At 36.7% G+C, this 71815-nt stretch overlaps 5 protein-coding genes across 8 annotated transcripts; 1 reads left to right on the top strand and 4 right to left on the bottom strand.

Annotated features, from left to right (window-relative positions):
* Positions 1-16266: 16266 nt before the first annotated feature.
* Positions 16267-30481, bottom strand: LOC127955993 (zinc phosphodiesterase ELAC protein 2). Its single transcript, XM_052553733.1, has 24 exons — positions 30057-30481; positions 29161-29211; positions 28965-29035; positions 28788-28852; positions 28596-28653; positions 27480-27548; positions 27295-27387; positions 26574-26629; positions 26405-26463; positions 26249-26321; positions 26054-26166; positions 25884-25982; positions 25650-25788; positions 24698-24783; positions 24377-24498; positions 23981-24071; positions 23343-23481; positions 23160-23198; positions 22962-23071; positions 22084-22183; positions 21665-21785; positions 20116-20194; positions 18323-18467; positions 16267-17105 (listed from the first exon to the last, which is right to left on the bottom strand). Exons 1-24 carry the CDS (start codon positions 30302-30304, stop codon positions 16863-16865), a joined length of 2469 nt encoding a protein of 822 aa, XP_052409693.1. The 5' UTR covers positions 30305-30481; the 3' UTR covers positions 16267-16862.
* A 963-nt stretch (positions 30482-31444) lies between these two features.
* map2k4a (mitogen-activated protein kinase kinase 4a) lies at positions 31445-44945 on the bottom strand. Of its 3 annotated transcripts, XM_052553704.1 has the most exons (12): positions 44719-44944; positions 42298-42330; positions 39427-39529; positions 36688-36862; positions 36463-36582; positions 36268-36387; positions 36130-36181; positions 35891-36018; positions 33785-33862; positions 33547-33695; positions 33254-33299; positions 31445-32036 (listed from the first exon to the last, which is right to left on the bottom strand). In XM_052553704.1, exons 1-12 carry the CDS (start codon positions 44828-44830, stop codon positions 31923-31925), a joined length of 1230 nt encoding a protein of 409 aa, XP_052409664.1. In that variant the 5' UTR covers positions 44831-44944; the 3' UTR covers positions 31445-31922. The 3 variants fall into 3 exon arrangements, with proteins under 3 accessions (XP_052409664.1, XP_052409682.1, XP_052409673.1); XM_052553722.1 differs by lacking the exon at positions 42298-42330 and having other exon boundaries at positions 39427-39517; positions 44719-44945; XM_052553713.1 differs by lacking the exon at positions 42298-42330.
* Positions 44946-45678: 733 nt separating this feature from the next.
* tmem220 (transmembrane protein 220) lies at positions 45679-47497 on the top strand. The gene is made up of 6 exons (XM_052553694.1): positions 45679-45882; positions 46017-46046; positions 46131-46191; positions 46811-46934; positions 47029-47088; positions 47188-47497. Exons 1-6 carry the CDS (start codon positions 45799-45801, stop codon positions 47318-47320), a joined length of 492 nt encoding a protein of 163 aa, XP_052409654.1. The 5' UTR covers positions 45679-45798; the 3' UTR covers positions 47321-47497.
* Positions 47498-49343: 1846 nt separating this feature from the next.
* Positions 49344-65289, bottom strand: LOC127955718 (uncharacterized). The gene is made up of 18 exons (XM_052553481.1): positions 65262-65289; positions 65026-65157; positions 58972-59316; positions 58528-58884; positions 58285-58386; positions 54698-54808; positions 54425-54517; positions 54145-54195; positions 53909-54022; positions 53631-53780; positions 53434-53514; positions 53241-53339; positions 52952-53098; positions 52586-52687; positions 52150-52248; positions 51601-51635; positions 51436-51495; positions 49344-51316 (listed from the first exon to the last, which is right to left on the bottom strand). The coding sequence occupies exons 1-18, from the start codon at positions 65284-65286 to the stop codon at positions 51164-51166; spliced, it is 2256 nt and encodes a 751-aa protein (XP_052409441.1). The 5' UTR covers positions 65287-65289; the 3' UTR covers positions 49344-51163.
* Positions 65290-66571: 1282 nt separating this feature from the next.
* Positions 66572-69042, bottom strand: LOC127955942 (histone lysine acetyltransferase CREBBP). 2 transcript variants are annotated; one of them, XM_052553621.1, is made up of 5 exons: positions 68868-69042; positions 67835-67909; positions 67516-67615; positions 67316-67433; positions 66572-67148 (listed from the first exon to the last, which is right to left on the bottom strand). In XM_052553621.1, exons 1-5 carry the CDS (start codon positions 69025-69027, stop codon positions 67038-67040), a joined length of 564 nt encoding a protein of 187 aa, XP_052409581.1. In that variant the 5' UTR covers positions 69028-69042; the 3' UTR covers positions 66572-67037. The 2 variants fall into 2 exon arrangements, with proteins under 2 accessions (XP_052409581.1, XP_052409590.1); XM_052553630.1 differs by having other exon boundaries at positions 68872-69002.
* Positions 69043-71815: the final 2773 nt, after the last annotated feature.

Here is a 71815-nt window from a genome sequence, read left to right as displayed (position 1 = left end):
ATCTGGACTTGTTTTTGCTTTTTTAGCAATGGGATTTCAAGATAAAAGTGGGTGGAAAGTTGAACCCTGTGCCAAGATGCTTTAACATCTTCCTATTTCTAGCAAATGACCACTGTGTGGACAATTTTAGAAAGACAATCTTGCAAATAAGTCAAAAAACATACCCATTTATGAATTTCCTTGCATCTCAAATGAGTTGTCAGCAGTGTTGGGGAAAGTTACTTTTAAAAGTAATGCATTACAATATTGCGTTACTCCTTAAAAAAGTAACTAATTGCATTACTTAGTAACTTTTTATGGAAAGTAATGCATTACTTTTGCGTTACTTTTGCGTTACTTTTTAAATATGAGCCGGACGGTAAAAAAAATGCGGTAAAAAAATCAAACCTTATGGTTTCCCCTCTAAACGTTGTGTACAGAACAGAATATGCTGAAGAGATGATGTTGATGTTTGGGTTTATCTGCAGGGTGAATCACATCTTCAGATTGCACCTGCAGGATGAGATCACAGATTAAAGCAGATCAACTCATGTCACTGGTGTCCTGTAAACACACGAGGGATCGTCTATCATCCTCTGAATCACTGTTAGCACTCACAACCATTTCCTCTTTACTCAATCAATCAAACAAGAGTCCTGTAATTAAAGCTGCAATCGGATCCAGCGCTTCACTGCATCAAACTGAGCTCATGCACTACACTCCAGGCTCAGACTTCACACAAACACTGCAGTGAACAGATGGAAAGTACAGTAAAGAAGAGCATTCACTGCAACACACGTCATCTCAAACCTGTAGGACTGGACATTTTAATTTTGCCGAAAGATATTTCGTGGGTCCATTTTTAACTGTTTGGACAGAACTTAAATTTATTTATAAAAAAAAAAAAAAAAAAAAACAGACAAGAAATGTTACCTTTATATCAATTTTGTTTAGTGTTACAAACTGCCACACTTTTGTTGCTATGCAAATTAGACCCAAATTAATGCCAGTTAATTTGTTGCATGCATCCTCAAACCAAAAAAAGTACATTTCTGATGATGACAGAATTAATGTATTTAATTAAAAACAACTCAATAACAGATGAAAATGTAACCAAATATACAGTAAAGACTACATTAATACACAGTAATTAACTAAAACAAAAGATACACACAAAAAAAATCATTACTTGAATATTTTTTTTTTTTTACTTAAAAAAAAGACTTTTTTAAGTTTTTGTTTCTAAAGCAACATTTAGTAACTAATAAAGAAAGAATATGGCATAAACAAAATCTAATATGAATAACAAAAACAAAACAAAATTACAGACTGTACAATTATTTTCTTTTTCTATTCTCAAAATAGTAACAAAAACGATATAGTATTTACAATAGCACTGCTAATGACCAAATAAATGTATATATATATATATATATATATTTATTTTTTTTTTTTATTTTTTTTTTTACCAATGATTCATTACATTTACGTTTTAATCACTTAGCAGACCCTTTAATCCAAAGCGACTTACAATTGAAGACAATAGAAGCAATGCAAATTCAGTGCAAATTATTTCATAGACAATTAAATGAATAAATGGCTTCCATTCTTAATGACGTGTTCTGCTTGTTTTGTTCTAATGCAATCTAATAGAAACATCCAATGCCTATGGAAAAGTGTATCTGTTACAAGTAAAAAGATAACAATGAGAGACTTATGTGTAACGTGACTGATTAAAAGTTTGGAAAGCGTTTGTTGAAACTCCCTCCACATAACACTGGCAGAAATCACAGAAAGCAGAATCCCGAACAACGTCCACATGCCACAGACGAGCAGAATGTCACTCATTATCAGTCCAAAGAAAAAACAATTAATGCGTCCGAGCACCGTCTATTGTTTCCCATGTCAATCATTAAGGTAAGAATTAAGGCCGTGTTCCTCGTCGGATATTTTAATGAATGACAGCTTGACAGTCATTTGTGAGTTTTCTCTTCACGAGCACGATTCTCTCTCTCTCTCTCTCTCTCTCGGAGGGTGAAGATAAAGTTTCCTCTATCTGTGCCTGAGCAGAAGCTGTCCGTCTCGGATAAGGACACATTTCCATTGGTTTTACTGAAAAGCAGCCTAGTATTTTCCTGAATTATGGTGTGCAATCTGACTCGGTTGATTTGGCTCTAATTCCAATCTTACAACTGTTGGATTTAATTGACGTTTTATCTAATAGAAGCACATACATACCTGCCTTTTGATGTGTCTCTGCAATGAAAAGTGCAAGCGTAAGAACAAGCAGAACCTCTTGTTTTATTAAAAATGCACTCTCAGAGCGAATATAACGTGTGAATATTTTATCTTTACTCTGTTACCGAGGCAGTTCCCTCACAGTTTGTACCTTATTTACCCCTAAAGGTTGCACACGGTATTATGCATACTAATACTTACCCTCAAGAAAATAATATGCATGCTTTAGGGGTAAATAAGGTACAGATGTACTTTTGAGGATACTGCCCCAATGCATTTTTTTTTTAGCTGCAGATACTAGTGATCTGCCTACATAGACAGTATTGTAAGGCATCAAAAGCTGTGAATCTTTTCAAATGTTAACAAATGTTAATAATAACCTAATAGCCTAACATACTACTTTTATTATTTGTGCAGAAAACAGTGTCTACTGTGCACAATATATGCTAATTTCCAGTATGCATAAAACACTGATAATACTATTTGCCAAAAGTGCAATATACGACATAAAACATGAAATACTGCATCCCACATTGAAATGCACTCACCTTGCATTCAAATTGTGCTAATAATCCAGAAAATGGCATCAACAGCTATTTTAAAGTTCCCTACTTTGAGAAATGGACTGTTTATTAGATCATACAGCTCAACATTATGGCATTTAGCAAAGGAACAATTTCAGCTTGGACAATATTCAGTAAAGGTAGCATTGCAATCCAGACACAGCCATTATTTTGTCACCGTGTTATGCGGCTTAGATTTTAAATCGCCTCACGGCTCAAAAATATTCGCAGACGCCCCTAAAACAAAACCACCCAAGGACATCCGAGCGCGGCGTGATGGAGAGAGAGATACAATCTCCATTCCTCTCTGGGGATAATAACCTCTATCGTGCACATCGGCTGAAATAAAAGCTGAGACATCAGCAAACCTCATTACTGCGGGACGCGGCTTTATGGATTCATATCGTTTCACTAAGTTTGTTTCTCTGTTAGATTACAACCCATTCTCCATTCACCGACTGAGACGGTTTGTCCATTTTCTTGGTGGCCAGCTTGACCTCTTGCCTTGTCATACTAATGTGTACAAATGCAAACACTGTCCGCCAAGGCAAACCTTGCTCAATATAAATGGCTTTGTAAGGACGAAAATCTAATCTCTGAAATGGCTGTGCATTTATTTAATTACACGGGTAGAAAAGAATGGGTGTTTTTTTTTTTTTTTTAGCTACTGAAACACACTAGAAGAATGTGCCTATAAAGATGACTTTGCAAAATCCCCTCGTCCTCATTGAGAAACTTTGCAGCCCAAATGAGCCGAAAAGCGGCTCCATTGAGTCTGAACAATAGACGGCTAACTCTTACAGACAAAACACATTCCTTGGCCACAAACCTTCCTGTGGAACCTGAGGACTCGGACGACTGGAGAACACAGACACTGATTTGTAAGAGACATCCCAAAAGTGAGCCAGTGCTTTGCCAAATTTGGACCCCTTATCCAAATTACTATCCCCTCCCAACACCACGGCCTTCTCCGAGCACTGCAGCGCTGCTATCACAACCTGTTCATGTAAAATACAAAACAAGAGGCAGAAAACTCAGCAGGGGTTGTGATTGTTAGGAGGCCTTGTTTGATATTTCGCTGGTGTACGAGGACAGAGATTGCTCTGCAGCTGAAGGCCACTATAGTTCACTGGCTGACTCGAAACCAGGCAAACAAGACTAAAGGAAAACAGCACAAATAATGATCGGTTCTCTGCTGGGATCGGTGTACATCCCGGTGTTTACTCACATGCAGGTTAGTCTGAGAGCCACAGCTTTGTTTTAGTTTGAGGAAAACAGTGAGGAGTTCTGTGACCTTGATCCTAAAACACTTGCTGCCTTCGGGATCTCTTGAGAAGAACAGTGAAAAAATACAAATAAAAACATAATAATTTATTAATAATATAGATAGATAGATAGATAGATAGATAGATAGATAGATAGATAGATAGATAGATAGATAGATAAAAATATTAATATTAAATATTAAAAATATTAAAAATAAAAGTAATAAAAATATTAATATTAAAAAAAATACAAAAAATTCCTTAATATTACTGTATATTATTATATTATGTCATGTCAGTTAAATGTATTTTTTTTACAGGTTTTCAGAGAGTGGATGCAGTTTCACTCTTTTACACACACACACACACACACACACACACACACACACAGCCAGAAAAAATAAACAATAATACAACTATTTGAATAAATGGAAGCTGAGGGTGCAAAAAAAAAAAAAAAAAAAAAATCAAATCTAAATATTGATAAAAACACCAGCTACTGTTTTGCAACAAATGCATATTTCTGATCAAAAATTACGTTTTTATATATTTACATTAGAACATTTGCAAAATATCTTCATGGAACATGATCTTTACTTAACATCCCATTGATTTTTGGCATAAAAGAAAAATCAATAATTTTTACCCATACAATGTATTTTTGCTACAAATATACCCCAGTGTCTTAAGACTAGTATTATGCTACAGGGTTACACACACACACACACATACAGTATATACATACCCTGTATGTATATATATATTCAGATGTCTTGCATGGCAGAAAATTACCAGTACATTTTCAGTCAAGTTTGCAGACATTTTATCTATTCATCCCTACAACACAACATAATTAGTAATTTATGGGTAAAACTCCTGTGTAATAGGCTACGATACACTGGGCCTTATTTGTTCTGGCACTGAAGAAACACAAGATACTTAAAAGCTGTCACTTATTAGTCCCAGTAAAAAGTTTTGTAACTGAGAGTAGGATCAAGATGAGGGAGCCACGATGCTGTTAGTCCTGAAGCTAACCAATGTGCCACAGTTAGTCAAACACAGACTCGATGCATTATTGAGGAGCTTAAAATCAACACGGCTGTTTTTGTGAAGCACTACTGCTGTGAAGGGCAGCGAGACATCGCAGTGAGCCGACAATATGAGATACCATCGATCCTGACAAATCAATGTCACTGAAACTCAAGCTGTTTTACTGTTAGATCTCAGCTCTGAGAATATTACCAGTTTCATAAAAACGAACCTTTGCAACACTCTTCTTTATTGGTATGGAGCTGTGGAAAGTCATCATTTTCATTATAAAATTGAACATTGACCTTTCTCACTCTCAAACGCTCATCCGAGCGCCATTATGAGACGCTTTTCATTCATTGGCTCCATATTTTCTTGCAGCTCTTAAAACCATGTTATCAGTCATTAGAATGAACCAATTCTACAGCTCTTAAGATACACATAAGATACACATTTTCATTATTTTAAGAGAAAACGCCTGTTGCAAATAACCTTCAAAGAGCGGCCAGTTTACCGTCAGCATTGCTGCAATGACTCTGCTTTCTCAAAGTGAATAAAACGTGGAAACCTATCTAGTCCAGACAAGAGTTTACAGGAAAAGGGCTTTGCTAAAAGCTCGTTATCACTCATTTTCAGAGTGAGAAACTGAAGCAATACGGATCACGTTCTCCAATCCATACGATGCTCAGACTGCGACAAGTCACATAGACAACCACTTCACTAAGGTTTTATATTTGCCATTACTAGTTGGATGAAACTCCTATGAATAATAGTCATATGAATAATAGTGATTGATTTAACCAATTCCACTAATTAAACTAAACATGCAAAAGAGAGAAAACAAAAAAGACTTGCAAAAGTATTGAACGCAAGAAAATAGTTTAAATGCTTGATTAAAGCACAGCACAAAGCATGTTTTCCATCATGAAGTTTGAGGGCATTTTAAAGTCTGGATTTCTTTCGCTCTTTGTTTAACAAAACGGTGGGCTTGAAGGCAATTATTTCAGAGAGACCGAGAGGAGGCGATCTCAGTGGAGCCATGAAACGCTGATGAAGCAAACCAGTGAGAGAGAACCAATATAAAACACGGCTCGCTCTGTAACGAGCGGAGGATTAGCCAAAGTTTCTGAGCCTGCAAAAGATTGTTTAAATTATAGATCTACAGCTTAAGACGATTAAATGTCAGTCCCTGATCAACACGGCAGAACATCGACTTCAGACCTGCTTTCTAAAAAACACAATGCATAAAGGATCTGTACTATAAACAGTAGTATGTGAGATTTAGATCAGTGCATCTTAAATTATAGCAGATTGAGAAAAAAGTGCCAGGACTATTTTCACACATTAAATCTAATTACACTAGTAAAAAGTGTGGTTAAATATGTCTACTAACTTGGCCAAGGTTGTTTAGATGGTCAGCAAACCAAGTCCAAGTCAAAAACTCCTTCAAAACCATCACACTATACCATTCTGGCATGTTTGGTTGAACGAGCCGTTTTAGGGAAGTGTGGTTGAATCTTAACTAAAAAAATAATAAAAGCTAATATATAATATAAAATAATCTCTTTGGATTTGAGACATTAGTCTTTGCAACTTTACAGACCTTCTTTATGCACCAAGAGCTTTACCAAAAAGAGAAAGAAAAAATTCAAATGGCATCATATGACCCCTTTAAAACTATTTTAAAATCCCAGACTGCCTGGAGAGAACAGTCAATACAAGCTCTCGCTCTGAGATGTGCATCCCTCAAAGCAAAGACTTCTGCTCAACACCAATGGACTCGTTGTTTTGAAAAACTTTTGTCCAAAGTAACTGCCTAAATATAAATTGGGGAATGATTCTGCAGTTCAGAGACTTGGTCTACATATGTATGCAAATGTATATACAATGTTATCATATTTGGCCAATGCACTGCAAGCATGCAGCCCTGAAGTACATACATTAACGTGATTTTGTGTCCGTATCAAACCTCGGTACTCAAGGAAGCAGAGTTCTTTCAAGTCTCTGATGTGTTATAAATCAGGTATACAGCTTTTCTAGCTTTTAGATAGACAGAATCCTAGAATGAATAGTCAGAATGCTAGAACAACAGACAGATAGATGGAAAAAAAAAAAAAACACGGACAACATTCACTTATGTTCTAATAATTTATCAGCAACTGCACAATAAATCATCGCTAGAGTCCTTTATGTTCACATACTAGAAGACTTGATCCTTACTGCTGGCTCTTCAATACAGAAACATCAAGTGCACCCTAAACTCCCTCTCTGCTGTCTGTCTGTCTGCAGGTCATTCCCGCATTGAGCAGATCGGGAGCAGAACGGGGCTGATTTCACATGCAGCACCAGCAGGGTGTCTGGTCTCGACTCGGTCCCCAGAGATGAGGTTTGCTTCTCGACAGTCTGCTAATACAAACCTGCCTGCTGCGGGAACAAGGGAGCGACCGCACCAACCATCCTGAATACTGATGTCCTCCACTGTGCAGGATGTAACTCAATGCATGCATGAGTCGGACACCTGCCTCTTTAAACCTCCAAGAAGGCCATTTTCACGTAGTTGCTGAGCTATCAAAGACCTGCCTGCACTGGCTTTCTCATTCTCTTATGTGATGAGTCTGTCTTTTCTCAAGGAACAAGACATGAGTGTCTCAAGTTTGACGCAGATCTGTATCTGACAGGCAGGTCAGGTAGTTTTGGAGTCTTCCAGCAATTACCGGCCTGTCCAGGTGAGCTGAAGTGCTGTGGAATTAGGCGATGATCTCTGGTGTAATCACACTCACAAGTCAGTCCACATCAGTGCCTGCTCAACTGCATGCTGAGAGAGAGAGACAGAAAACAGGTGAGCAGACAAGGCTCTGACAGGCTTAGAAGAACTCTATAATCACCAGAAGTATGAAACAAATAGCACACAATGGGGCCGATTGAGTCGGTCACAGACTTCTCCAACTGCCTGCCTGAATGATTGTGTACCTCAAAGCATAGAAAAATCACAAGTAAAATTGCTTTAATATCTCAGTTGTTTCTCCTATTACTTTAAAAAAAATAAAGATTCCAAAAGGGATTTTTCATAACAAATCACTAGAAGAGCCTCTTTTTTTGGTTCCCTGAAGAACCTTTCAGTAAACAATTCTTAAAAGAACCATTTTTCTTCACAAAGAAGATTTTTTAATTTAAAGAACCTAATTGGTTCACCAAGGAACCCTTTTGTGTAATGCAAAGATTCCATGGAAATGTTCTTCATGAAACTATCAATCACAATAAGAACATTTATTTACAAAACCGATTCCAAAAAAGTTGGGACACTGTACAAATTGTGATTAATTTAAAAAGGAATGGAATAATTTACAAATATCATAAACTCACAATAGAATATAGATATATCAAATGTTGAAAGTGAGACATTTTGAAATGTCATGCCAAATATTGGCTCATTTTGGATTTCATGAGAGCTACACATTCCATAAAAGTTGGGACAGGTAGCAATAAGAGGCCGGAAAATTTAAATGTACATATAAGGAACAGCTGGAGGACCAATTTGCAACTTATTAGGTCAATTGGGAACATGATTGGGTATAAAAAGAGCCTCTCAGAGTAGCAGTGTCTCTCAGAAGTCAAGATGGGCTGAGGATCACCAATTCCCCCAATGCTGCGGCGAAATAGTGACACAATATCAGAAAGGAGCTTTGCCTGTATTAGACAAGAATGGGACAACATTCCTATTCCTAATCTTGAGCAACTTGTCTCCTCAGTCCCCAGACGTTTGCAGTTAGTTATAAAAAGAAGAAGGGATGCCACACAGTTGTAAACATGGACTTGTCCCAACTTTTTTGAGATGTGTTGATGCCATGAAATTTAAAATCACTTTATTTTTCTCTTAAAATTATACATTTTCTCAGTTTAAACATTTGATATGTCATCTATGTTGTATTCTGAATAAAATATAGACATTTGAAACTTCCACATCATTGCATTCTTTTTTTTAATTCACTATTTGTACAGTGTCCCAACTTTTTTGGAATCGGGTTTGTATAAAAGTGTGAACAGCAATGGGGAAGAAACAAACCCTCATGTATGCTGCATTTTCCTCTCCATAAAAGAAAATTTTTAAGAATCTTTATGCAGCTTTTTTTCATGTGATCACATTTATCATACTCCACGTACTTCCACGTCTTCTGAAGCCATCAGACGTTTTGGCATGAGGAACCGACTGAAAATCAAATCATTGACTCTCAAATCAAAGCAGTGGCGGTTCTACACGGAGGTCTAGGGAGGCCCGTGCTTCTATAGACATGTCCCTGGCCTCCCCTGTGTCCACCCCCGTGCTGAACAAAAAGTAATATGATTTTACACGCGAGCGCCAAAAGCGGAACTAATGTGACGCAACGTTCTACACGGGTAAATTAGTGCAGCGCACCCAAACACTTAGGAACTTGATCATATTCAGGGATGCAAACATCGCGCTTTTCGGCGCCTCCCGTTTTTTTCACATCAGTTTGGGTAACTTGGTCATCTGAAGCAATTCCATAGATTAATGTTATGGACAGAAGACTATTTACGTCATTCAATTAAAGTTTACGGAAACCTTGTTTTCCCTCCTCTGCGGCTGTCAATCATTCTCCATTCAGTATTCAAATAGCGCGCACCTCGTCCATTTACAGCAGGATGCCTGGTAAAACTCTCTCCAATATTATATACTCACATTATAATGCTTGATCTGTAGATAAAAAGGCTGTGGATTTGCATAAAATAACTTTTATTTTGTGTATTTGTATTTTATGTTTGTTGCTGTTTTTAAAAGACTCTCTTGTGCCTGTTAGATCACACACGTTTTAAAAGCCGTAAACTTTTAAAATCACTTTGTGAGCTCAGTTTTGAAGCATTTCATATTATCATGGTTTTGCGCACTGAAAGATTTAAAAGCTTATTATATTTTTAGCCTGCACAATACATTTAAAATAATTAATTTAATTGTGTATTATTTCTGTGTAGTGAAATCATTATAAATATATACACTTCTGAATTCTTGACATTCATATATAAATATTAAATTGTGAAATGTATGACTGCCTGATTTAATTTTATAAGAGTACTAATAGTATTTTGTTTTTATTAACATTTAGATTTTGCAAAGTTACTGTGTAGATTTTTTCAAGAATTACTTTTTGTATTTATTTGCATTACATTTAAATAAAATATGTTGCCATTTTTGGTTAAACACTGGCACCTCCTTGGCCCCCCTATTAAAATTTGTCTAGAGCCGTCACTGTTCAAATGACTCAAATGATTCATGAACCCGCTCTTAAATCGCAATCCGACTCAAATGATTCGCGAACCCGCTCTGAAGTCGCGATCTGACTCAAATGACGCAAATGATTCGCGAACCCGCTCTGAAGTCGCGATCTGACTCAAATGATTCGTGAACCCGCTCTGAAGTCGCGATCTGACTCAAATGATTCGCGAACCCGCTCTGAAGTCGCGATCTGACTCAAATGACGCAAATGATTCAGATGACTCAAATGATTCGCGAACCAGCTCTGAAGTCGCGATCTGACTCAAATGACTCAAATGATTCGCGAACCCGCTCTTAATCGCGATCTGACTCAAATGATTCACGAACCCGCTATGAAGTCGCGATCTGACTCAAATGACGCAAATGATTCGCGAACCCGCTCTGAAGTCGCGATCTGACTCAAATGACGCAAATGATTCAGATGACTCAAATGATTCGCGAACCCGCTCTGAAGTCCCGGTCTGACTCAAATGATTCGCAAATCCCCGCTCTGAAGTCGCGATCTGACTCAAATGATTCAGATGACTCAAATGATTCGCGAACCCGCTCTGAAGTCCCGATCTGACTCAAATGACGCAAATGATTCGCGAACCCGCTCTGATGTCACGATCTGACTCAGTGACGCAAATGATTCAGATGACTCAAATGATTCGCGAACCCGCTCTGAAGTCCCGGTCTGACTCAAATGATTCTTAAATCCCCGCTCTGAAGTCGCGATCTGAATCAAATGATTCAGATGACTCAAATGATTCGCGAACCCGCTCTGAAGTCCCGATCTGACTCAAATGACGCAAATGATTCGCGAACCCGCTCTGATGTCACGATCTGACTCAAATGACGCAAATGATTCAGATGACTCAAATGATTCGCGAACCCGCTCTGAAGTCCCGGTCTGACTCAAATGATTCTTAAATCCCCGCTCTGAAGTCCCGATCTGACTCAAATGACGCAAATGATTCGCGAACCCGCTCTGAAGTCGCGATCTGAATCAAATGATTCGTGAATAAAGACAAAAGAGGTTTATAGCCAGTCAACTTTTGTTTATAAATGTGAAATTTAGCTAACAGGAAATATAAATTAATTATGTAATATTTTCCAGTATTCTCTTTTAAATGGTCAAACAATCCAAATGAAAACAAAAAGAGAAGTCACTTACAAAATAACACAGAATAAATGCCAAAAAGTCTGACCAAAATTTTTCAGTGTAGGAACATTGCCAAAATAAATGAATGAACGTCAATGTCTAACTTTAGTTGGGTAACATTTGTGAATTAACTTAAATGTTATTTATTTTACTTTGTTGTTAAGCAGATATCTATGAGGCAAGGTCCATACTTTCTCCCAAGGTATATTCTCCACAATGCTATTCCTATAAGGTATTATCTGAGGAATTGGTATTATCTCTCTCTGAAAGAGAGCTCTAATTTTATAGTTATTTTTTTCTTGATCTGCAGAAAAGCAAACATTTCCGATCATTGTGTCAGTTAAATTCAGAGTGTAAGTACATGGCCATGTACTTACAAAACCTTGTTTGGTGTGTGGTTCACATTTGTCTGCTGTGCTGTAAATAAACAGTCGTGGAGCAAAAAGCCCAACTCATCTGGTTCAACGTGTCGAGGACTTTGTTTTTGCATCTTTTTTTGTTTTACTGGAAAGACACACTGCAAAAACAAAATCTATTGAACACTTCAACATGGATTTGACTATGCTTAAAATCACTTTGTGAGCTCAGTTTTGAAGCGTTTCATATTATCATGGTTTTGAGCACTGAAAGATTATTAAAAGTTTATTATATTTTTAGCCTGCACAATACATTTAGAATAAGCATAATTTAATTGTATATTATTTCTGTGTAGTGTAAGCATTATAAATATATACACTTCTGAATTCTTGACATTCATATATAAATATTAAATTGTGAAATGTATGATTGCCTGATTGAATTTTATAAGAGTGCTAAAAGTAATTTGTTTTTATTAACATGTTTAGATTGTGTAAAATTACTGTGTAGATTTTTTCAAGAATTACTTTTTGTATTTATTTGCATTACATTTAAGTAAAATATGTTGCCATTTTTAATGTGCCCCTGGTTAAACACTGGTCCCCCTAGTAAAATTTGTCTAGAGCCGTCACTGAATCAAAGCATTCATGCAAATAATTGTGGAGCTCTCAAATTGAATAGGTGCAGGCTTGATGTCAATAACATCAAACCTTGTTGGTTCTCAAAGATCTCAAGTACTAATGTCTCGAACTGTGCTCAAATTTACCAAGATATTTAGATTAGATTACTTGGCGATTAGATATCTGCAATCAAAAGCCTACATGCATCATCAGATTATATCAAGCTTAAACAATCTGAGCTGCCATCTACATTTTAAACTAAAACACACATTAGGCATCCGAGATGATACATAGACATAATCGAGAAGTCTCCTGGCCAATAAAATCTTCATGTCATTGCTGATTTCTCAGCATGAGATGCAGAAAACTATGAAATCACAAATTTCAGTGAGGCTTGTGCTGAAACGTCCTGCTTCTCAAATGTTTCTCCTGAGATAGATCAACAAATCTCAAATTGTGCTCAGATTTACCAAAAAATAACCAAAGGTCAACAGTCGAAACTTAAAGATCTCAATATCTCTTTAAATTAAAGAACACAAACATTTCTCATATTTCTTCCCAAGATCAAAATATCGGAGCTGCTCCACAGTCCTTTTATATTTCTAGACACTTTAATGTATAAAAACTAGTGATAAAATTCTGTCTCAGTTTTAATTTCACTAAATGAAGCTTAGAAGAAATCTCTGAAACAAAGTTGATACTTGATACAGGGTGGAAACGAGACATGAGAACTCCATTCAGTCTCACGAGTGATGAAAGAGCAACATCTGAGCAGAGGAGAGCTGAGCTTCATATAGTGAATTTAGAAAGGATCCCTTCTGGGGCCAAACCCACATCCATAAATATGGATCGACTGTAAAGAGAGATGCGGAGAAAATACACCTGCTAGCTTAAGAGAAGAGCTGCATCACAGTGGGATATATACAGTAGACATATGCTTTTATGTGAACAACAAACAGCACATCAGGCAACATAAAATCTGGAAGAACTGCAGCCGGACACACTGAACCTGTCTAAATGCATCACTGCTGTGTTGAAACTGGACACTGATCTTTTCAATCAAAACAGTGTGCTGATGCCAGAGAGGTTGAGATCAGGACTTCATCAAGCCTATTTTCTGAGCTGAAACCTGAGATTTGTCTCTCTGTAAATAAAAGTAGCTGTTACACTTACCGGACGAGTTATTATATTTTGGACCACATGTGACATCTGCACAGTTAATATCAGAGCATTAGTTTACAGTAAAAGAGTGTTCTGCTCTCAAACAAGTCCCAAACTGTTTTAAACCTTTTCAGGCTATACTCCAGTAGGGTCCAGTATTATAAAAACTAATTATTTGTGAACAACGACTTCATCTTCATTAAATATTTAGTTCGTCAATAATTTGTTCTTCATTCATTCAGTGAGAAACATTCAGTGCAATTCCTGAGGAAAGATAGGCCTCCAGTGGCGGAGAATAGAAATACATCCAGAAAACTACAGGAACGTTATGAAAATAGCAAGATGCAGCTAGAGCTCAGAGAGGTGAATATCTATCTAGGAATAAATAACAGGGGTTATTAGTAGTAGAAGAAGAAGAAGACAAGAACGCTAAAAGAAGAAGAAAAAGAATATTTAAGGTGAAGGAGGAAATTTTTTTTTTTTTTTTTTTTTTTTTTTTTTTTTACCGGCAATGAAACGATAAGTACATTTACCGCCAATCAAATATCTTATTTAAAAGTGCGCGCGCTTAGCATAAACGTGATTGTCCGTTGGTGAGGACTGCCGCGCTTTTCTAACGGAAGACCAAGTGAGTAAGACATACACTGAAGACATACACTGGAAGAAAATGTATAGTTTAACTAACTTAAACCATGTAATACCATTAAACCCTATTACTTTAACATAATATATTCAAGAACACCAGAAAGAGTCGTTATAAAGAGAATCCACCATGAGTGTATATATGTCAATCATTCTATCCCAAAAACTATCACCTAAACACAAAAATGTGTAAATTTTATTATATGAATGAATTAAGGCCTGTTTGCACAAAAATAATGACTGTGATAACGATATAGTTTTAAAACCGGTCTAAATTGGAGTTCACACCACAACAGAACAGAGGAACGATATGATCGGAATCGCTTACAAACATTTTTTTTTTAATACATTAATTGATCAGCAGATGGATGATAAAATGAGTCTATCCTGCTTTGAAGAGCTTGATCATTTAAAGCTGAAGAGGAAACAACTGCAGTGTGTGCTGAAAATAAAGTGTTATGGAGCGTTTTCCTTTTTGGTGTTAACAGGCCTCCAACCTCTACAAAAATCGCTCCAACAAAAATATGACCTGCTTGTTTCTGCTTTTACAGAAAAGTCTGCCCCATAGATTTCGACATAATCGATGCCACAGATAACCAAATCTAAACAGAATTTGTATTAAATTTAGAACAATCCTATCAGAATTCACATATTTAGAAGCCTAAAGAACTTATAACATATTATAGATTCTGTAGGTTTGTTCACAAGGATGAGCTCATACAAGTCCAAAAGACATCTTCTAAATAAAGGACATCAGAGCACTACAGCAGACTTTTAGAAGTGATTTTCTTTTCATAAAAAAAAAAAAAAAAAAAAAAAAAAAAAGTCCTATGTCCATCTATCAGATTGCATCTCTTCAGATGTTCAGATGTAGATAATTCCCACTGTAATTGAATTTACAGCAAACCAAACTTTGTTTGAACCTCTAGGATTAATATTAGATCAAAACCGCTCTGCTAGCATAGCAGTGAACACCGGGACACAGCGCCGTCAATAAGATCAGAAACATTTGCGTTTTGTGTAATAATTGATTGCAGTCTCAAAACAGATGCCACATACATCATACATCGTTTAACTTTTCATGTCTCTGAGCTATATCACATCAGTTTATATTTCAAAGGCGAAATTTGATTAGATGTCAAAATAGTGTTCGACTTACACGCAGAAGGCAAAGCAAGCATGTTTTCCCATTGGGGAACATTTAATGACATAGGAACCATCAAAACCAGAGACGTGATATTAAATCAAAGGCTTTGTTGGTGGACTTTAATGACAGCTTCATCAGTTCCTATTGGAGGGAAAAATGATGATGCAGTCTTCTTCTGAGTTACAGTTAAACAAAAGCATAATGCCAAACATCTCTCCCAAAGGTTTTTGCTCTTATTTAATGGCAACTTATAAATGATCGCAATTAACTTTATTCTGTACAAAATTGTATAACTTACTGAATTGACTACATGGTGAAAAGTCATCTTTTTTCCTTAACTGTGAAATGTTACATCATGGAAGTAAAAATGGGTTGCAAAAACTATTTCATGTTGACTTTAACGTTCACCCCAACATCCCAGTGGTGAAAGAGTACATCTTTACTCGGGCGGTACTTTCATCCATTTTTCATGAACGCTCTACAACTTGAAGCATATCCTCAGCCTTCCTTTCTCAGCTGTATTTTTTAACTGGAAGCCTCAGTTGTGTAATGTTTAATTTACAATTTCAAATCTTTTATAAACAAATGGTCTGTAGCTGTAAGATGAGTCGCAGCTATTTCTGCAACCACCATAAATGTGAAATTAGCAAGTCTCATGCACAACATAAATTACATATACATCTATTGAAAACCAAAAAATATGCATCTAAAATGCATAACGTTATTCAAGTAATAAAAACTTTTTTTTTTAAGAGAATTTAAGTAGCGTTTGCAGAGGAAGTGCTAACCAGATTTTGCAAAGGGTGACTGAAAATAATAATAGACAAACAGTTATCCAGGTTTACGTTTATTTCCCTAAAATAATTAGAACAGCCCAAGCTGATCAACCATTTCATAGACCTAAAATAAAATAGTACATACAGAAATGTACAAGTGCTTCTTTCCAAATATCACTGCACTCAGTTTACTTGCCAAAAAAACATACCTGATTCAAACTAAACTGAAATCCTCCACTTACAAATGAAAATGCCCAACCTGACGTCTTCCTTTAGTGCGGAAATGTTTCTGTTTCAGGTGTAAAGAAGCTGGAGGGCTGAAATTAAAATGGCAAACATTCAAAGGTTTAAGGTAGAGTACTTTTCCACCATCAACCTGCAGCTTTAGTCAAATCGATCACAGCGGGACTGACTCCAGATCTGATCCCAGCCAGGAACCAATACGCTGCATTTCAGTGTTCACTTGAAACTCAGATAATCTCCAGCTGCTTTAATTTCACCTTTTCCAATTGGAAACTGCAGACTTCTACCCAACATGACCCTTATGATATAGGCCTACATTTTAAGATCATAACCCACTGGTTCAGTTTTTCCCCAGTCTGCATTCTGATTGGTTGGGTTGATCTAAACTTCAACCTGATTGGTTGCCCATCAGTTCGTCTTAAGTCGTTTGATGGCTGCTTCCTGGTTACGGTCATCTTGCTCTCTCTTGGCGACTCTGTTCGTCTCTTCTGGTTGTCGGCTCGTTCTGGTCTCTCCATTAGATGGAGGCTCAGCAGTTTTCTTCATCTCTCTCCTTTCTCTCCTCTCCTCCATCTCCTCAATCTCCTCTGCAAACAATGCCTTCAGAGGTCGAATGAGCCGGGGAAGCATCGGGAAATCTCCAAATCGGATCTGGAAGCACAAGAAAATAACACATCAAACTTTACATTTGGTTCAAAGTGGAATATAAATTACATTTTGTTTGCACAGCATTTCTCAGATAAGAAAGTGAGGTAGGAAAGAAAAATAAATGACGGCAAGGAAGGTTATAAGAATGTAATTAATGAAGTAAGGAATTCAATAACTAAGGAAGAAGAAAGGAAAAAAAGGATGGAAATTAGGAAAATAACTAAGGAAGTATGAAAACAAGGATGGCAAGAACAAATGATGTAAGTAAAGAAGGAAGTAACTAAGGAATGAAGGATGCAAGTAACAAAAGGAATAAATATCTATGGAAGGAAGTTAGGAAAGGATGTAAGTGAGGAAATATGTAAGGATGGAAGTTAGGAGGAACATTCCGAAGGAAGGAAAGAAGTATGGAAGAATTGCAGGAAGTAAAAATGGAGGATGTAAATAACTAAAGAGGGAATTGAGCAAAAAAAGGATATTAATTCATGTAGGAAGTAACTGTGGAAAAAGACAGGTAAGGAAGGAAATAACTAAGGATGGAAGTAAGGAGGAAAATGACTAAGGAAATAAGGAAGGAACAAAGAATGTATGGAAGTATTGCAGAAAGTAAATAAGGATGTTAAGAAAGATGCAAGTAAAAAAGGAGATAACTAAGGAAGGATATAAGGAATGAAGGCAGTAACTGAGAAAAAAAGCAAGGAAGGAAGTAAGGAAATAACTAAGGATGTAAGTATGGAGGAGTTTGGGAAGGAAATAAGGAAGTATGGAAGTAATGCAAGAAGTTATGGAAGTTCAAAAATGAAGGATGTAAATAAGGAAATAACTAAGGAAGAAATTAAGCAAGGAAGGATATAATAATTAAAGGAAGTAACTGAAAAAAGGAGGACACAATTAAGGAAGGAAGTTACTAAGGATAGAAGTTAAAAGGGAAAAAACTAAGGAAGGAATGAAGTATGGAAGGATGTAATGAATTCATATTTAAATAAGGAATTTAGTACGAAAGGACAGACGGATGGATTTTAGTTAAGATAGTTAAGTAATGCAGGAAGTAAGCATAAGGAAGGATATGAGCAATGGAGGAAGTAAATAGAGAAATACCTAAGGAATTAATTAGGAAGTATGGAAAGATGCAATTAAGAACCTAAGCAAGTACAAATGGATAGATTTGAATTAAGATACATAGGAAGAATTAGCTGCGAGTTATTTGGCGATATCCTCACCCTCATGTGGTCGAAAGAGATCCCTACTTTGCTGTTGAAGTCATCGCTAAAGAGAGGGATCTTAGCGTACCGCTGACTGAAGTGATTCAACACGATGAATTCAGCGTTCATCTTCATCCCGATGCCGATAGCCTGAGACGTGGTGCTGGAAAGAGTTTCAGATTCAAACACAGATTACTGACAGAATCATGCAACTTCTCTGGAAACAAAAACCCAAACCCAAAATCTGAGGCTGAACTTCAATTCTCAAACCAAAAAGGTCTTCACGGACAGCACTGAAGTGATTTCATCAATCATTTCTCATGTTTAAGGGCTGATGTAGGATCTGTTTCCTACAAAGCCTACAACACAAATCTGTACATTTGTGAATTTTAGCAGGTAAAGCTAAACCGAACCTGAACAAATCTGGAAGACGCTCTCCACTCTCTCAGGCAATCAATTCCTCACTGAAAACCAAATGAATCCCCCACAAAATCTTCAATCGATTTCACTCAAAAGCTCTCAGCATTATTCCGCTCTTAAATTGGAAAGGCCCCAGTGTGAGACAAGGAGCAGTTCATTCATAGACCCAGTGCGCTCCAGTACTCAAGGAACCCAATCAATGCTCATCTAAGAAGAGAATCCCACAACTTTATGAGAGACCCGCTTTAAAATAGTCCTCCATCAGGAAGCACTTTATCTCCTGGAAAAGCTGACCACTTTAATTTCAGAAGAATTTCTCCATCTGACTGCAATTGACAGTGTTTTTAGCACTTAAAACAAAAGATAGAGCTAGTGTTTGACTGTTGCATTATTGATGGATAAGAATTCATGCTGAAATGCATTCATTACATAGGAACAATGTTGATTCAAATTATGCCACAATGAAAAGACAATCCCGTTATTACTTAGTTTATATGTGAATTACTGCTCAAAAGTTCAGGGTCTGTAAAATTTTTCTCTTCCGCTCACCAAGAACTGGCTATGAAAAACTCAATTAAAATAAAGACTTTCACAAACATTTCAATCAACAAAACTTCGACAAGCCTTTGGCTTTTCTTGGGCTTAAGATAAGTCTAAAGGGATAGTTTACCCAAAACTGAAAATTTGCTGTTAATAGGATCTGGTTTCCAGGTAAAGTTGTAAATCATGTTCAGTTTCTTGCACAGAGTGATCGTTTCACTTCATAAAACCTCAATATATCATCAGGAGACACAGGTATTTATTTTTTCTTCCCTGACATGCTTTTTTACTCTCAAATACTGACAGACGTTGAGATGCATTTTTGTGAATCAGTTTCAGAAAAAAATATTCTTTACTGTTCTGCTGAAGAAGAAAAAAAAGATACTTTTATCTCGGATGGACTGAGGGGTAGTAAATTAACAGCAGTTTTTTTGTTTTTGTTTGGGGGCAAACTAACACAATCAGATGAGAACAGAACTGAACCGAATTGAACTGAATAAGGACACCATCTTGTTCTGCTTCATAGCTCAATCAAACGGTTCATACTTGACAAATTTTGCAACACTGACACTTTTGTCGTACTGAATTGAATCAACATTGAACTGACTTTAGCCGAATAACAACACTACTGTCTTCAGTAAAGCTGCTTAGCACTGAACTCGTTTCATAACGGATTAATTTTAGTCTAGTTTTTAAAGTTTATCACTGATTCGGTTATTGTCCTATTTAATACTGTGAATCTGCTTTGTATCGTATAAAGCGCCATATAGAGTTGACCTGACAAACACTGTAACAAAACTGAATTAAAAACGCTTGCTATGACCCTGCAGATCTGAAGTGTCCTTGATTACCTGTGTCTCTTCTCGCACGCTTCTTCCTCCATCCCGTCCTCCAGCGTGGCTTCATGAATCAAAAGTGTAGCGTTCCTGCCTGAGAGCAAACCGAGAGATGAATCAAACACTCTCCACCACACACACACACACACACACACACACACACAGATAAATTACAGCGGACATGCTGTTCCCTCTTTTCCCCAGTGTAACACACACCAACACACACTCAATCAATCATGAGAACCCCAGCGAGCGCTGAGACAACAAAGGCCTTTCCTAATGAGAGAGTGGGGCGAACCATCTCCAGCGTTCAGGAGGGGAGCTCTGTTCGGGCAGAATACCCTCAGGAGCCATTACAGAGGTTTCTGTGACTGGAAGAACAGCGCCGAAGTGATCGATTGCATTGCTGATAAACACAGGAAGAAGCATTTAAACGCAGGCTTCATTCGTATCGATCCGAGAGTCACTATAGAGATTTAGGCGCAATTACAGACTCTCACTTTCCTCCTGCTGGACTGATGGGCCTTCAATGACCAGATGCTGGACTGACGGAGTATTTTAAGAGAAAAATCTCTGCAGAAATAGACAGCGTTTGGACAATTCAGACTGAAAATAGACTGTAGACTTTAAAAAACATAACTGTGTATCTCAATATATTAATGTCAGTATTTGTGTGTGTTTGGGTTCATAAATGTCAATTACACTTTCAGGCTCACATTTCACTTTAAAATCAACACGAAAAATAAAAATAAAATAGCTCTATTCCCCCCAATTCCTCCCCCTCAAATTCTTATTAAAATGTTTTGCAGATTAACAAATAATTTAGATTAACTTTCCAACAATATGGTCCTATTAGTTAACGCTGGTTAATGTTTTAACTAAAGCATTAGTTACAGTATTTTTATTTTTTGTGTTATTTCAGTACCAGTTTGTGTGTTATTACAAGATACTATTTTAGTTTTTAATAATACTCTGAATTAGTTTTTATTTTATATTTTTTGCTTTCAATATAATTTTTAAAGTTTTAGTAAGTCGGTTGTTTTTTTGTCATTGTATTCGTTTTTTGTCTATTTCGTTTTTCTCTTTTTATTTACTTTTATTTCAGTTAAAGTTTATTTTATTTCAAGTTATTTCATTATTTTATTTTATTACCATTAGTTATTGAAAATACAAAAGATAATTGTTAGTTCGCACTCTAAAGTCTATTTAATAATATGAACACACAACTTGTTTTTATTAATAACATTTAAGTCCATGTCTAAACTAACATTAAGATTTAGAAATGCATTAGAACTAATTTTAACAAATTAAAACTCTTTATAAACTATTATCATAATTTAAACATCATGCCAATGTCATTTTTAACTTAATTTAAACAAACATAAACACATAATTTCATAAGTATCATCAGCAAGGAAAATACTTACAACCTTTGAAAGGCCAAATTTAGTCAACTTTACTCTTGCATTCACTTGATTTATCAGAATATTCAGGCCAGTATGATATTACATATATGTACATACACATGTGCAAAAGCATGAGTGGTCCGTGTGTGTGTTTTTACCCATATTAACGACAGCGTCGCAGGGCATGGTGTCTCCGGAGAACACGATCTGCCAACCAGACGTATGAGTCAAACTGCAGGCGAACGCGTTCTTACAGTGACGAACATAACACGTCTGAAACTACACATTCACCAGAAACAGAGGTTAAATCACCACACGCTCATGCACCGTCTATTCTCTATGAACGGACAGTAATCTGAAGATATTTTAAACATATATAATATTCTGTTGTGAATATTATGAATGTAATGATGATTTGAAACCCATATATTTCTGAGAATCGGAATGATAGAAGACACACAGAAGCTACTAAAATAAAACTTCACAGCAAATGCATAAATATGAAGATATATAGGCTATTGGACATTAAAAATGAATGGCAATAATCCTGAGAAAAGCCTGCACAGTCCACACAAACTTTGAGCAGGTCATTCTTCTTCAGAACAGCCTGAATGAAGGATCTGGTCTCCACTTTGGGAATCTCAGCCCCATCAAACAAACACTTTGACGGGATGATACTGAAAAGATGAAAACAAACGGGAAAGGTGTCAAGTGTCAACATACTTAGTTTCATTTCATTTTGACAAATGCGTTTAGTTTTAATTGCGAGAATCACAGATGCTCTCACAAAACATTATAGAAAAAAACGAAAGACTCAGGCTACATTAACACGACATCGATGTAGTCAAAATCAGAAAAAAAAGTTGTCTCCTTGTGTTTTTAAAAAGTTCACATTTACACGACAAAATTTTCAAAACGACTCGCGTTTACACATCCACGAAAAAGGACATAAACGCTGTATTGCGTATGCCAGGCCAGTAGTTGGCGCTGTCATCTTGTTAGTAAACAATAGCCGTAGGGAAGTGACGATTATATGTTGTATATGATGGGTCTCCGCTGCTGGCTGTAATATTGGTGAAGTAAATCCACACTTTGCTGAAGAAGCGTTAGCAAACGCTTGATCAGCAACAACAGGAGCATGTACTCCTCCATTGTTGAGTATGTTTGTTCGCACTTGCCTTGAAAAGCAGCGAGTACTGCGCTTGTCTACACACCTAACACATACTACACACGCGCATGACGTCACCGCCTTCAAAGATTCCCGTATTAGTGCGATAACAGTGCTATTTTAAAAAAACTTGCACTTTAAAATCAATTTCAGTTTCAAAAATATGCAATTTTAGTCCCCAAAACGCCATCGTCGTGTAAGCGAACAGACAAAACGCATCAAGTTTCCGGCTTTTGGCTGACAACGTTGTCGTGTAAACGGCCCTCAGTGGTAGTGTCCGGTCTCACTTGATCTGGCTGAGGATCTGCTGGCAGTGATTGTGATACTGGTTCAACCACGTCATGATCTGAACGGGAGCGATCAGGTACACGGGACTGAACGCTTTACCTAGACTCTTCTACAACACAGAAAACAGCATTATCAGCAGAATAAACCACACACACAATAAAGATCAAATAAAACAAACATACACTGTATATACATACCAGAGCTCGCTCTCTCTCCAATAATAAATGAATCAAACCCTGCATAGATGATAAAACAGACAGGAAGGTCAGCAGAGCAATAAATAATTCTGGGTTTCTGTGGTTTAATAATGACACTACGCTTATTCATTCAGGATAATGTACCGTCACATGGTCACATAAACTGGTTATCTCGTCTCTCACCGTGTGATGATCTGCGTGAAGGTGTGACACAAAGATGGTGGAGAGTCTGGAGAGGATCTCGTCCACGTCATCTCCGTAATGACGACACAACTGACCGAACGTACCCTCGCCACAATCCAGCAGCAGCGACTGAGATGAGCTGAGGAGCACCGGGACATTCAGACACGCTTCACTTAATTACAGCAATCACACACAAGAGACTGTGGCTTACTGCAGCTTCACCAAAGTCTAATGTAGCTAATCTGAACCAGAGGGACTAAAACCCCTCGACCTCAGTAAAAACATCACACTGCATGGACTGATACATGCTGCTATTGCTTTAATACGACAGCAGCACACTGCAAAATATGACTTTTCAGAGTTGTAAAAAAAAAAAAAACTTTTTATAAGAAAATTTCACTTTCTACTTCAGATTTTCACATTTGCTTCAACATGTTACCTGCCGTTTTTGTAATTATTTGTCAAACAAAATATTTCTAAGTGAAAGTGGTTTAAAAAATATTAAATAGTTCAAGTCACATATAATAAATATAAATTATTATTTTGGCAAACACACATATACACACATTTATATATATACACACGCACACACACACAGATAGAGACATTATATATGTGACAGTAAAATGTAATATTACCTGATGTTCAGTAAAGTCCCGCTGACGTTTCTGATCTTCATCGGTAGAGACGAGCCTGTGCCCAAAAACACGATCTCAGGAAACTTCTCACCTTCACGAGCACAGAAGACAAACAAATATGATAAACATCTGAAACACAGAACAAAATCAGCCCACACACACACACACACACACACTCTATAAGAGTTTATTTTATAAATTCATATAGTCCTTTATTATGGCCCTTTTCCACATTTTACAAACACAGCTCGCTCGATCGGAGGCGTTTGATACAGATACAGTGGAGAGGGAACCGGAGAAGTGAAGAAAGTTTCACTCGGAGGAAATTAAACGTCAGGCTGTGGACGTGTTCTTGTCTTTCTGCTCTTCTAATTCAATCCTTCCCTCTCTGCTCACCAGACGTGGAGATGGACGCAGCCGTCTGGAACTTCCTGCATTCCTCGACTTCTTCTGAGAAGTTTGGCACTTCTGCTGCTTCCTTCACAAACTCCTCCGAGTCGCAGGACGGGATGGCATCTCTACACACAGAAGAGTTCCTCAAATAAGAGCAAGTCTGGCATTTCGAACAACTAGTTCCTTGATGCTTTGAAAATGAAGAAACTCAATTTTCGTCTCGTTTCACACTATTACCATGCAGAACAAGCTTGTGTGTCTACAGTAAAACGGTCATCTAAAAGCTCATCTGTTTCATGCTGTTGAACTTTGACCTGAACTGACCTTTGCCACTCCAGTTTGGGCCGAAGCTGAAACTTCATCAGACACTCGGCTCTGACGACAGGAAGGAGGAGAGACGCCCGCGGCTCCTACAACAACCACCAGAGACAAACAGATTAATATTGATTCCTTTCATATTGGGGAAACAAATTAATGCTATACACCGTTAATTAAACTAGAAATAAAATTATATATTTAAAAAAATATTAAATGTAAATATATATTTGAATGAGAAAAAAAAACATTCAAGTAAATTAAGCATAAGCATAAATAATACACTGAATGTTAAATATACAAAACAAAAAATCTAATGAATAAATTTAATATTACATTACCAAAAGAAACTAAAATAATTAAAATTAGAAAATGTTATATCGTTTGTTATATGTTATTATATATATTATTTTTTTTTAAGCAATTACATTAGAATGAGTAATAGAGAAAATCTATAAATAAATATATAGGTATAAAGACATTCAATAAAAAAAATGCATTCAATATGGAATTAAATCAGAAATTATCAAACTAATAATTGGAGAGATTTTAAGTTATTTTAAAAATTAGGGGGAAAAAATGTAATACTGAAATACCTTAAAAATGAATTAAGAAAATATTAAATTAAACAAGAATATACTGACAAATACTAAATCATTGATAAGTTCCTACTGGCAAAGGCTAAAAGCTAAATCAAACTGACCTTGTACCTTGTAATATTAAATTAAAAAAAAGAAGTAAAAATGATATATACATTGAAAAAAATAAATTACAAAAAAAGCAAACACTGAAGAAAAAAAAAAATCTGTTATTTAAAAAAAATGGCCATGGTATAAACTTCATGAAACAGAGACCATTTTATATTAAATTAGCATTCAACATGAAATTAAATGAGCAGAAATCGTTTAAAATAACCTAGACTAAATGGGTAAATGTAGCCTAAAGGTGGGTGGTGCTGTACTTTGGTCTTGTAGGGTTTGAGCGGAGGGAAGATCTCAGGATGGATGAGGTTGAGCTGCGTCTGGAGTTTGTGACTGCGAGTGTTGTGAGGCGTGAACGTCTGCTCGTTCATCACCAGATGCTCAGTGCTGCTGGGAAACCTGACACACAACACACAAAACACAAGTCCTGGATCCCGTCTCACACACACACACACACACACACACACGATCAGATCTGTGTAGTTCAGCTGTACCTCTCCATCCAGCTCTTGTACTGATCTGTGTCCAGCACTGATTCAGGCGTCATGTGAACCACGAGAGCCGCAGACTCCTCAGATCCGCCCGTCTGATACCTGCACACATGACCGTATGAGAGACATTCAGAGAAAACAGGCCTCCTTCTCTACGAGAGACATCTGCTCGCCTCTGTAAGATGTGATTGGTGCAGAGCGGCTGGAGGAAGTCCTCTGACGGACAGTCGATGACGATGAACACTGGTCCGGGGTCAGTCGGTGTGCACAGCTCCTCGGGTCGGATCTGAAACACACATCACACGATCAGCTGGGAAACCTGCAGATGAACCATGGAGTCTGATATTGTGAAGGACTGGAAAATCAACCTCTTTCCCATCATGCATCACAGTTTTTCCAGCTTTCAGGGCTTCGATTATGGGTCCGATGGCTGCGGTTCCTCTACAGAGAAACAAACCATGTGTGAGTTATTTATTTTAGTCCTAAAAACAATGATAGATGAACCGATCACGTCAGACACTTACACCGGCAGGCCCATCTCTTTAGCTTTCAGTGCCAGGAAGTTCCCTTTCTTTGAGTGCAACTGAAGAAACATTCGACAGAAAACATGGTTTTGAGCACTATATGCTCTAAAAAGGTGAAAAAAGACACATTTACAGACATTGTGTGGCTGGGAAAAATATTTCTGCGCACCTTACACACGTAAGCCACCACGAGAGATGAATCTCTGGTAACCTTTTCGTTGACTTCTGTGGAGAGGAAAAAATAATTACCGGTAGTTCTAATAATAATAATAATAATAGTTATTATTATTATTATTTCTGCTGTTGTTATTACAAAATATAATATGACAAAAAAAATAGGAGATTGAAAATATATTTTTAGAATTTATAAGTCGCTTTGGATAAAAGCGTCTGCTAAATGCATAAATATAATTTTAATTTATCAAAACAAACCATGCAATAAAAATTATTATTTTACTCCATTATTAATTTTATTTCAATTTTACATTTAAAATTTAGAAATTTATCAACACAAATGAATAAAATGCAAAGGAAATTATTTTAATCACTTTGTTATTATTATAGAATATTATTTAATATATTTAATATAAAATTTGACAGAATGAAAATTATCAACAAAGTATGCAATTCAGGTTAAAATTTTCATTTTATTGAACAATATATAACAATATAATGGTCGAAATGAAGACTATAAATATAAAAGCATGAACATTATTTTAATTACATTTATGCATTGAATAAAATGAGAATTTTTCACAATGACTCGAGATGGTTTATGTAAAACATGCATCTTCTTTGGTCTAAGTTTCTTACAGCAGTGTCACGTGTGTGTGGCGATATTTAATGTGCATCTTGTCCTGATTAATGGTTCAGCTGTAGTGGCGTCTCACCTGGACCGGTGCTGAGACTCTGACTCTCCTCCAGGACGTCCCTCTTCTCACTGCTGCTGCGGCCAGAGCCTGGAGAACATCTGCCTGCCTCAGCTTCACACACACACACACACACACAGACTTCAGACGGGAATCACTCTAAACGCTGACGGTGGGGAACAGTGTGTGAACGGGGTGACACTCACAGAACAGAGGGACTTGAGTGACAGTCATCGTGTCGTCTTTATACTGAGGTTCTGTGTACGGTCTGACAGCTGCACACAACACAGATAAACAGAACCTCACTCAGATGCACGAAGGTACAGTAATCAGAGTTACTTCAGTATTATTTAGATATCACTGGAGTATTTGTTCATTAACATTTTCAGTTAGCTTTTATTTTAATACTTTCAGTTTAATTTTCTTATGTACTTTTTTCATTCATTAGTTTTTGCTTTTATCAATATTACTATTTCTATTTAATTTATGTCAATTTTAGTTACTATTTTAGTAAGTTCAATTAATGTTGAGTTAAGCTGAGTGAAGTAAGTAACTAAGTTAAGTTTAACTTTTAAATTTAGTTTACATTTGTTTAGTTTAAGTTTTTCACCTGATATTTATATGACATTTTATCTTTTTATGACATTTGAACTATTTCTATTTAAATTGGTATCTATTTTATTTCAGTTTTAGTTACTTTTAAGTTTAATTTAAGTTGAGTTTAGTGGAGTTAAGGTGAGTTGAGGTAAGGTAAGTTTAGCTTAGATTAGTTTATTTATTTGAGCTGAGTTTAGTGGATTCAGTTTAGTGGTAAATTTAGTTTAGGTGAGATCGGTTGAGTTAGGTTTTACTTTTAATTGAATTGGATTAAATTAATTGCTGGCCTTATTTCAATTAACTAGAACATTTGAAAAAGTTACATTTAGTTAATCTTATTTTAGTTTAGTTTTAGAGTATTACTTAGATTTTAGTCTAAATTTGTGATATTTATACATTTTCAGTTTTTTTTTTTTTATTAACGAATGATTTTTAACAATTTATATTTAAGTTGCTATTTATTTTATGTCAGTTTTAGTTACTTTTAAGTTTAATTTAAGTTGAGTTGAGTTTAGTTGAGTTAAGGTGAGCTGAGGTGAGGTAAGGTAAGTTTAGTTTATTTAGTTGAGCTGAGCTGAGTGGATTTAGTTCAGTGTTGAATTTAGTTTAGGTGAGATGAGGTAAGTTGAGTTACTTTACTTTTCATTTCATTTTTTTTAGCTCTTGTTTTAATAAACAGTAACACTGCACAAAATCGATATGAGACGATAACGGTGGACGTTTACCAAGTTTAATGTCCTCCAGCTGCCCAGAAAACACTCGAATGGCTTGTAAAAATTGGTCCTAAAACATCAGAACACAATGCAGTTAAACAGCACAAGATAATTCATGCAAGTATCCAAATGCTTTGATTTTTTAACAAATCTTGTTGTAGTTCAGACTGTTTTTGTTGCATGTGTCTGTGCTGTCTCACGCACCAGCTGAGGCGGTCCTGACAGGACACACTGAGGGACTCCCGTGTCTTTGAGGGTCAGGATCATCCCTGCACACACAAAACACAGAAGCAAAGCCGTCAGACAGTGAGCAGTGCAAACACACGACCCCTGACCCTGCTTCATATCTCTGAGAAACACCGAATAAAGTCACGGTCTGACCTGATAAACCGCCGACCGTCTCCCAGCTCATCCTGGTGAGGAAGATGTTGTCCAAGCGTGCGATTTTCATTCTGGATTCAAACAAGGCACACAACAGACACAAAATAGTTTATAATCAGCAGTCATTTATAATCATGGTTTATCATGCTTTCCTCTCTGATCAGATCTCTGCAGATGTTGTTATTTTCTCTCTTACTTGTGTTCCTGCATCAGTCTCTGTGTTCCTTCACCACAGTTAAACAGATACCTGCACATGAAAGACCTTAATTATTAATGACCCTGCAGAATTATCATCATACTATTATTATTGTGGCCAGCCTAAGGCACAACTGTGCAATAATCACGCTGTCTACTCAGCATCTTGATTTCCCACAGCTGTGAGGCGGATGGAGAAGTGCTCACGAACATAGATTTAGACAGATTTGTGAACAATATTTTAAAGAAACAAAAACAAAATTTAATTCAGGATATTTATAATCATTATCAACTTATGTACTCACATAACATAGATTATGTCATATAAAGTTTAACGGTACATTATCATCATTATATATTTGAAATAATATACTCATAATAACTTTTGATTTCTTTATACAAATGTAAATAATGCATCTATATGTTTATAAAGTGCTGATTTGTTATTTGATATTAACGTTTGTTAATTTTATTTAGAAAACTTTATTATTATTATTTTGTAACTTTATTACTAACATTACATCAATTTATTTAATTATTTATCCATTAATAATTCAGCAAAAAGTGACACGTGTATCAAATAATAATAATAATACATAAGAAAACATACAATGACATTTTACATATTGATTTAACATACAAATACATATGAATCCAAGTTGCACAACACTGTATTATTATTATTACTATTATTATTATTATTCTCAACTACAAAAATGATTCATGTTTTTTAAATGGAAGTAATATGATATTTTTTAATAAACTGACATTGTATTGATCTCTGCTTCTGCTATTTGCCCATACTTTGCTCAATATCAAATACTTGGCACATGACCCTAATCTCGAACACTGATGATAAAGTGTAATATTAAACTCTTTTCAGAGATCGGTGCTCACCGGTTGTATTCGGAGAAGACGTACAGCGAGGCTCCGTTGTCTCTGCTCCCGGCGCCGGTCACCTGCACATAGACGGTGGAGGGCCCGTGCAGCTCGCCCTGTCTGCGGCTCTCCTTCGCCTTCACATGGCGCAGCGTGTCTCGGACTCTGACGGGCCTGTTCTTCCTGGAGCACTGAGTCTCCATCAGTCTAACGGGCTGTCTACCGACTCCGAGTGCGGACACACAGCAGCGGAGACGCGCGAGCATCACCCACGCGCAGCGGCTACGAGCAGCGGCTCATCAGAGCTCTCGAATCAATACACGCGAATGTCACAGCCGATGTGCTGTTAAAAGTTTGTGTAGAGAACAACAACAGCAGTGTAGAGGACTCACGTGTGTGCTGATGATGGACGCGCTTCCGACGCATGAGGATGACGTTTGACGCACGTAGAGAAATACCAGCTCGAATGGCGTACAAGTATTTACAAAGTTACTCAGATATAATATAATATAATATAATATAATATAATATAATATAATATAATATAATATAATATAATATAATATAATATAATATAATATAATATAATATAATATAATATAATATAATATGGTTGATCCATTCTGGCAGCGCTGAGAAAAGTAACAGGAATCGTTTAATGGACATTGCATTCTTATTTGCATTACACTTACCAGTTCGCTTTTTATATTATTATTATTATTATTATTAAATTTGAACGATTATACTTTTAAGTGCGCAGATCTCCGAAGTAAAACTTAAAAAAATATATATTATTTTTCAAATCATTAAATAACGTACCTTTGATTAAAAATATTGTTAATGAAATTATTTTTTATAAAGCTGCCATTTTATACAATTAAAAAGTGTATAAATAAAATAAATAGTATTCATATTACTCATATTAATACCTTTATTTATACTTCTATATTTAAAGTGTGAAAGTTAAAAAATAAGTGTTATATAATTATTTAATAATTATATAACAAATATAAAACAATACAAAAATTTAATTATTTATAATTACATTATAAATTAAAAATACATAGAAAATAAAATAACAATGAAATCATATACTTAAAAATCTGTAATATAAAAAAATTAAATCTACATTTATATTAATATTATTTGTAATTATATACTTAATATTTTGTTTAGATTACAGTACAAATATAGAACAATAAAGATCTTTAATATAAAAATGTGAAGAATTACATTATAGAACAAATTACACTGTAAACTGAATTATTCATAATAAAAGTTATTAAAGCCATTAATGTGTAAAAACCTGAAAATTAATAAAATGTAAAATCACTTGATAAATGTCAAATCAATGGATTTCTTTCTTAATAAGATTAACTTTATATTTAAAAAAGCACCAAACATCCTTTCCATATTCCTCAGTTTTATTTTAATAACATAGTCGTTGTACAGTGAGGATTACAGAAACCCCGGACACCTCTGCATCATCATCATTCACCTTAACATACAAAACACGTTTAATATCACATACATGAAGAGGAGGGACAGGACACGAGCAGATTTCCAGTACGTTGAAGGCTTTCCGAATCATATATTCCACAAGTGATTTCAGAAGTATAAATACAATTCCAGGCTTATTTATTATTTATTTCATTACTTTATATCTGTTTAAAATCACTATTCCGCATCTGCGAGAGGCCAGACCTCCACGCGTCCCATCAGATACGTGTGTGTGTGTGTGTGTGTGTGTGTGACAGTAAGAGCGAGACAGAGAGACGTGGGTAGGAGGTATTTTACAGTGGAGCTTGTATTGAACACCGCTGTGTTCTCGTGTGTTTTCCTGGTTTAATACTGCCGTTCTGTGAGAAAGCAATGCGTCTGGTCTCAGTCCACGTACATGGGGGAGCTGGGGGACGTGGGCATCTGATCCAGGATCCTGCAGACGTAGCTGGCCACGTCTACCGTACGCTCCTCGTAGATCTGAATGAAGGGATGTTTCTGAGAGACAGAGAAGGGAAGAGTTTACTTCAGTCTTCTTCTTCAGAGTTTCACATGCACGTCTTAAATGAGCTGTGCTTTTATAACATTTGAAGCATGATTTAAAACCAGACTAAATTTGCTGAAACACCTAAAATGACACGAGCTGACCTCATGATAGTTCATATTTTATTTTGTCGCCTCAACAACTGTCAGATTTAAGAGTCATGATTCCTGCAATCTTGGAAATAAAACTTGGATAAATTAGGGTGTGATTTCTGGACCGGGAAGAGTCACTGAAATTAATCAAATATAGGACATGGAAGTTTATACGATGAATATACTTTTCTTTTATTATTATGTTAAACTCTTAAATATTTTATTAGGTAGAAATTGCTAAGAAACTGCTATCTGTAAATAATAATAATAATAATAATAATAATAATAATAATAAATAATAAATGTAATTCTGGAATTACTGAATTTAATTATTATTATTTTTGTTATATAAATTATTTTATTTATTTTAGTAAATTCCCACTCTTTAAAAAACATACAATGTTTAAATTAATATAAATATAAAGCGCTATATATATATATATATATATATATATATATATATATATATATATATATATATATATATATTATTTTATTTTATTTATATTTTTTCAAAAGTCAAGCTTTTAGGTCCATTTAAAATATTCATAAGGGAAAGTGCATTTATTATATTTTTGAAAATTAGTGACAAATTATTATTTTTTGTGATCTCTTAAATAATATGAGATCATATAAAATAACAACAACAACAATTGTCTTGTTCTTATTGTTGTTAATGAGAATATTTCCTATACGTTTTTCTGGTGCAAATCATTAATAAATACTATTCTAAATAAAAAAGAAATGTATTACTAAAATAGCTACTACAACAATAATTTCATGAATTTAATTTACAAGAATTACAAAAAAAACATGCTGTTTAAATAAACGTATATACCCAAATTAGTTTCCTCTTTATTTGAAGAAAAAAAAGAAAAGTACAGAGAAAAACTGCAAATTCTAGCCAATTAAACAAAGCAGAATTTCCATGATCAAGACTTTATAGTATTTTTTCCAGTTCTAAATATGAAAGAATTCCCTGATATGCCCAGGTTTACCATTCCATTCAAACTTCACCTCAACAACCCGTTTATTATCAGAGAAACAGTGTGTGGCTTCAGCAGGAAACAGGAACTCACCAGAAGCTCTTTGTACTTTGGCCTTTTTGACTCGTCCTTTGTAAGGCTGTTAGAAACAAGCAAAAACAAAAATGAGCAGCTTTAATGAAAACCCTTGAGGTCAGACTGACAGTACGCTGAATCTCCAGCTCGTGCAGTTGCTGTGAATGAGCAGCAGGAGGCGTTGTGTGCATCATGTGATCGCAGGATAAATCAGAGTAATTACTTCCCTTGAGCTGAGTCAGCAAACTCTCACAGACAGGAAAGGCTTGTGTGTGAGTGTGTGTGTGTGTGTGTGTGTGTGTGTGTCTCACCACAGGTTGACGAAGTTGATGAATTTGGGGGAGAACTGTCTCTCCTCTGAGCTGCTGAGCTGCGGCGGGTCGCCCTTCACCACCTGCGTCAGCTGATCGAACACGCTGTTCCACTTTGGGTAGGGGAAGCGTCCCGTGGCCAGCTCATACTGCAGCAGAACACACACAAATCACCTTCAACATCACACAGACGTCCCGTCGGAGATCACATGACCACACGATCACTCGACTCCCTCACCAGTGTGATTCCCAAACTCCAGACGTCTGAGCGCACATCATACCCCTGTCTGGAGGCGCTGGGGTCTATCCTCTCCGGCTGAGGGAGGAACACACAGAAACATGAGACACATGGCCTTCATGCATTACAAATACATACATTAGGCAGCTCTTAATTTGGCATGATGCATGCAATACTGAAAAACTATTATTATTATTGTTGTTGTTTATGATGATTAGTTAATGATATTGTTTTTTTTATTAAGAAATAAATGTACTCCAATGTTTGGAACAGATTTTTCTGCTGAAGCACTGAATCATATTAAACAAACAAACAAAACACTTTATTAAGCAATAAGCAAAATAAAATAACTGCCGAGGTTAAAAGCATTTTGAAAGCTGAATATTTATTGAAATGAAAATGGATTACTTTTATTTCGCTGCTCTTATTTTAGCACGAATCATCAGTGTATCTTATTCTTAAGAACATGAATGTACTATTTACCATTATTATTATTATTACTTATTCATTTTATTAATAAAAGGTCATCATTTCCTAGTGTATGTTATTGAAACAGAAAAAAAAGAAGTATTAATATTATTATTAGTTTTATTATTATTGTTATTATTATTAATAATAATAATAATAAAAATAAAATTTTCCTTCATTTCTGAATCATTGTCGTGTTTCAGTCAGAAATACCTCACACTTTTGAGGGTACATGCGTCGCAAATGTTGTCTAATGTTTCACTGTCAAAACTATTTTCATTGTCAAGACTATTTCATTTATTAAATTTGACATGAATCAACAAAGCTTTGTTCTGAAGTCCTATATATATCATAACTCTGAGATCATGGGTTCATTCCTCAGTACACACACACACACACACACACACACACACACACACACACACACTGATGAAATGTCTTGCTCTGAATAAAGTTCAGCAGGGTGCTTTTCCAGAACATCAGACTGTCTGCTTCACATTCCCAAACACAACCGAAACAGATGTGCTCCCGACACACACTTCGGTCCACACAGCAGCAGGAGTGTGTGTGTGTGTGTGTGTAACAGCTGTGAGTATCGGTCAACACACTGATGTCATAATGCAGTGTGAGGAGTCTCCGGGGAGGATGATGATGAGCTCATGGCTCAGATTAGAGTATGACATCATCATCCTCACTGCAGAGCGGAGCTTCATTCACAGACGCTCCTGCACTTACATCACTCTCCACACACTCGGCTTCACAAAAGAGGAGAGGAAGTTACTCAGTTCCTATTTATGGAATTCACTGTTTTGGCCAATAATTATTAAATAAGTTGTTGTTTTTTCTAAAAATGTTACAAAAAAGTGATCAAAAATAACACTGTTATTAAAAATAAAATAAATGAAATAATTTGTTTTGCTTATTGTAGCAAAACAAATTATGTCTGAATTAATCCTTGTTCAAAAAAAATTGTTATAAAAACATTGTAATATGGAATAAAAACTTAATTTAACATGCATATTTACTATGTTTATTATATTTGTTTATCTAAATAATATAATAATAATAATAATATTAAAGTGTGTGTGTGTGTGTGTGTGTGTATATATATATCCACACAAATACAAACACACTTTTATTCAGCAATCATGCATTCAATTTATCAAAAAGACATTAATGACATTCACAATGTTGCAAAAGGTTTCTATCTAAAAAAAATAAATGATGCTCTTTTGATCTTTCTATTAATCAAAGAAATAATCCTGAAAAATAAAATGTATCTCAGTTTCCACAAACATATATGAAGCAGCACAGCACTGATAATAATCAGAAATGTTTCATATTTTCATGATTTCTGAAGATCATGTGACACTGAAGACTGGAGTAATGATGCTGAAAATACAGCTTTGATCACAGGATTAAAATAAAATTTTTAAATGCATTAAAATAGAAAACAGTTATTTTAAATTGTAATAATATTTCAGAATTTTACAGTTTTTACCATGTTTTTAATCAAATAAATGCAGACTTTGTGAGCAGACGAGACGTTCTTCTGTTCAAAATCATTTAAAAAATCTTTTCAACCTCAACATCTGAATTTTAGTGTAAATATACGAATATAGAAATGATGAATCTTACTGCCATGTACGGTCTGCAGCCTGCGTCCCTGGTTTTGGCGATGGAGTCGACCAGCTGTCCGCTGATGCCAAAATCACACAGCTTAATGTTGCCTTTCCTGTCCAGAAGGATATTCGATGGCTTTATGTCTGCGGAAAGACCATGAAAGAGCTTCAGTCTGCGTAAAACAGAGCTCGTTCATACCCAAACCCACTTACACCTCCTCAAGAAACACATTCTCATCAGACTGCCTCTCTTACCTCTGTGAATAATTTTCAAGTTTTCTTTTAAGTGGTTAAGTGCTTTCACAGTCTGAAACGGCAGCGAAGAACAAAGAGCGTGTTACTGAACGCCTCGCTCGGGAAACGCCAAACAAAACTGAACAGATGACAACTCACAGCTAGTGTTATCTTCCCTAAAATCTCCTCGGGAATCACTTCGTCTAAAGAGGAATAAACGTATTTGTAGAATTTGTCGAAGGAGGTAGACATGAGCTCCATGCATATCCAGCAATCCCCCTGAGGAAGAAGCGTTGTGAATCAGAAACACTCTCTTAAAAACATGAGACAGCTTGCCTAAAACCACACACACACCTCTCTGAAAAGGGCCCCGTAGAACTGGACGATGTAAGGACAGTCGCTGCTCCTCATGACCACATCCAGATCCATGAGCAGCTGCTTCTGTTCGCGCTCGTCCACCGTCGAGCGGATCCGCTGTCACACAAACACACGGATGATAAGAAACTTCTATTCTGGGTTTTGGATCTAAAGCCTGAAGAATAGCTGCCAGCGGTCAGTAACCTGTGACGTGTGTCTTACTTTGACGGCCATGATCTGTCCGCTGGGTTTGTGCACCATCTTGTTGACGGAGCCGTACGCTCCTCGGCCGATCTCGCCGAGATCCTTCAGGTCTTCGGCTGTGAAGTCCCAGTGCTGCTCCGGAGAGATCTTCAGCTTCCCAGACGACTCGATACTGTGTGTCCGAAGCCGCTCTCTGGAAACACACACACACACACACACACACACACACGCTTGTGAAGGCCATCGTGGCTGAGGCTGGAAAGACACGGTCCACAGAATCTCCAAAACTCACAGGCTTTTGATTAGGGGTGCAATTAAATATCCAATAATCTGATGACTATTTGAACCAATTTGGATAGAAAAAGCTAAAAAACAAACAAACAAACACAGATCCATTTCACTGGGGAAAGCAATGTTATGAACACAGGGCCTGAATTTCGTTTTTTAAACTGGGGGGGGAATTCCCCCCTTACATGGGTCACATGGGGGGGATCTAAAGATTATGGGGGGGAGAATAACTTTTGATGCATCGGTCTAATTTAATCATGTTCATATATTAATATCTACAGATTTGTATGCATGAATTGTGCATTTCCAGTTCTCAAATCAGTTAACAAAAAAAAAAAAAAAGCGTTATACAAAATACATCATGCTCTTCAAATTGACATTAAGACCTCTGTTTAAACTAGGCCTATGCTATATATTAATGTCTATTTCAGTTCATCTGTTTCAGTACAGTTCAATTCTTAGCTTTTTTTTTTACTTTTGATATTGATATCGTAAATTGATATTAAGAACTCAGTTTAAACTATAAGTATTTATGTCTTTCATACATTTCAGTTCTATTTCAGTCATTTTTTTCCATTTCTTTTTTTCATGTGACTTATTCTAAGTTTCTCATCTGTCTCCTCATCTTCATTTCTTTCCATTTGATGATGGCTCTGTTGAAGTCAAACTGCTCAAGGGAAGGTCCAAGCTCTGAAATGATCATTAGATTTGTGAGACTTGTAGGCTATTATTCAGTGAATTTCTGAATTTAGTTTTGATCCTGTTTTGTGTGCTGAATCCACGTTCACACGACACACTCGCTACTGGTATGACCATGGCTGTCTGAATGAGTTTCTCCATTTCAGTGAAAACTTTTTTCTTTGGATCGTGATCTGCATCATCAGAACTTGTCTTTCGCTTCAGCCAACGGTCCATATTTAAACTACTACGCTAACCAAACAATTCATTGTCTGTGGCCGTGTTTGTGCGCGCGGGAAATATGCTGCGCATAATGAATAGAAAACAAGGGCAAACGCGCAGTCACATGCTCAAACAAGTGGAAAGCTCGGGCGCGCGCGCCGCAGTCTCATTTCCACAAGCGCTTGCACTCTCGTGGCGTCTGTCGTTGCCATGCAACCAACTGCGCTCTCCATGATGACAAGAAGGATCAGCAAAATATTAATTGATTTCTAGCCCTTGCGTTAACTTTATTACTAGATATATTTATAGATATATTTATGGAGATGAAAAATAATAAAGGCGCCCTGTACAGCTATGATCAGCTGTTCGGCCGAGCATTCAATGTTGTGACGCTGTAAGCTGATCAGTTGGTTCGTTGCTGCCGCGCTCTATCACTCGCACACCATAAAGAGCAAAATGTTTTTTAATGTTTCAGTTTCGTTATTACAACGACAATTTGGAAGCGGATAATTTCTTCACAAACAGCTCATTTTGACTCAAAATGTTAGAATGCTGCACCTACACTTGATAGTGTGAATAAGATCAGCGCAACGCAGACCGCTGCATTGACAGCGTGAAACATGATCTGTCTACAGCAGCCAGGGCTCCGCCGTTTACTGTCTAGGAGCTCAGCGCTGAGACAGAAAATGCCGGTCCAGCGCTGATTGAGGAATTATATTCGAAAATAAAAGACAATTGGACTAGACAATTTGACATATTTTTTCTCGCATCTGTGAATTTATTTTTTTAATCATTTGCTCTGAGATGAAGCAAATATATTTGTGCGGGAATTTCTCGCACTATAAAAGCTAACATTGCGGGAATGGTTTAAATTATGCGCAATCCCCGCATTCCCGCACCGAAATTCAAGCCCTGGAACAGGAGACGTTTAGCAGGAAGCAAGCTTAAACTATTTAATCCACTCCACTCCAGCCTATCGAATAAAGTCTTGAGAAGCCGAACGCTGCATGTTTGTGAGAAACGAATGCATCATCAAGATGTTTTTAACTTTGTCTAAAATCAGTACTCTATCCTTAATATCTCCTTCTCCAGTGAAAGAGTCGTCTCATCTGAATCAGGAGTGAAATATGCACAGATCAAGCACTGTTTAATAAAACAAAAACAGACCAAAACAGTGGATTTTGAAGTGAGAGGATGACAGGAGATGGACCTTTTTCACTGGAAGAAGTGTTATTATGGATTATAAACTCGCATTTTAGCTAGAAGCAAAAGTTAAAACATCTCAATGATGGATTTGTTTCTTACAAACACACAGCTTTTCTCTTCATTGGACACTAACTGAGTGCTGTGGATTATTGTGATGTTTTTATAAGCTGTTTGGACTCTCATTCTGACGGCACCCATTCACTACAGAGCATCCACTGCTGAGCAAGTGATGTAATGCTACATTTCTCCAAGAAACAAACTCATCGACACCTCGGATGTCCTGAGGACGTGTACATTTTCGGCTATTCTATTCTTCAGCAGTTCATTTTAGGGTGAAAGGGCCACGAGATGGTCTGTACTCACATGTGTGGGTTCTGGAAAGGAAGTCCGGCCGTGTTCAGAGTGATTCTGGAAGTGGGTTTGATTGGAGGATTGGCAAAATTTAACTTCAGGGCTTTACGTTTACCTGACAGAGGAGGAAGAGACCGTCAGGTTAAACACCAAAGTCATTTCACGCCCAAATCAACACACTCAGACAGCGTGAAGATAAAGTTGCAGGTGTATTTGGTTCAGGTTGCCACAGGATGAGATCTCTAACTAAGCCATGGAAGATGAGGGAGGGTTGTGTGAAGAGAGACATGCACAGGAGAGGAACCAAAGAGCCAGATTTCCTAAAGCCATCAGGACATCTTCATCACACGATGTAGAAAACACATGGAGGGTGACGATGGCTTTAGCAAACCTGGCAGCAGACGACAGGGACTGCGTTTAACACGACTGAATCAGCACATCTTTCCCCAGCTACATCCACTCGAGGCAGACAACAGAGGGTTACAAAGATGTGATCACATCCGGACACAAAACAGAAGATCCAAATCAACATCGGAAGAAAGAAACTTAACTTCACCACATGCAAAACCCAACATAACCCAAACACAAAATGATGCATGAATCTGTAAATCTGTATGGTTTATTCAGAGAGCGAGATGTGCTTCATAAGCACTAACAATACCCACCGCAAAAATAAAGCCAATCCAAACAACGTGGGAGAAATAGTAATAATAAAAAAACTGAAAATAAAGTTTCTGTAATTATATTTGGGGAACTGAACTTTTTATGCTGTTCAGGGCTTCTTGATATTTAATCTGAACTAATTTTACTAATTACTACCTGAGAATTATTTCTGCTAAATGCATCAAAATGCATGATCAAATAAATTATTTTGGTCCGTTTCCACCTAAATTATTTCATCCAAAACCAAAAATAATTGTATTTTTACTGAAACACAGAAACCACAATATATATATTTAATTATTTTATACCATGACCCATAAAAATAAAGATGCAAAATGTGAGAAAACTAATCGAACACTAAGGTGTTTTTGTAAGGAATAACATAAGACTGCTTAATTATTAACCATCTCTTTAAATGAATAACATTCACATTATTTTATATCAATTGTACACCAGTATTTTGAACAGTAACCCTATTCAGCTTTTCCTACTGCTCTTTGTTCAAAAACATTAACTTTATCGTTACCGAATGATATGAAACATTATATCATGATTATTTTTAGCTATATCGCCCAGCCCTAGCGAATAAGTGAAAATTACACGACAAAAGAGAAATGAAAACAATGTTAACATAAAACAAACAACCCTTTAGATTCATGGAAGTAAGTGGAAAATGTGAGTAAGCACATCTCTGTTTCGCCTTCACCGCATGAATCCCAACATTTCAGAAACCTCACTTCATGTGCGTCCATGTCCCAACAAGCTGGTGTTTGCTCGAGATGCTCATGCCAAAAACATCCCAGCAGTGCTCAACACTAAACAAAATGCAGACCCCAGAAACAGGGAAGACAGCTACAGCCCCCAAGGCAATGTTGACTGCACCGGTTAGTAGAAAACCCCTCCTAAAACACCCGAATCAACCACCAGCAGAGCTTCCATTACTGTGTGTGAACCACTGATCAGTGAGGAAAATACATGCTTGATTATCACTGAAGAGATCTTGATCAAGTAAAGGCTGGTTTTAATTTCAATCAAATGAAAGTCAGGACCAATCGACTGTCCCGGAGTCAATATTTTTTCCCCAAAGTCAATGGAAGCTCCAAGCTTTAGACTTGTGCCGATTTCTCACTGAGCTCCTCTTTATGTGCTCGTCTGAAACTGATGTGTGGAGATACGGGTTAAAGTGTGGAAATACTGACTAGTGCTCGACTGATTTAATGACTTGAACTGAAATATCTAGAGAGAAGGGAGGACGAAATAATTATGATATAGACATAATAATACGATCTTGAGATGAGAATGAGAGAAATACTTTCTCTGCACAATAAAGTACTTTTTTTTTTTTTTTTAAGTACATTAACATTCAAAAGCGTGGGGTCAGTATGATTTTTTTTATGCTTTTGAAAAAACTATGCTCACCGAGATTATTATTATTATTGTTAAATATTATTGAATAATTACTGTATTCATAATTTACATTGATTAATATCATATACATTAATATATTAATTATAAACTGCATTACATGTTGAATTATATATATTACATGCAAAAAAAAAAAACAATACACTGGTAAACTAAACACGTCTGTTAAATACAAATGGCATATAAATTAATGAACAATTAGATTATTTAATTAGTTGTCATTGTAATAATAGTAATACAAAAATAAATAAATAAATAATAAATAAATAAATAATAATAAATAAATAAAAATAAATAAATAAAAATAAATAATTTAAAAAAATTATATATATGGGAAATTAGATTTCCTGCTATACAATTTTTTCCTTTTTATTTTTTTTTACTGTAGCACCTTCTTAGTGTAGTCCATCAAAACTATCACGATGTATAAGAACTCAACTAAATAAATAACTGAATTAAGCATTAAATAATTATTTGCATTTTTTACGTCATGGCAGAAGTTAATTTACTAATTAAGGTACGTGATTGCTTTACTCTTTTTCTTTAGGTAACATATTTCTTTATTATTATTATTATAAAAACAATAAAGTTTTCTTCATATGTTTATTTTGGTCATTTTGGGGTTAAACACATCAAATGTTCCACCTTCTCTGACATGATAATGATAGGATGCGGCTCGATGTGTCCCAGACCAGCACAAGTCTAGAAGAAACCGTGTGTGGATGGATTAGTGTCGAGCAGAGGACAGGCTTCCCGAAACCAGCAAACAGACACGGCTCAGAAGGGTTGGCTTACTTTGAGGAGGTCCAGACAGGTTTATCTGAAACCCTGGTGGTGAGAAGAACAACGACACATGGTTTGATCCGGAAAAAACACCTTCATCTGTTTCAAATCCACCTAAACCTGCTCTTCAAAGCAATGAAGCATCTGAAGCTCGCTCAAACCAAACCTGTGTGTCGGGATGTGCATCAGTGAACCGCTACACATGAGAGATGTGTGTGTACATGCAGAGGAGATTCACACACAACAGCAGGACGCAGAAATGAAGACGGCAAAACAAAAATGAAACCATTCAGATATAAACAACAGTTGTTCTGGCTCTCACCGTGGTCCGGCATCAGGGAGGATTGTGGGAAAGAAGAGGCAAAGAGATAAAATATCATGAAGAGAAATATCGAGTTTCATTGCTTAAACAACAGATTTAAAAGAATCTGTCCAGCTGGAACGTCAAACTGAAAAAAATAAAGTCAGGGTTGGAAAAGAAGTCACGTTAAGATTATTTCATGACAGACACAATGAAAAAAACTAAATTTGGAAATCTGAAATTGCTAGTAAACTTAAAAAACTTAATTACAAGGTATCACAAGCAGCACGTCAAAATCAAATGTAACGTTATGACGCTGAAAGACTGTTCTTGTAAAATGCACTCCATTATTCTTATTCAAAACGTATTAATGACATTAGACAACAGTAAGGAAGTTTTGCAACAATGATGCACAAAAGTTAAACGTGTCATTTCTTACGCAGCTGGCTTATCTGAACACAAGAACGCAGAGATTAACTTCATAAATCATGTGAAGATAATTCATGCACTTCCTCTTCCAGTGTAAAAGCGAAGCCGGTGAATAAACCTTCCCAAACCAAGCCAAATACAGGAAATACAGGAATGATGGTGTGGTGGACGAGGAGATAATGGAGAGCCACAGAAGAACAGAGAGAAGAGGCAGGTTTTTACATCCTTCAAACTAGACACATAGTCTTTATAACTGTATAAAGAGACCGAAACCAATGCAGAACAGCATGAAAATTAATTATATAAACACTAGTTCTACACATAAACCAATCAGGAAACACACCAAGAAGTGAATCTCTCAAAGACATGTCAGCTTCATATTTCACACCAAAATCTGGTGGGAAAATGCATTATGCATAATTCTCATTACTGTTTCATAGTCACTTTTATATAATCACCTTTCAGTTATCAGCCTGTATCTTTAACCACTGCACCACACCACGTCCAAAATAAACCACCGAGAGTGTCACTATTATCTAAATGACTCATATTCAATCATGCATATATCATGTGGCAGATTGGGTCATAAAACAACCCAAATCACAATCATAAACATGTTGTGATTTATGCTTTTCAAAAATGCGGGCCAGGGGGATGCTTGGGGGTTCAAGGAAAAGTTTTGAGATAACCTGTTTAAAACATGTAGAGGTAGTAATGATCATTATAATAAATTATCATAATTGAGTAGAAGTATAAATAACAATAGGATGCAGTTAAATAAAAATTGATTTAAATAGATGAATTAGTAAATAGGTAAATAAAATAAGAAATACAAATAAGAAAAGAAGATATAATTTATATATATATATTAAAAAAAAATCATTTTTAATAGTAAAGTACTAAATGTGTGGGGTGGGGGGGTGAACACGTAATAACTTAACAGAAAATAAATATTTCCTTATAAAAAAAAAAAATACTACAGTATAAATTGGGGTTTCCAATAAACTAACTTATACAGTATAACGAGAGGATTGTCATATTTTGGGGAACCCAGGCATCTCAAATAATAAAAAACCCTTAGTTTATGATATTTAAATCATACAGATTAGCGGTGATTTTACTATTTTTACTAAAATTACACTGTCTAACAGTGTAATTTTCCTCACGAAATCAGGTATTCGTATATCTATTGTCCATAAATAACTGAAATACCATCTTAGTATTTACATTTATTAAGAAACGACACTTTAAATTCCCCTCGCATTTACCTGAAGTTTGCATTAGCATTATCGCACCGCTAGCCACCAAGCTAAAAATGTCAACAAACTTCAACGACAGTCAGAATCCAAACGATGACATTAAATCAATAATTATAACACCAGCTGCGACATGGACTTAGAAAATATTAATTTAGACTTGGGTTAGTAGTAAACAATGCAATTATCACGCTGAGAAAATGAAATATTAATGGGCCTGTCCCTGTTTGACTGAAGCTGTTAGCCGTGCGGCTACAGGACACTGAAGTTACAATAAAACTACTCGTGAAGAGCAGATAAACAGATGTTACTAGTTTAAAACACACACTTGAGAGCGTGTAAACGCGACTGTAAGTCGAGAGCTGAACTTGTATTGCGGTATGGTCGAGTCTCAGGTGGTGTGTGTACACTGTCACCGGGAGCATGTGCGGTTCGGCTGGTTCTGACCTTGCATGCTGCTCATGGTGCTGCTGTGCTGGCTCTGGTTCGGGTGGTGCTGCACACTGCTGCTCAGGCTGGAGGCTGCTGCAGGGTTACTGCTGGGGCTGGACGTCGCCATTCGGGTTTGACTTCCAGCAGCCAGCGCTGGGCTGCAATCATAGACTGGCTGCACTGCAGAGACAGAAGCAGAAACAGCAGAGTAACCTACAGCGCTCGCTCGCTCGCTCGCTCGCTCTATCTCTCTCTCTCTCTCACATTAATGTCAAAGTATTTTACCTGTGTACAATACAAAACATGATTGAACCATCAAAGTAAAAAAGAGACAAAAAAGAGTAATAGAGAAAATAAATGAATAAATACAATAAAATCTCTTGCACACTTTTTTTTACTTAAGATTTTTGATGATTCAATACATTGTACATTGACTGTATTTAATTACCTTGTACCCACATGTGCAATGACAATAAAGTTGAATCTAATCTAATCCAATCTAATCTAAAGAAGAATTTAAAGTAAAAAAAGTCTCTCTGTCTCGCGTGCACACACACACACACACTTGCATGTAGTTTGCAAGAAAAATATTAAATAATATATATATATAGAATAGAATAGAATAGAATAGAATAGAATGAGATGGAAACACTGCAGAGTAAACAATGGGGCGAGGAGATTTTACATGCATAGAAAATCATATACAAAATATTTTTTCCAAAATTCATGTTCAAAATTCATTCAGATTCATAAGTGTGTGTAATATGTAGTTCTCTCTGAATCAGTTATGATTACATGAATAATGATGGCGATAACTATTTGTATTCAGTATTATAATCATCTTTTATTAGTGGTTGGTTTCAGTGTATTAATTAATTTATTAAATACATTTTGTTGTTAATCTAAATGTTAATCTACATGACTGAATGAATCACAGTGTCATGGACTTCATTTCCCACAATTCCTAGCTTTATCCCGTGGGCCGTCAATGTCATATCCGGAAAACCGTACAGTTATAAAGTCCAGTGTTTCGTTTCAGAGAAATCTTGATAAACGTCTTTGTATAAATGCACAGGAGTCCAGACGAAGAACAGGATGAGTGTCTCGTGCTCTCAGATCATCTGGAGAGTTTGTAATTTATTCATGTCAGTGTTTTTCTCGCTGGCAACTTATGTGCAGGTAAATGTCACTTTCAGCTTTATTTGCACACACTGAATGAGCGATGATCATCAGATGAAGCTCTCGTTTATGTACACATGAAGTCATCAGTGATAATTAACAGTTTAATCGCTGATTTGTTTGATTATCTTCAGATAAATGATCCGGATGCTGTTTTGTGGATGGTAAGACTCAAATAAGAAACATTTCTGCCGCTTTAAACACATTTATGCTCCTTAGATAGGTTAATTCTGTGTTTGTTTCTGCAGGTCGGTTATTCAGTTCCAGCTGGACTGTGTTTTCTGCTTTTCTGTCAACCACAAATAACAGGTAAGAAAGTGAAAAGTTCATCAGAAATCAAAATGAGACGCGAAGCTGCCATCTAGTGGAGGAGAAATATTAAAAAATATCACGTAAATAATGGAAATACCGTATAAAAGTGAAAGTGACTTTGTGAATAATAAATAATAAATGTGAATATTAAATACTTTTGTTTTACATAGATTTGCTATTGTCTGTGTTATGTAAAATATTTTTACAAGCATGTCATACATCACAAAGTCAATAATATGCTATATTTACTTCATTTACCACATAAAGCACAATGTTTTGCATTAAAAAGACAACAGGAAAGGGGAAAAAAAAGGAGTGAACAGAAGAGAAAGAAGGTAAAAAGAGGAAAAACTACTTTTAAAAAATATTACATCTTAAAAATAAATGTTAATTTGCATAAATGTATTAAAAGTGTTTGAATTGAAAGACAAAGTATAAATAAAAATACAAAAAGTCAATACAAAAATGTGTGCAAACAAATTTATGTAAAAAAATATATACAGAAGACACAAGACATGAGTTTAGTCTGCATGTATTTTTCTCACAAAATGTCACTTCTTGGAGATTATGGTAGATTTTAAGAGTTATAAATTCATGTGTGTTATACTCTTTCCAGAGTCACGCTTCTGGAGGAGAATAGCTGATCTGCATGTGCTTGTATCCTCTACGTTCGGAGTCATTCTGGGCTGGAAACTTTATAAAGAGGGAATTACAGACATTTTCCAGCAAGAGGAAGGAAGGTAACAACCATTCCGAGGAGTTCTGACTAATATTCAGTTACATTAGGAGAATAAAACCGATTTATTTCATTTATTGCATAATCGTTGCTGTTAGGGAATGTTCTGGACTCATGCTGACGGTCTTCTGGCTGCTGTTGTGTCGACATTCAGGAAGGTAAATGCATTAGTTTCTGATTTGAATTATTGATTGTGAGTGTTTGTGAATGTTTCTCAGCTGCATTAGGATCATGCATGTGTGTGTTTGGTCCTGTAGGAGTTCTGTGGGCTCTGTGAGGATCTGCACTGCTGTGGGCATCACTGTGTTTCCCTTCATCACATGGATCTATTACTACATGAACACAGAGCTGAGGAAACACTGGCCTGAACACTGTACGACTGCTCTCTGAGGAGAAGAACAACACTCGAGAAACCACATCTCAACTCGGGATCAGCAGGACATACAGATGAACTAAACCTGGAAAATCGCTTCTGTTTGTAGCTGTTGTGTCTTTAAATGGACTTATACTTTGGCACAAAATGACTGAAAAGAAGTGTTGAATAAATAAGCTTTTAACATTGCAAAATAGACTCTCCAGACTGTTTAAGTTCTGGTTTACAGCTAGAATCAGGTAGTCTACAGCTAATTACAACTAGTCTTAAAAGCAAATCATCATTACATGAATGTAAAAAAATATGATTCTACAATTAGCAATTCATTTAGAGCTACTTAAAAAAACAATGGTGTTGTGCCTAATGAAAGGGACCTTTGCAAAGATACACAGACTCCTTGCACAAGGAGGGCATGACATAAAAGCTCATTACAAAAGAGACTGGCTGTTCACAGAGTTCTGTGTCCAAGCACATTCATAGAGAGGGGCAAATAAAATACACAAAGATTGAATGAAATTCTGCCTCCTCGTTATTGCAAACACAATTACATAACTTAAATAGTAGTAACAACCAACTTAATTTAAGTTTCTTTACATATTTAACATATAAATACATTTAGATGAATACATGAACATTTATTAAGAAGAGTCCATAGAATTGATGAGAAACAGAAAATGTATGAGGTAGGTTGTGGGTGATAAGTCACAGACACATGACTCTTCTCTGGCTGGTGCTGCTGAGTCCCACGCAGTCTAAATGCACGGTAGTGTATGTTGTATAGGACATTTCTGATTATCGCAAGCAAACATGTCATCAAGCTCTTCAGGCTGTCTGTAAAAGCACAACAACACAGCCTTTTCACATGCCCTTCTTTTGGGCTGGAGGGTGTTACCTTGACCAGTCGCTCTGCTCGTAAGGATCGAGTCCTTTGATTCTCTTTATTTTCTCGTCATATCTCATCTTTGCATTAGGATTTAGTTTTAGGCGGTATGGTCCGACAATGTTTTCTTTAGCCCGCTGCATTTTGTAGGATTATATTCTGTATTTCACGATAATTTTTCATTATTTTCATGCCAGAACACTAGCCTGCTATGCCAGACCATATGTTAACTGGCCAAACATACCCATAATTCTTTGCGTTCTGATGACATTGAAGCCAGTTGGTCACATGTGTTAGCGATCTTATATTCGAAGCCATAGACATATAAATATTTATATGTCTATGCTCGAAGCCCATTTTTAGCGTTTTTTAGCACTTCCGTTTCTGACGCGCAGACTCAAACGAAGCTTGATGACGTCAGCAACCTGCCTGACAGATGTAAATCTTCTAGTGGCTGTGCGTGTAAACTGCCATCGTTAATCTTGCAGAGACGGCGAGCTTGAGCGGGGAGTTCTTTGGTGTGAGTGAGCAGGAGTAAGTATTCTGATTAATTATTTTGTATAGTATTTTAAAATGTAACGCCAGTACGCCATATTAAGTTAATTGCCTGCGAGCTTCTCCTCCTGTCTGTACGGTAATGCGACAGAGAGCCGAGTGGTTATGACTGCGCGTCAGAGACGGAAGTGCTAAAAAACGCTAAAAATTGGCTTCTCTTGTCTCAACTGAGTTCCAATGGGGTCGCTGTGTCCATTTCTTTTAATGTCTATGCACGCCTCCAGGAGCTCGGCTTTTTCTGGAAAGAATCAGAAAGCTGTATTTTTCTTTTATAAATATTATTAAGCTAAAGACTTTTTTGGAGATATGAAGGATGCAGTACTACGCTATAGGTACTCAAGATTAACATGAGATTAGGTTAAACTGTGTATGTTATGTACTCTTTAAATTTGGACCTGTACCTCACACCAAGCATAACATGGATACAGAAGATTTAAATAAAAATAAGACACTTTCATGAGAATTTTATTTAATGCTTGTGCATGACAGCATAATAATAAAAATGATGTCCCCCCACTCTCTATTATAGATCAGTGTGTGTCCCATGGTAAATTAAATAAATATTATGTGATAATGGTTCAATGATCTCTCTCTATCTCTCTTCATGTAAGGATTCAAAGATAATTTGTACTAAAAATAATATAACATTTTATAAAATTATAATTAAGTGCAGTTTAATGCAGTTGATTGATTTGTTAATTTTGAAATTATAATGTTTTGACTTGCCATTTCAAAGATTACATTAAAACAATAATGCACTTAATTAAAATGTATGTTATTATTTAATAATTTTCATGCGATATTGTATTCATCTAGTTTATCATGGGTCACATAATATGCTGCCAGATCTTAGCCTGATTAGGGCCACATATCACTGGACTGATCTGGGCAACAATCCTCCCATCAACAATCGGCCCTCATGTTGTTTGCCGGAGCCACGCCGTGCCGTCATTGCCACACATGGCCCTGCTCTGGCTGAAAGGGTACATGCCATTGTCGAGAGGAGGCTAGCAGTGCCAGCTTGAGGCCACATTTGGGCCAAGTCCATTTGTTATGTGGGCATTGGCAGATATGACCTCCTTGGCAAAGTAAACGAGGTGGACAAGGAGCCTTGGTCATAAACTATCCAATGCAATGGGAATACATACAGGAGGAACCAACAACACTTCCTCCTGTATCAGAATACCTGCTCAACATGTTTTTATTTCCGTATTGCCAGTACCATTCTTTGTTGATGTGTTACAGAGTAACAAAGGTTAAATTGCTGTAATGGCTCTTTAAGAACATTCTCTCCCTCATTGTGCACATGTACTAGGAACACACAACCACAGTTTCAATGTGTGATGTGTCGTGTTTGACACAAGCTCTATTAATAAATATCCCACTCACATGCGGCTGTCACTGCGTTTATTCATAGGACAAGCATAGTCATTATAAAGGCGTTGAAAACCAAATACATTTACTTGCACATATTTGGGAATCAGAATATCATACATTTCCTAAAATAATAAACAGGTTTGTGAATATAAAAAAGAAAAAAAAAAGAAAAATGAATATCACTTATTCACAGCTGTTGTGTTATGTGGTCATTCGTAGTGTTATGTGACAAGCAGGCCACATTGCCATTGAAACAATAAAGAAATACATTCTTAACAGGCTTTCAAAAAAAAAAATATATATATAAATATATCTTACTACTGACTGAAAAACACCAGAGGAAAGATGCCCAGGGTTCCTGATCACCTGTGTGAACATGCCATAGTCCTGTTGCAACCTCACCTTCAAAAGCACCACAGAGGACAAAGAAACAACTGTGTCTCGAGAGAAAAAGAAAAAAAACTTGCATGGGTACAGGATGTTTTAATGAAATTAATCTACTCTCTAAATATACAAGTTCCGGTCTTTTTCCTAAATGTTGACATATAGTCTTGGAACCAACATTTCCTTTGCTAAAAACACAGAATCCTGCTGACTGTGAACTCTACATGTGTATCGTCCCTCATCTTCAGCTCTCAGATTGTCCAGACGGAGAGAGATAGAGTTTCCATGTTGAATCTGATCAGTAAAGAAATGAGCTCTATCATGATAATCTTTGTGCTGTTCCTCTGGTCGACTCTCACCATCTTGATACAGATGAACCAGAGTCTCTGTGTCTGTTCTTATCCATGTTTATTTGTATTTTTGCTCTCTTAAAGCCACACAAACTGACTTATAACATCTAATTAGATTTCTGCATGCCACATGATTGAACTGGCCCAAAACTAACTTGGTGGCTGGTAGCGTGTGCTTGGGCTTTTGGTTTTAAATTAACATTCATTTCTAGTATGGAACAGCTATTTCATTATAGTTTTGTCCGTTTTTGGACGACCCATCAATAAAAATGTGTTCGGTTGAATATGAATCTTATCTTTTCTATAATTTACGTTCATGTGTGAGATCCCTCTGAAACAGTTTCTATCATGTCACTCCTATTAGCCTCCTCATCTTTATTCAGTAGAGGGATTATTTCATGTGATTCTGTGGTTGTCTGATGCTGGTTTAATCCATCGGTTGGGGTTTCTTCAGATCTTGCTGAATTCTGAGTTCAGGTTAAGAGATATAAAAATAAATTAAACTATATCTACATTAAAAAAGCAGCTTTTAATTGCAGGACAAGAATACACCTTATATCATTGTGATCTTATTAAAGATATTCACCTGCGAATCCCAGTTCTGGTCTGATCTGGTGACTGGAAGGTCAGAAGGCCTTGCTGCTTCCTGAATAAGATTCGTAATATACAATGGGAGGCTCATTGAAAGCTAGATTAGGAAACAAGCTATGCATATTAAATATAAAGTACATTTCATTGCAGTGATACTAACCTGAAAACACTGTAGACACTTCATGTCTGAAATCCCTGTGTTAAGAGCAGTGAGAGGAGGATATTTTAAAGTAAAGTCTCAAGCGAAGACTACAAATGGATTTGACATTCAGTTTTCACTTATCACTCGTCATTCTCATTTGGTCATCCATTCCTGCTGATTATCAAGTTGAAATTGTTAAATAAATATACTGAATAAACTGCATGATTTGTAATAGTCAGTTTAGTTTGTTATTGCTGTTCATCCTTCATGTAAACGGAGCATCTCTCAGTGAATTAAATCAATGACTGAGAGTGTTTAAATTCTGAAAAACACACTGTTAATCAAACACCAACATGCATCACAATGTGAGAGATAACTGAATCCTCATCAGAATATAGACTCTTGACATTCCTTCTATAAACTGCTTGGTCAAGAATTATAGATCATCAGTTCCATGGTAATTCCAATAAGAGTTTAACATGTTTTCTTGTAAACATATTGATGTTATTTCATTAAACAAATTAGACTTTGTAATGAAACCAAAGAAACCGCTTCAGTTGTACTTACAGGTTCCAAACATGAGTAAAATGAGCAGAGAAAAGGCAAAGAGGCTCTCAGAGGAATAGACGATGACTCTCAGATCTCCCACTGCACGCTCGCCATTTACTGAGGATGAGCGCCATTACACAATCACACAGTAAACAACAACAGCAACACAAGTTCATTTGAAAGTTTTGTGCTGTCAATGCATAACATAATAATCAGTAACCTATCTGAGCTATCTCTGAAATCTGAACAATATAGGGATAGAGAAAGATGTCAGAAAGGTCCATCTATTGCCATATAAACCAGAAAATAAACACACGTGCAAGATTTTGAAATGTTTAGAATATTTAGAACAGAAAAAAAAGAAAGGAAAAAAAAAGGTTTATCTGGTAGAAATGAATCTTTTATAAACATTTAGAAAAGGTTGCCATGATGTTCAAGTGTTTTTGTTCTTTACCTGTTTTCAGTATCAGTTCAGTCATCAGTGAACCAGAGTTCAGTAGAACAACGCCAACTGATCCAAACACATACAGCATCTTTTTAAAGGGGATGGCTAGATCTGTAATACATGAAATATTACGTACAGTATAAAAATAGTGTAAAACAGTTGTTTATAAAAGATATTTTAAGCTTAATGGATACATTTATATATTAATTAGTTTTTATAACGGGTACAGTCGTTTAACTGAAGTGGAAGTTTTATCTAAAATAAATACTAGATGGAATAAATAGGTTATGCTATATTAATTCAATTTCATTTGTGTTTTTGTAAATTATAGAATGATCACATGAAAATAGTGGGGCATGCGTGTGTGAAAATTACCTAAGTCTAAACGCATGTATTCACATGTGGAATTCAAGGATGTTGTTTTCCCCCTATTTCCTGTTTTCCAACTGGCAATAAATATAATAATTGCGATCATCCACAGGGCTTGCTGAAATATAGCCATGCAGATCCATCCTGCACCATCTGTACAAAAAACAAAAAAAGTCTGTTTTTATTACATAAAGATTGAATAAAGGTAATTTAATAAAACATATATGGAGCTTTAGCTCAATAAAACAAGATAAAGGAGTTTTAACAATTTTCTTTATTAGAAATATAATTATACCTCTTTTATTTGTCAGTATTGTGATGTAGTAAAGAATCATTACTGTATTCATGATAAACATGTAGATTATCCATGCTGTTTTATTGAGTAATTCTAAACCTGAAAAAGATGTTTAATCATTATAAATGAGCTGACTAAATACTGAATGAACGTGAAAATAATCTACAGACAAAAGAATACATCACATACTTACAGCTTTTCCCTCCCCGTAGTTTAAACAAACAGGAAAATGAGAGAAAATAGAAAACTGGGACAGCTATGGACACATAATACCCTAAAAAATAAGATTTATGTAAGATTTACTGACAGATAACACCTGTTTTGTAACTGTTTGTCTAGGTTAATTGTCAATAAATTGATTGTTCTCTATTAAACTGATGGGTCACTGACCTCCTCTGGCAGCTCCAAAAGCAAAGTACACAACAGCAAATTGCAATGAAGGAAGAATTAAAAAGATGAATCCAGATGCAATTGCTAATTGATCCCATATCCAATTACATATCGTTCCATGGCATGACATCTTCTTCTTTTTAGACAAAACTAGAAAATAATTATAATAATAATCCAAGTTTTCTACTATTCTTTGTTAGAAGTTATTTAGTTACTTATGGCATGAAAATTAATTTCACACAGAGTTTCAAAGAACTTTGTATGAAATAGAAACTTACAGTAAATGATGCCGATGACAATAAACAGAATCATGACGCCATACACAGCCAACACCACGATTTTGTCAGACTTGGCATAATTTACAACTGATTCCCAAGCACGACGCGTGAGAACTAAAACAGAAAAAATAAATAAATAAATCAAGCCTAAATGAATGACACACTTTGTTAGGAGATTAAACATGATCACTGGTATATTAAACATGATAATTGGTTAAATATTTGTATTTACCAACCTGAAACATAAACTACTATAAAAATGACGATTTCGGTGAAAAGAGCTTCACCTGTAAAAAGAAACAGGTTTACATGAATACACTGGTTGAATATCGGGAGTGGGGTCCCGCTTTATGTTTATCAAACAATTAAAGAATCTTTCAATAAATAAAAACAAAGTTTGAACAGTAGTGTATATCATGTTAGATTTTAGAGAATAGACATATCAATAATAAAAACTTTTAGTATGCATGCAAACAAATTTAATGTTATGAATACATGTTACGGAAAAATCCAAACCTGACATCTTCTCTAAATATGGTGCAACATAAAGCAACATAAGAGGCCTCAGTATATAAAGAGCACAGCAAGAGACCGTCTCGTACAGAAAACCTGTAACACATTCAGATCCTTCATGAAAATGATTGGCTAATACATTTAAAATACTGATAGTCAAGACAGTAGTCATGACACACTGCACTGAAACACACTTGTGAACAGAACTAATTCAACTGAGACATCAGAATAATGTTGTTTTTGGAACAGTGTGATTAATAGATCTGAAAGACTCACCTTCAGTAACACCCCAGAATACAAAGGCCACAGACATCATAATATTTGGAAGAAACACATGAAGATAGCCAAGGGTCCTGATACGTTTCTTCACAGCGGAGTCGCTGAGAGCTAGAAAAAAATATGTACATTGATTACTTGTTTGAAATAGTTTATAACTTTAAATTTAGTTAATTGATTAGCAATAGCTATCAATTATCTTGGTATGATGCATATATATAAAAAATAACGTTTTTATTATCAAAATAGACTTTTTAAACAGATTTAAGCGAGCAATAACCACCATATATTATCATCAGTTCTCTCTTCACAGCAGTTCAGTCAGTGCACTGTTTGAGTACATGCATTACTCCGGGATATTAGTTTGTTTGAACTCAGAGGGAGTGTCAGCCACATTAAAAAAGTTAACAGCTTAAGTCATTTGTGGATTAATGCATATTGGATACGCAAACCGTTTCAAACGATTCAGTTCGATTTGGTGAACTGGTTCAAAAAGATCTGGTTACATCGAGTGATTCGTTCGCAAACCGGATATGACAAGCTGCTTTGTTTTGAACTCTCTCACAACAGACACGGAAGAGAAGACAATGATGAATAAAGTCGTAGTTTTTGCAATTTTTGGACCAAAATTTATTTTTGATGTTTCAAAAAATTCTAACTGACCCTCTGACGTTACATGGAATGCTTTGATGATGTATTTCTTACCTTTCTGGACATGGACAGTAGACTTTTCACACAGCTTCAAGGATTGTGGGAGATTGCCAATTCGTGTGCTGTGCTCCCGCATGGCCTTTTTCAGAGAGGATGACCAGGCTCGCGAGCCCTGTGGTGACTTCTTCATGGGGCTCTCAGATGGTTCTGGCGGAGGATCCTGAGACTGCCGAGGCATGTTCTCGCGATTCATCTGTCAGTTCCGATGCTCTCTCGCCTCGCGCGGAAGCCCATCCCGCGGCTTCTTCCGCACGAGTGGAGAGCCCGGTGTTTGAGCTGTCTGCTTCCGAGGAACTAGATGTGCTCAGCATTGAAGGCAGGGATTTTGGGGATGACTCGCCACCCCTAGTCCCCGCATATGAGGAGCTGGTGGAGGTTGTCTCTCGTGCAGTGGCCCGTCTTAATATCAGTTGGCCACATGAGAGGCAGGAAACGCTTATTAGAAGCAAGTTAGACGAGCGATTCCTGCTGCACAGAGAGCAACCTCGTCATCGGGGTTTACCGTTCTTTCACGATTTACACGAGTTGTGTAAATTGTGGAACAAACCACACTTATCTCGCGTGTTCAAACCCCCTGTGCTAACTATAATAATAATATCTTTGGGGGGCGAGAGAACGGTTATGGGATGCTGCCTCGGGCGGAACAGCCACTTACAAAGCACCTATTTAGGCCCCGAGACTGCATCATCCATTAAAACCCCAGTGCTGCCCACTAAGCCGTGCTGATGCATCTACGTTAGTGGGCAGGGTTTATATGGCTGCGGGTCGGGTGCTAGTCTGCATATACTGGTAGTACTGCAAGCATACCAGGCCGACCTTCTTAATGATATTGATGAGGGTGAGGGTCCAACTCCGGGAGTCATGGCGGAGTTGGGGAAGGTTCGCCTTCTGGCCTATTCGGCGACTAGGTAAGTATAATGTCGTCATCGACAGGTTTCAGGTGGCGCAGAATAAATCTGCATCCTCCAGACAATACCTCCCTCGCCGCTCAAAGCCTAAGAGGCCTGCCCCAACCAGCTCGAGAGGCTGGTCTCTTTAGTAGAGTATTCCGATGCATGGAAAAATCTCACGAATATTTCTTCTTGGGCTCTGCGCACCATTCAAAAGGGGTACACATTACAGTTCGGTTCCCGCCCAACAAAGTTCAATGGGGTGGTCTGGACTGTAGTCAACCCAGAGCAGAGTCGGGTGTTGGAGCGAGAAGTAAACACTCTGCTGGTAAAGGAGGCTATAGAATGTATTCCTCCTCCAGACAGGGAGTCAGGGTTCCACAGACACTACTTCTTAGTTCCCAAGAAGGATGGGGGGTTGAGTCCAATAATAGATCCCAGGCACTTGAATCAGTCTCTGTGGAGATTCAGGTTCAAGATGCTCACTATTCCCATCATCGTGAACCAAATTCAATCCGAGGATTGGTTTGTCATGATAGATCTGAAGGACGCATACTTCCACATTTCCATCCTTCCATCTCACAGGAAGTTCCTGAGGTTCGCCTTCGGGGGCGAGGCGTACCAATATCGGGTTCTTCCGTTTGGCCTAGCTCTCTCCCCTCGCACATTTACAAAATGTATGGATGCAGCTCTAGCACCACTGAGGCTTCAGGGTATCAGGGTTCTCAATTATATCGGCGACTGGCTGATTCTAGCTTAGTCACAAGAGCTGGCAGTTCGGCATTGAGATGTTGTCCTTGCCCACATCCAGAGCCTGGGATTGAGACTCAACACAAAAAAGAGCGTGTTGGCACCAGCCCAGAGAACCACGTTCCTGGGAGTGGTGTGGGATTCGGTCACGATGCGGGCACAATTGTCTCCTGCACGGATTGAATCCATCCTGGCCATGGTGACCAGGATAAAGCTAGGCCAGGCCATCACAGTAAAACATTTCCAGAGAGTGTTAGGTCTCATGGCAGCAGCATCCAATATCATACGAGAGGTCTATGGCAGGACCATCATTCCTTCTGGCATATAAAATGCCTGGAAATGTTGGCGGTGTTCCGAGCGCAGAGGAGCTACCTGCCAGATCTCAAGGGTCATCACATCCTTGTGAGGATGGACAATATGTCGGTGGTGGCCTATATAAACCATCAAGGGTGTCTGAGGTCTCTCCCTCTATGCAGGCTGGCACATCAGATCATCTTGTGGTCCCAGGGGAAATTGTTGTCTCCCAGAGCAACATACATCCCAGGGAATCAGAATCAGGGAGCAGACATCCTGTCGAGGCAAGGGCTGAGACCCGGGGAATGGAGACTCTATCCCGAGGTGGTGGAGCCAATATGTCAGAGGTTCGGCCCAGTGGAAGTTGATCTATTCACGTCTCGAGAGACGACTCACTGTCCACTGTGGTTCTCCCTCACACATCCAGCCCCACTGGGGTTGGATGCCATGGTACAGACGTGGCTGAGGCTGTGTCTGTATGCCTTTCCCCCGATCAATCTGCTCCCGGGAGTTCTAGAGAGGGTTCCCCATCTCAAGGTGTATTTAGCTGCCATTTTGGCTTTCCATGCTCCTCTGAGTGATGGGCCTCTGGGGAGACAGCCGTTGGTCGTATGTTTCCTCTGTGGGGCTTGGAGGCTCGTACCTGGGTTCCCACTTGGGACCTGGCAGTGGTTCTCGGAGGGTTGGTTGAGGCCCCCTTCGAGCCGCTGGAGTTGGCTGAGGCCAAGAACCTTTCCCTTAAGATGGCTTTTTTGTTGGCCATTACTTCTCCGAGTAGGGTAGGAGATCTCCAGGCGCTTTCTATATCTGACGGGTGACATCAAAGCCATCCTACTTCCTATGCCTACTTCTACAACTTAAAAAAAACGCTTTAATCATACTTTCAATGTATCCTACAAATATTTATTACAGTGAAGAAGTTCAATTACTATTTAAACATACCCTTATTTGGTGATTTGCAGTGGATTATAAAACAGAGCAGAAGTGTAGATCCAGATGCAGTAATACAAAGAATCAACGCCATTGTGTGTAAAATTGAGAAACCTTAAAGAAAATGCAGAAATTATATTGTACAGATCCAAACTCAGAAGCAGGATTTTTTTGGATTCATAGACTGCTATGCCTTTTTAAGAGAACACAGCCCTTTTCTTCTAAGCTTATGTTTATTTATATCCATTAACTCACCCAGTTGCTCCAGTACTACAGTTGCATTGGCTGAAAGTCCTCCAGCAAACACTTGACACATGTAAACTCCTTTATCCTCAGTTCTGACACTCTTCAGTCTGAGAGAGAAGTTTCCTTTGGGGATTTCAGCAGTGAAGAACTCAGCTCTGTCTCTGTATTGTTCATCTGATGAATCTTGTAAAGTCTTGTTGTTTTGGAAGAGCAGAACCAGAATATCTTCATCTCCATCTGTTTTCCTCCATAAAACCTCTTCAATGTGTTCAGGTTTGATGTGAGAGTCTACAGAGCAGTTCAGAGTGACATCCTCACCCACAGACACAGATATGGATTTTTCTGAGCCTGATACTAGCAAACGCTCTGAAAGACAAGTAAAATATAACAATAGGAAATGTATGACCCGGATTAAAAAGGTTGTGATCCACAATTTATGTGATCCACACTCACCAACATCTTTTACCTGAACCACAGTCTCTCCAGAATCCTGCTGACTGTAAACTCTACATGTGTATCGTCCCTCATCTTCAGCTCTCAGATTGTCCAGACGGAGAGAGAAGTTTCCATGTTGAATCTGATCAGTAAAGAAATGAGCTCTATCATGATAATCTTTGTGCTGTTCCTCTGGTCGACTCTCGCCATCTTGATACAGATGAACCAGAGTCTCTGAGTCTGTTCTTCTCCATTCCACCCTCAGATCCTTCATTAGCAAGAGTTCATTAACATAACAGGGCAAAACCACTGAAGATCCCAGAGAAGCAAACAGAGGTCCAGAGCGACTGTGAACAATCAATCCTGAAACAACAGAGAAGAGAGAGAGAAAGAGAGAGAGAAAGAGAGAGATTATCTCAAATTTCTTTTATTTGATTTTTTTAGGACAAAAAAAAAACACAAGGAAAGGTGGTGCTCAGCTTAATTGTCTAGTGAGTTAACCAGCATAATCCTAGAAGGTATGCAAGAGATTGTCAAAGGTCCTTAAAAAACCAGTGCCAACACTGCCAAAAATCACCAAACGTGAATTTTGGTCAAAATCGGTCAAAGGTGCATGCCATTCAGATTTTAGTCATTCAATGATTTAGAAACTTTCAAAAAAATACGAATAAGTTCCACTGGTGCATGTTTGCACTGATTACATGTGTTTCACACTGCACGTCGGACCCGCAATATTCCCGTAACATTGCCTGCTCGCCTTCTGTGTGAAAGCAACCACGTCCCGGAATTGATTACCGAATCGAACCCGGGTCGGGCACATAGTAACATTGCGGTAATCGATCCGGAACGAGCGCTGTGTGAACAAAAGCCAGATCTAATTCGGTATCGAAGTGATGACGCGCGTTATCGCGCGACTCTTTTACCGGCTGTTTTGAAGGAAGATCAACATTCGCGACGAAAACATATGTGCAAACTGTAATGAAGCAGAGATCAGTTAGTTCCTCACTTTCCGCGCTGACGCAGAGATCGTTTGCTTGCTTCAGTTAAAGTGTAACGTGCCAAGCGTTGTCGACTCGTACATGGCCGCGGGAAGTGGGGGTGCTGGGGGTGCTGCAGCACCCCCTAGTGACGAGAGGGAGATAAAAAAAAATGTAGGCCTATTAAAATATTTGTAACGCGCTTGTAACATTTATTTTTTTTGGCAACAAGTGTGGGATCAGCTTTGACTAGCCAAGCAATTGTAAGTAGTACACTATAGTATTTTTTTAAGGTGGTGGGGATGGAGATGGAGAGTATTATTTCGTTCGTGTGTTCTTTGTGTAATGGTTGTGGAGAACTGTTAAATAACGTTTAAATAGTAGGGCTGGGTATCGATTCAGATGTTCCAGATCGATTCGATTTCGATTCACAAGCTCTCAAATCGATTCTATTTCGATCCTCGATTCGATTTCGATTCGATTTTCTATTAGAGATGTAATCGGGCCTTAAAATATAAGCCCGACACGTCCCGAGCCGACACGTACATTTTGATTGACAGCTTTTTAAGAGCCCGAACCCATTTACAACCCGACAGTATTCAAATGTAAGCAGCACACAGCTCTTTTGTCAGGAATGAGTCATTTATACATAATTTAACATAATTTATACATGACTAACGTAATAGGCCACTTTGAAGTTTGAACAAAGAAATAAAATAAGTCCTCTGTAACATCGTAACATCTCAGCACTCTATAAATAGCCCTAAGGTATAGGCTCATTTAGCATATAAATAGGCCAACGCACCAATAAAAACAAGTCTTTCTTAAAAAATTTAATTAAGATAAATTGTAAATTAAGATGGGTATTTGGCAATAACGAAATGAATTAAGATAAAGGCTCTGCCGGATTTGCTTCGCCATAGCAGCTGACATAATAAAATAATAATGCCAACATTAGCTTATATAGCCTACTCTGTCTACATTATGCATTTAAGACTCAAGTAATATTTAGTTATTATTTGAAAAGAATTTACTCATCAAGATTAGGTAAGGCTTAAGTGTTTATGTGGAGGAAAATCACTGAATCCACTGTAGATGTCTTCAGCGCGCTCCTGCGCTCACTGATGGTGCGTCATTATTCACTCATTATTCTCATTATAAACAAGGTCAAAACTTTTCCAAACCTCAGACTTTGCTTTAGTTGCTGGTGCTACCAAAACGTAATCGTCAGAAGCAAGCCTCCGTTTCAGCTACTCAGCATACATTTTCGCATATTTCTCGCGCTAATCGAAACATTACATGACCGCTCATTTACCGCACAAGCCCGAGCCCGAGCCCGGCACGATTAGTTCGATTGGCAATGGGATTCTTCACACTGCCTGAACATGTGCAATTGTGCTTTTGAAGACAACTGACCACGCGCACCTGTCCGCGCGGTTGTCTGCTCAGACTCGGTACACACTCTCCGATGGCGATGTTTACATCAAGCCTGCATAGCGGTCCATAGCGGACTCGAGGACGCAGAAAGTATAAGAGGCTTTAAGATGCAGTCTGTAAGACGCGAACGGGAGCATGACCTGACGCACATTGCAGAAAATGGAACCACTGCTTTAAACTGAATGAATGAATGATAGGTTCGTTGGTAACATCGCACAAGGCACATAAGAGGGTGACATCTAGTGGAGGAGATTTGTAATTGAATTTACGCTAAGCTTACATTCAATGTATGCGGAAATAAATACGGAAAAAAAATCGATTCATGGCCTTTGAGAATCGATTTTGAATCGACCACATTTTAAAAAACGATTAATCGAAAAATCTATTTTTTACCCAGCCATATTAAATAGTCGGAGATTCCTTGTGGTTTGTGTAAAAAGGTTGGAGATGGAGACAGAAAGCTTTATACTGTGCGTGTGTTCTTTGCGTAATGGATGTGGAGAACTGTTCAATAAACAAATTGCTTAAATAGTCAGAGATTATTTCCTTGTGGTGTGCGTAAAAAGATTTTGGAGTTAATAGAGTTGCGTGTGACATAAACGTGCAGTGACTCAAGCCAGCTGACCAAATCGATTGCATTGTTTTAGCGTTATTTTGAAGTTTGATTAATATTATATTTTGTTGTAATATTATTTGTTGTATCTAAATGAGTTGCATGTATGTATAGGCTATCTGAAATTGTAATGAAAGTAATTATTTCGTTTTTTTCGATTATTAAACTATTATTTAAACTATTATTTCTGATTCTGCTTCTGCTTCAGATTAATAGCGCATTGTGCATATCTGAGAACTGATGTCTGTGTGTTTCAGACCCTGGCTGGCTGTGCACTGAAGTGTATATGACAATAAAGTAGTAAATCTCAATGTATATATTTTTAAAATGTATTTTAAATAGGCCTATAGGCTCATAGGTTTTTTGTAAAAAAAAAAAAAAAAAAAAAAAAAAAAAAAATTCACAGCACCCCCTGTTCAAAATTACTTCCCGCGGCCCTGGACTCGTACATTACACGTCACGCGCTGATGTCACGTGTCGTTACGGGATCTTCAGGGGTTGTGTATGAAAGCACGCACATATACCGGGTCATCACTGGCAGTGTGAAAGTGCCAAATCTAGCGACCAGGGAGCAATTACAGGAACACTTTACCCCTGTATTTGCCGGAATGTTTAAGCATTAGCATAGTAAGCCTATGTAGAATCTTACATTCTATCAGGCCAAACTTTGCACATATTGATGATTTATTAAACTAGATCAGACAACTAAAACACCAAGTCTCCCTTCAGAGAACCTTTAATTTACTTGGAGAACCTGGATTAATATTATGAATCAGGATACAAGGTTTTGAGCATGGTTCAAGTTTTAAATATATAAAAAAAAACTTCCAATGGGGATTCAGGGGGACGATTTGGGAAATGAGGGAATAGTTTTTGAACAAAATGCCTGACTTGAAAGTGGTAATTAGGTAGGTCAGATCTCTTGGAAAGATTATTGTGGGATGAAAGCTCATCAGTGACAGATCATTAATGGTTATTATGCCCCTACTTAACCAGTTTTGGAATACCTCATCCATAACAGATAGTGAAACAAAAGTTTTGAAAATCAGAAAACATGTAGAGAATTTACTTTCTAAACTCAGTTCACATCATAATGGAGTAAGATACTACAGAGGAGGAAGCAACATTGGACGGTGACTCTAATTGAGAACAAATAACCAAATACAGAAAGAGTGGTGTGCAGTAAGCCCAACAAAGATGTTCAGCATTCACATTTAATCAAGCTACATTTTCTGGATGTTGCAAGCCCAACAATTTAATCATATATATATATATATATATATATATATATATATATACATATATATATATATATAAATGCATACTTAATGTATATCAATTAGCATGCCTATATCTACCTATACTATAATCTAACTGTACAGTACATACATTATACTTCACGAGATTGATTTACATGAAAAACTTTGGAAGTATACATGAATTAACACAAGTAAGGCCCACTCCTCCACCCATGATTAGTCTATTCACATAGTATTGCACATGAGAATTGCACATGAGATGTATGACTGTATACAATTTTGTAATGAACAGTCTTGGGGTAATTAGCAGCAAGAAGTGTGAGTGAGAAGACGGGTGGGAGAGAAGCTGTTGAGCAGTTTGGCAGATAGAGTTTGGATGCTCTCGTACCATTTTCTTGATGGCAGGAGCTGGAAGAGATTGTTGGAGGGATGAGTGTATGGGTCCTTCACAATGCTGTTGACTCTGCTGGAGCACTGTGCAAAGAAAATCTCCAGGGTGAAGGAAAGAGGGGCATTGCTGATCTTAGCAGCTGTGCACTGCATGAAAAGGTGCGCTTCCGGACTCTTCAGGTCAGCGCACAAACTCGAACATTTCCGTCAGTTTCTGTCTATGTGCTCTTGAGTTTCTGACTTCTGGACACTGCCAGAAAGTCCGCTCACTAACGCAATAAACTCCCAGACATGGACGGAAATGTTTACTCACTAGCCGGTAAATCCACATAGTCTACATCTCTGTGCATGAGAAGTAAAGTCTTTATAAAATCAAGGGTAAAAGCAGTTACATTTCTGTAAATGGACACTAGAGTCTCAGTTAGTCTATAAATTACTGTACAAGTAATGTGTTTTAAATGCTACGTGCCTTCTATACAAAAATGTGTCATATGCACTAATAAAAACGGTCAACAAAGCCACAAACAGAGCAAGGCATCAACAAAACAAATGTTAAATTTTTCAGCAAATGCAAGACAGCAAACAGGACTGCATATATTATTAACCTCAGCAGGACTGCAACATCATTCAAATTGAGAAAAATATTTGTAATATTTTGCAAAAATACACTTCAAGTAAATCAATAAGCTGATTAGAGAATAATTGGGGTAAAAAAAAAAGTATACTAACCAAAAGACAAACACAATAATTAATAAACTTGCAATGGAGACTGTAAAGTCAGGACAGTGATTACTGCTCTGTCAATCACACACACACACACACACTCTACAACTCTAATGGCACCATCAGGACCATGACATGTTTTTCATCTTGTATCTGTAGTATTAGAGTGTAGACGGATTAGAGTTGTACACGGATCGTACACCTCAAGTTTCACTGAAACTTCCCATATCAGATTTCTCCCGGAAATTCCTCTTTTCACACAGTGGTGTTCACTGTAGGGTTCCCTTTTGTTTGAGGAACTGCAAAATTTATTTCCACATTTGAGCCTACATCTCCAAAAGGTGCATTTGTCCATATACATAAAACATTGTTAGAGTAAGTTGGAGAGAGATGCATTGAAATAAAAATTAGTGATTTTTAAATCAGGAGCTATATTAAATTTGGGAAGATTAACAAACAACAAATCTGCTGAAAACTGGATACATCAAGCAGAAACATGAACCGGTATTGAGTAAAACAGGAGAGATACAAGGCTGGCCATCTTTACCTTACTGATTTTACACACTGCTGTAGAAGGAAAGTGTGCTTGAAACTTGAAGCTTTAAATTGTACATAATTGTTTTTGTGCTTTTTTTTCAGAATCAGCCTAAAGAGAGAAGAACAATGTACATACCATCAGAAATAACAGGAAAAACAGCCAGAAAAATAAATATAAGCAGGTCCATGTTGATCTGAAACTGTGTATGTAATCTCTCTGGATCGTCAGGTTGTCGGTCGAGTGTGCGATCAGACACATGAAGACAAGCTGTTTTTTTAGAAAGAGATTTGTGAATCTGCGTTTAATCCTGATGAACCTGTTCTAAATAAATAGTAAAACATCACTGTGACGAGTGGGGCATTATCACTTACTCCACTGGCCTGGCTCCGTTCCCATGGCTCTCGGCTCCGCCCATACTCGTCACAATCACTATGACAATTATAATGCAACTGTAATGGGAGTTGCCCGAAACTGCTCACTATTATTAATAGATCAAGACATTAACATGAGCTTCTACCATACACACACACACACACACACACAAACATATGTACATGTACACACCAGTGGTGTAGTCCTACAGAAAAAAAAGTGGTTTACTATTAACCAGTCGACCCCCAACCCCACCACCACCACCAAAAATAATAATAAATAAAAATAAGTAATTATTGTTGTTTTTTTTATTAGTAATTTAAATAGTAATTTAGTGAAATCAATACAATGCACTCTAAATTTGATCAACAGATTATTTTTAAGTAGTCTACAGCATGACTTCCAGGTTGTTCCAGCCTCTGTCGACGCATTATTACAGTTCTTTATAATTTCAGCATGTTTCTTTGGAATTTTATTAATTGTGAAAAGTGCTTCAGTACGGAGCCCCGCACATGACATAAAAAAAATTAATAAATTGTAAGTAAATTACTATGGTGCTTAATTGGCAAGCCTATGTAGGCCTGTTTGTGTTTTACAGTTTACCTCTTCATGCAGTTTACATTTAGTTGTTTTCAGCCAGCATCACTACAGAACATTTAATGCTCAATTACAACAAATAATCACGAGTTTCACACAACTTTATGGTACTCCATTAAAGTGGAAGCTATAGTAGATCATGGACTTACGAAGCAAAAAAAACAAGTTCATATGTGCAGTATTTTTGGAAAGCAGTGCCTTAAAATAGCAAAGAAGTGACATCATGTTAGATTTCTGTGTCTATGTAGAGAAGTGTGTTTAGTATCTTGCAAAACAAAATGTGTAATGATTAGCAAAAAGTGTGAGGCTGAGAATGTGCTTATATTCGTACACATTTGGGCTGAGGTTTTGCTCTTTGAGGTTAAGGTTTCACAAACTGTGTGTAATTTTGAATTTTAGTGTTTAGAAGAGATTCATGTGAAGCTACGTCTTTCTGTGTTGAGAACAAATAATTTATATTTCAAATATAAATCTGCTCCATATTCATATAAATCTGCTCCAAAAAGGAAAATAAGTGAATTACAACTATTCATAACAACAGTAATGCCAACAAATGTTTAATAAAAGGATTACAGTAAAATGAACAGCCAGCCTCTTTACCAGATCTCTGTCCATCAGAAGATATGTCTAAACATCAGAGTTAGTCTGAAATCCAAAACCAGTCAACTCTGTCATGTTAACTCAGCTGAGACAGGTATCAGGAGACCATAAGTGATTGTACATATACATTTATTCAATAATGTCAGTTGCATCTTTCTAAATGCTCTGTCTTCATTTGAGCAGCACAAAGTGTTGTTATATCATGCAAAGACCACAGAGAATGACTGCTTCACAACATCATCAATCATACTGGAAACCTTCACTTATTCCTCTAATTTGAGAATAGATAAAGCAAACAACATAACAAAAAAAGAAAAAAAAAGATTCAAAAGAACAAACAACAATCAGAAATGGTAAGTATAAGTTATACACAGAATAAAGTAAATATTCCTGTGTATACATGAGAAAACATGAAATAAACATTGACATAACAAATCAAGAATAACAGATCACGAAGCTGCACACACTGACTGTGATTATAATGTCAAATGAGATCCCTCAGTCCTTCTACATTCTGATAACACACATCTGAAATGCTCAAAAAATAACTAACTTCTTGGCCGACGGCTCCTGTAGCTTTAAGGATCATGAGTGTTTGTGAGTGGATTTGACAGTCTCGACCTTCTCTTCTCTTCTAGTTCCTTTTGGATCTTAAAGATCTTCTCGGCCACTAAATGGTAATATTCATCCTTAACACAAGACATTTAGACATAAAAACGGGACAAAATCACCAAATAAAAATAAGGTTGAGGCATCATGAAATCATGATTCAAATTCAGGATTTTCTCGTGTAAATAAAGGGCAAAAATATTAATAAATCATGCTAAAATGTGGCATGAACGCTTATGTGGTTTACCCTGCTGTTGGTAGACTCATAGAAGTCCCCTTCAACTTTACATGCGTAAGCAACCAAGTGCTCCATGCGTTTGTCCTGCAGTGCTGCAGGGTTCGGGACGGGGAATATGGCTTGAACCCTACAAGAGCATTTAAGAATTTTAAAAAATGCTCAAAAACAACCAAAGACACCCATTGTGATGAGAAACTTTTTGAACTCACATCTTGTGCACTAGGTGTTTCCTCAGGTCCTGAGTGATGTTTTCATGCCAGGACTTCTTCGTGCTAGGTAGTGACAGTGGTACAGATGCATAAAGGTTATCTGTGAAGGGTTAAACATTTTAGAGAGTTAAAAGTTTTATCTCCAAATAAACATCTTTCTTTCCTCTATTACACTCATTGAAATCAGCAGACAAACTGCATTTACTTAAGCACTAGAAAACTGATGCACCTGTGTGCAGTGTTATTAAAAGGTAAATATTATTCAGTATAATCCCAGATGAGTTTAGAAATTAAGGTTAAAGATGAATATGGTGCATGCCGCTGCTGATGGTGGATGCAGGTGCTTGACTGACGAGAGGAGCCTGGATGTCAGTGTCAGGAGAGCTCAGTGTCACTGAAAACAGAAGAAATCAATGCAAAATGTAATAAATAAATAAACAATGCAATCCAAAAACAGCTGATTTATAAGCCAAATTAATAATAGAAACAAATGTAGATATTGTGCTTATAAAAGTAAAATACACTGCAGGCATAAAAAAACAACCAACTTTGTAGCATAAATAAATGGCTTTATGTTTGACAGTGATACGATTTCATAGTTTTTGATAGTAAAAGATACTAACAGCATTAAATGAAATGAAAAATGAAAGCCTACTATTATTTCAGCAATGCAATGTTTTAATTCACTTGTATTCGTTGCTTTTATTCTACTCACAAAATTCCGGGGAGGGGGGGGGGGGGGGTATTAAATATTCATAACTTTAAAGCAGAGTCGATCGTGATGCTCGGCGTCTATGAATAGTGATATTTTGAGTGAAATCCTACTGTCCTGAAGAGAGATATAAAGACATGAGCCAGACGCACAAGGGACGATAAACACTGATTCGCACAATCGCCAGCAGGTGACGCTGTTTTCTACACTCTCGAAGCTTGAATCGTTTCCTGGAACAGTCAGGGAGAGAACAACATGTATTTCCTTATTTGTGGCATAAAGATTCTCAGTTAATAAGAACTAACGTCAATACAATTCTTCTTTGGATTCGAATTCCAAGAAAATCCCGGAAATGTCGTCGTCGAGTGTTTGTTTGTAAACAGTTAACGTCATCGTTGCGTAATTTAATATGTTCTGCTTAAAACGTTTAACAAAATTATACTAATCTATTCAGTCTTTCGATTCCTTCGCTCAAGTCGTTGTGATCTGTAACATCAGAAATTTTTGATGGACCTGCTCAACAGTCGTTCTTGTAACGTACTTCACACAAGGAAGTAAAATAAATCACAAGGCGTTTAATCTTGGGTAAAATAATGACAAACTCTTTCAAATCATTTTATATTTAACAAGCGTGTACTTATTGCAGTTTTGCAATAATTCCTCTTCACATGGGAGATCCATTTTTGCTGCCAGAGATCGTTCTGAGCAGAGGGAGAACTGATAGCACTTTCTGCTCTTGTTGAGAAAGACCCCACCCAGCAAACATTCGGACGTCTTTTGACCGTTGAAAAGACGTCCATCCGAGACGTCCCGTCATGGTTGAAAAATAGTTCCAAAATGAAAGTTGAACCGACGTCTTTGACGTCTTTTAGACGTGAACTGCACGTCTTTTCTGCACGTCCCTGGACGTCTCAATGTGTCGTCTTCTGGACGTCGTTGTCTTCTGGGTTTTTAAATGCATTGCTGCATAGTTTAAGTGTATGTATATATAAGCCTGCATATAAAAGAATCACACACCCACTGTATAACATCGTGCAAGGCAATCAATTATGTCTTAAAGGTTTAAAACATCTTGACAAAAGTTCAAGATTGGTTCAGTCAGACATGAACGTCCATAAAACATCTTAATCACGTGTACATCACTAACAATAAAACATTATTTGTGGACATATGCAAAAAAAGAAGCATGTTCTGATTTAGCACATTTTATTGTTTTTGAACAGTTTAGCATCTGTTAACCAAACTAAAATACTAATTACAAAATACTGAATTATATAAAGGGAAAATTCTTTCATTTACTCACCCTCATGTTTCAAACCTGTATACTTTTCTGTGTTCTGACCATATTGTTTTCATGTTTGCTTTACTGGGACAATGACAAATAATAATCTTCAAGATGATAATCTATTTAAAAATGTGTTTTTCAATGTTATCTTTGTATCCATTTTGGATTTCTGAAATAAGTTTACAGGTACCATTTTTTTCTTCAGAAATATGATTTAATGAGGGGCATCACTGAATAAAAAGTGCTGAAATACTCAATCTTAAAGTCCATTATTATTGTTAAAAATTTATATTTGCAGTGTTTGTTTATTAATGTTTTTAATATATAATATTATAAATCAATATTAATTGCATTTATTTTAAAATACTTTAGTCATATAATATTAAGAATATTATTAATATTTGAACATGTAGCATAAACACCTTGCAGGAGCCATTGTTGTCATGTGACAAGAAAATCATAAAACTTAAGACCCTCATCATAAAATATGTTTGAAATCATTTCTATTTATGAAATCAAAGTGGTGTAAATGATTTTAAACTGTATAGAACCGACATGAATTAAAATATTACATTTCTGAGAATGTTTTCTACTAGAATGTTAAAAGATGGTTTCTTTTTATCAATTCTTTATTAATCTTGTCATTGACTTACACAGTTGTCTTATAAACACAAATATATTTGGAAGAAATATTGAAATATTGTAACCAAGCAGATCTCACAATCCATTAACTGCCACTGTAGGAAAAATTATTATGATCGTAACATGAGGGTGAGAAAATTATGACTATTTTCATTTTTGGATGAACTATCCCTTAAAAACAAACTACAGTTGTTTGGCTCATTTCTTGTAACCTCGACCCCCATCTCTTCCCGGAGCAAGCTTCAGGTGTTCTGCCATTGCTACATCCCATTCAGAGTCTCCACCTCTACACAGCACCTGAGGCAAGAGAATACATTTCTTTTTAAAATAAATAAAATAAAACATTTGAGATAAATGACATGCACTTATTTTCAAAATATCTTTATGGTCTACAGCTAAAAAAAGAAAAGAAAAAAAAAACCTTCGACCAAGATGAATGAATCATGAATGAAACATTAGTAAAAAAAGGTAATCAACAAGCATTAGATTGTATTTTTATTGTACAAAAGGTGTAATGCTTTAATGTGATGCCCTTGAGAAACACTCACAGTGTAACTGTGAGAAAGTGAACAGGACATTTCTGATAAGACAGGAGAGTTGGGAATGGGATGTCCCCTGAATAATTAATTAAAGCGTACCAATAAAAATTACATCAATATAAGTAACTTTTAGCCTTCTAACGTTAGCTAATTTTAGCCATACTCCGTGAATTTCAGTTGACAATGTAGGCATCATTTCTCTCGGTTCCTTTTTGTCAAACAAGTAAAACCCAAGCACGTTAATCAAATAATACAAAATGTACTTACACAACAGTAGATTTTATATAATTTATATCGATACATCTCAGTCCTCTTCGAGTCCTCTCCTCCTCGTGATTGCCTGCTCAATATACCGGAACTTCCGGAAAGAAACTTCCGGAAAGCGAGATCTCGCGAGATAATCTATACTATCGCGGGATTTTGTAATTACGAAATATATTAGTATATTTTGTGTCTACATCTTGGCAGCACCGTTTTGGAAATTACATTCAACTCAGACCGAAATTGTGACCGGGTATATATCTGTTTTACATGTATATGAATAGATTCAATAAAAATAATAACAACAAATACATAAAACAGGTTGAAATAATTACTAAATTGAAGCATTGTTTTGCAATCACTTAACTACACTGGGCTCTTTGTGATTATATATTTTTTAAACAAGATAAAGTGAATATATTTACTTTATATATATATTTTTTCCTGCTAGTCTTGCTTGGACATCTTTTCACAAACCATGACAAGACGTGTAAAAGACGTCAGTGGACGTCTATTCACAACCTCTTTAAAACCTCTTAAAAACTACTTGGTGCACTTTAATTAAATATTGCAGTATTAATCAAGGTGTAAGCACAGCTTTTGCATATTCCACAAGGATTTCACAGAGGGTCATGATGGACGTGTAACGCACGTGTAAATGACGTCACTAGGTGACGTCCTCTCACAACCGATTCACAACGCGGGTAAATATTGAACTACACGTATCTAAAAGTCAAAGAAACAATTATACATGAAACCCCATAGATCTATAAACGTGTACAAACATATCTGAATGCATTTTTAGGAAATGTTCTGTGTTACATATTTCTACCGATTTATGCCGTCCTACCTCGACTATTT

Source organism: Carassius gibelio, chromosome A3, assembly GCF_023724105.1.
Source record: "Carassius gibelio isolate Cgi1373 ecotype wild population from Czech Republic chromosome A3, carGib1.2-hapl.c, whole genome shotgun sequence".
NCBI classification, from domain to species: Eukaryota; Metazoa; Chordata; class Actinopteri; order Cypriniformes; family Cyprinidae; genus Carassius; species Carassius gibelio.
The sequence above is the reverse complement of the archived record's forward strand: the minus strand, read 5'-3'. Positions and strand labels throughout refer to the sequence as shown.

Excerpts from the sequence above, each read along its gene's own strand:
- LOC127955942 (XM_052553621.1), bottom strand. The coding sequence starts at position 69,027 with ATGGACGTCTTTTCAACGGTCAAAAGACGTCCGAATGTTTGCTGGGTG. Across the intron at positions 67,910-68,867 it reads GAATTATTGCAAAACTGCAA|TGACACTGAGCTCTCCTGAC; the intron begins TAAGTACACGCT and ends TTCTGTTTTCAG. Across the intron at positions 67,616-67,834 it reads TGCATCCACCATCAGCAGCG|ATAACCTTTATGCATCTGTA; the intron begins GCATGCACCATA and ends AACCCTTCACAG.
- LOC127955718 (XM_052553481.1), bottom strand. The coding sequence starts at position 65,286 with ATGGGAACGGAGCCAGGCCAGTGGA. Across the intron at positions 53,781-53,908 it reads TGTCATCGGCATCATTTACT|TTTTGTCTAAAAAGAAGAAG; the intron begins GTAAGTTTCTAT and ends ATTATTTTCTAG. Across the intron at positions 53,340-53,433 it reads ACTACGGGGAGGGAAAAGCT|GTTTAGAATTACTCAATAAA; the intron begins GTAAGTATGTGA and ends CATCTTTTTCAG.
- map2k4a (XM_052553704.1), bottom strand. The coding sequence starts at position 44,830 with ATGGCGACGTCCAGCCCCAGCAGTAACCCTGCAGCAGCCTCCAGCCTG. Across the intron at positions 36,863-39,426 it reads CCTTTCCAGAACCCACACAT|AGAGCGGCTTCGGACACACA; the intron begins GTGAGTACAGAC and ends GTGTGTTTCCAG. Across the intron at positions 36,583-36,687 it reads GACAGATCATGGCCGTCAAA|CGGATCCGCTCGACGGTGGA; the intron begins GTAAGACACACG and ends TTTGTGTGACAG.
- tmem220 (XM_052553694.1), top strand. The coding sequence starts at position 45,799 with ATGAGTGTCTCGTGCTCTCAGATCATCTGGAGAGTTTGTAATTTATTC. Across the intron at positions 46,047-46,130 it reads CGGATGCTGTTTTGTGGATG|GTCGGTTATTCAGTTCCAGC; the intron begins GTAAGACTCAAA and ends TTGTTTCTGCAG. Across the intron at positions 47,089-47,187 it reads TTGTGTCGACATTCAGGAAG|GAGTTCTGTGGGCTCTGTGA; the intron begins GTAAATGCATTA and ends TTGGTCCTGTAG.
- LOC127955993 (XM_052553733.1), bottom strand. The coding sequence starts at position 30,304 with ATGCTCGCGCGTCTCCGCTGCTGTGTGTCCGCACTCGGAGTCGGTAGA. Across the intron at positions 28,654-28,787 it reads TGTCAGGACCGCCTCAGCTG|GACCAATTTTTACAAGCCAT; the intron begins GTGCGTGAGACA and ends CTGATGTTTTAG. Across the intron at positions 23,199-23,342 it reads TTCACGCAGATCATCACACG|GGTTTGATTCATTTATTATT; the intron begins GTGAGAGACGAG and ends TCATCTATGCAG.